Below are 63,111 nucleotides of genomic sequence, written 5' to 3'. Positions count from 1 at the left end.
AATTAGAATTGATTTGGATAATTATATCATGCACCAAAGAGTTATTGAGCCAATTTGAAGGCTTTGCTTTTGTTTTTCCAAGATACGTTTCATTGAGCTCATTTGAAAGTATTTTTTATTTTATTTTAATTTTTTTAATGATTTGTTCCTTAAGATCAGGTACAGACGGTCAACTTTTCAATGTGTGGAGGTTGACGGTGGCATTTGGCCAGACTCTGTTGGGCTCACGGGGTGGAGGCAAAGCCAACGGCAGAACCTCGGGACCTGCTCGCTGACAGCCATGATGGAGAGCCACATTTAGAAAAGATTTGTGTGTATTTCTTGCATGAGAGTGTATGAGAACTCAGAGGAATAATCAGTCATTAGTGCTGTTTTGCGCACTGAGGATGTGACAATGATGAATACATCAACGGCTGCCCTTTGGTCCGACTCAGCGGCCATCAGAAGTACGACAAATGCGAGTGATGAAGTGCCACTGAGTTTGGCAGTCATCTTTTTGAAAGTCAGGATAACACCGTTTTGTTATCATGTCACGACTTCAACAGCTTTTATATTCGAGGGCAACGGGGACCGTTAATTAGTCGCGACAGGTTTCATTTTAAGCTTAACATGCTGTAATGTTTTTAATTTCAATTGATCATTTTAAACAAAAACGTGAATTGAGATTTTGTCAGATTCCCTAAATAATAAGGTTTTACCGATTAGAGATTTTTTTTTTGTAAGTAGTCTGAGCTATTTACATTTACCTTGGCAACCTTAAGCGATGCACTGTGCCTGAGGCTTTCTGGAAATTACCAAGTGATTAACTCTATTCATTTTTCTTAATGGGGATGACATATATAAACATCCCCATTACATACAGCAGTCTTCCTTGGGACTGCACATTTTCTCTGATCTATTAATCATGCTTCTTTTAATGAGGTGCACACTCTGAGCTCTGAAGAAGGAGCCAACAACCACAAAGACAAAGATCAGATCATGGGATGTGATCCTTCCTGTGTAGGACATTGCCAGCATTCATCAAGGACAAGTAAGATAAAAAAAGTGGGACATTTTGTTTTATTCGCTTCACTACCTTATAAACCAGTTGTAGAATGAGACAGTCCGTCCGTTTGTCCATCCATCCATCCATCCATCCATCCATCCATCCATCCATCCATCCATCCATCCATCCATCCATCCATCCATCCATCCATCCATCCATCCATCCATCCATCCATCCATCCATCCATCCATCCATCCATCCATCCATCCATCCATCCACCCACCCACCCATCCACCCATCCATCCATCCATCATCTGAACCGCTTAGCCATTACATAAAAGTGTCTCCTCGATGATTCAATAAGTCTGTAGGCCACAAGCGTTTCACAGCAAAACATTTTCCGTGGCATTGCCTCATTATAACAATTAAGCAAGGACATACAGTTCAGACAAAATATTGATTTTTTTTTACCCAAGATATAATTGGAGCCATTCTGTACTTCTAACCGCCTCTTGGTGATGCCTTAAGAAAATGTACCACGGCTCCTCATGTTATGTGTGCGAACGTATCGATTCCAGATGCACCACTAAGTAATACACACAGCATCATAATCAATCAGGTTGATGGCAGATTATTGATTCCAAACCGACCTTCTCCTTCCTTTACAGTCGCTTCTGACACTGCAGCTTTTTCTTTTTTGTGTTTTTAATATATTGAACTACACTGCTGAACCATTTGGACAATTTTTTTTTCTATTGACCGAAATGAACAATTAAAGTTCAACTAATGCTCATCAAATTGCTCTCAAGCCTAGACAGACTAATTTGCCGGGAAAATAACAAAGCACTTATTCATTCCAAGAAAATCTAGTCCTTCATGTACAAAAATATATTAGCCAGATTTTTTTTAGATATATTTTAGATTTATTTATAAGTCAAAAGTGAATGAAACCATTAAGAGTTAAGTCATAAGATGCTATGTGATCAATATTCAGGTAGTGCACTGAAGGCTGATGTTAGCAAAACTTCAGTTAGCAAAGCAGGAGTTGCTTACTTTGCAATGGCTGCACCAAATCAACTTCACTTGAAACACATAATGGCTACTGCAAACAAGGCACTTTCAGAAAACTTGTGCCTTTTTACACATTTGCTTATTGAGGCCCAGAGCCGCAGGAAATGTAAAATTTGCTCTCTGCTTCCCCCGCACCAACCACGTGAACAGGAGCACTCCAACAAAACTTAGAAGTGCTTAAGGCGTCTCCAGTAAATAACAGAGATGAACACATTTCCCCCATTTTTGCCGTCGCTTCACAAGACTGTGTATCAAACCACTTTTTTCTTTTTCTTGTATAAATCCGATATTTTCTCCCAACAGTGCTGGCTGCTCCTACTTATCTGAGAGCAGCCACCCACCAAGGCTAAATGGTGATAAAAATGAATCCACCTCTGCTCTAAAGATATTAACAGGCCATGTAGGATGCTTCATTTTTCATTTCATAATAAGTTGAATGCCCTCATGAAGCTGCACTTTTTTTTTTTTTTTTAGAACTGCCAGAAAATGTGCATAACAAATCAAGACGCAACAAAGTGCCCTGGTGATATCTTCATTTAAATATCAAACGTTGCTTTTAAATTCACGGATTATACATCCTGTCTCCATATACTGAAGTCTTATTATAACGCTCAAGGACAAATTGGGCCGAGCGTCTCAATGTTCACGCTCTTGGCCAATGGATGAGTGGAGGTCAAGTCTGCAGCTAATGAGCTCAAATGTGAGTAGCGTGACCCGAATGATTTGCTAATGCAGCCTCTGCACTAAGTATTAGATTACTTTGCTCACATCCAGTCCTGGTGTAAAAGATCACATTCAATCCTGCATGCACACAGATCCGATTTTTCATCAACTCAGAATGTACATATAGAAGTGCAAACATATTTTTTCAAATGACTCAACTTGGTATTTATTTATTTATTTATTTATTTATTTATTTATTTATTTATTTATTTATTTATTTATTTATTTAGTGTTTTATAGCATAAAGGGATCTATTGGGGTCACAACTTTTATTTCAAGTTGTTCCACACATTTTGTAATGTTCTTCCAGAAAGAAATTATAATGTTGAACTTTACGTTGAACGTTATGATGCAATACAAGAGCCCAGTGTGTTCCATTAACAGTATGTTTGTTCTCACCACCATTGTGATGGTTGGCATTTTTTTGTGTGTGAACATGACAAATAAAAATGATTCTATTGTATTCCACATCGGAAAAGGGACGGAAATGATAAATGGTAAAGGGACTGCACGTATACATGGCGCTTTATCGACACGCTATGGTGCTCAGAACAAACATGTTGCATTGTTGTGTTGTTTTGATGGAGAGTAGCTGTTGATAATGATGACAGTTGGAGGATGTAATTGAAAAGTGTGCACTGCTGGCTGGATGCTCTCCCTCCTCTCTTCTCTTCTCACTCTCCTCCTCCTTACAAGGCCCGCGGGAGTGGGCAAATGGAAAATATGGAATACAAGTTCCCCGCATCTCTGCGCTTGATAGCGCAACCGGGCTGTCATCATTGTCCATTTGAGCCGGCTCCAATTTTCTTGCTGTACAGTAAGTACAATACAGCAAAACTTGATATTCATCACCATCATCCATGCAGAGTTACAGCAGCATCTACTGGGAGGCAGGTATAATGCAGTAGATGAATGAAATGTATTTCCTTTCACCTTTTTGCTGCATTCCTCTTTTTGACATCCATCACGTTCCTCCCCTTCAAAATAAAAGCCAAATTGTAAAGGAAACAAAATGTGCCACTTTGTCGACATTAAATCCATGGAAATTGTTTGGGAGTTTTAATTTCATATAAATTGTCAAGGTTTTTATTTTTAGATGATTCAATCATAAAACAATATTACACATATTGTAAATTGGGAAATAAATTGTCCTTTATAAGATTCCTAAATATAATACGAGCTTCTATAATAATGGGGATTTTATTGAACACAATAAATAAAATAATAAATAATATAAAATAATATAAACACAATAATAAAAAAGGAAATACACACCAAAAAAATACAATCCTGTATCATGATAGCGCTTCAGCATTTTTTGATCTGGTGCAGCTTGGAAAAAAAAAAAGTTTCTGGACCATTGATTCCATTAATTGGAGATTACGATGGCGTCATACCCCGTGAAGCCGCTAGGGAATCTGGCCCACTTCACTTGCAAACTTTTCTCGTGGTTTCCGAGTGGGCGGTGACCCAACCTCCAAACGTTATTTTTGAGACCCGGGCTTGGTTGGAGGTCACGAGAGCACTTCCTCGGTCAACTGGACGCCAATCAACAGGGAAGGCGAGCATATTGGTGAGCACTTCATCTTCATTTGCGCAAACTTTGACGCATCTTCCATTCCATCATTTTGTGCGCGCCAGTGTGTGCGTAATTTGGTTTGCGCGTCGACGCAAATGGAGTGGCGGCAGCAAAGCACTTCCAGCTGCGCGGATGCCTTCAATGAGGCTCAGCGTTGGATTGAGGTGGGTGACATCTTCATTTCTTTTCTTTGGACAAACCACAAGCTGTCACACAATAAATGTGCTTATATTGACAGGCTCCATTAAACTGAAGAAAGCAGTTGAAGTCATTATTAACGTTCCTTGCTGCCATTTTTTAAATGTTTTTAATTGTTGATAATTGTGTATTGCTCACTGAATTGTTTAAGAAACAGATTTGCTGTACATTTGGTTTCAATGCATTTTGTTTTAGCTGACTGCTATCCAAGCATTGCACATTTTGGCCAAGCTTAAACTATAACCAAATGGGCCAACCATGAATGTTGACTAACTCTAAATAGGCTGTCAGTTGTCCGAGTGGATCATAATGAGAATGTGCACAGCGCCGGTTGGCGGGCAGCCCAACCAATCTTGCATGTAGCAGGCTGGAGGAGGAAACCAGGCCTATTGATTTTTAATTAGTTGGTGAATGTAGTTTGAAACGGGCCCTGTGCCAAACCTCATCAAGAATTTGCTAATGGTGTTTTGTATGTTAAATTGTGGGTGGAGAATGTTTGGACTCAAAATATTTGTGTCTGCCTCCTTTTTTTTGGTGGGCAGCGAAAGATTTATTTATTTATTTATGTATTTATTTATTTATTTATTTATTTATTTATTTATTTATTTATTTAATATCCATCCACATTTTATATATGTATTTATTTATTGTATTTTTTTTCTTTATTTTTCTTTATTTTAATTTAACGATTTTAAGGTATACTATCTGCTAGTGTCAACCAAACTGCCTGCCAATGAGCCAACTTTCTGTTCGGATCATCAAGTTTTCCGTTTGTATTTTAGGAGGTAACCGGCAAACGGTTTGGTTGCAGCGACTTCCGTGCAGCTCTTGAGAATGGAGTCCTGCTTTGCGAGTGAGTCATGTTCTTCCATTGATGCAACTACTATGAGTCCCTATCAACTAAGTAACGGCTATTTTTTTTCCTTCATCGCAGCCTGATCAACCAATTAAAACCTGGAATCATTAAGAAACTGAACCGACAAGCTACTCCCATTGCTGGCTTGGTAAGCGTTAAGTATCATTTATTCAATTCAAATTTTCAATTCAACCTTTTTGCTGCCAGTATTTGACTTGATCATAATTGGATGGCAGCTACTCACCAGGGGAGTTGTGACATTTGTTTTGGTTGCCCATCCAAAAGCCTGAGGAGAAATTGGCTAAATTGTTCTGGTATTGCTTGTCGGGGTGATGACCCACCCTCTGAATCCATTAAGTTGTTTTTAGCATAGCTGGATTTTCGATTCTTATTTAGCTCCAGGCTGTGTGCAAAGCTCAATTCAAATTTGTAGAAATGCCCAAAGCGAGCCGAGAGGACAAAAAAATCAATCGCCGCCCTCCGACTGGGGCTGATAAATAGTCAGGTCCAAAGTCGATGTGGTTGAGATGTTCATGATGATGTGCTGCAGATAATCCAGCCATACATATTAAACATGGTACACGCATAACCAAAGGAAATATGAAATGCGTGTCACGAGCAGCGTTGCACGAGACGTGTAATGTAAGTTACAATGTTTGACTTGTTTTTTTTCTCGGTTTGTGTTTTTGATCCGCAGGATAACGTAAATGTGTTTCTAAAAGCTTGCGGGAAAGTGGGACTGAACGAGTCCCAGCTGTTCCACCCGGGAGACTTGCAGGACTTGTCAAGTCGAGCAATCGTCAGGTGCATTTGTCAGCAGTTTTGTCTCATCTTGTATTTGGAAAATATGCAGGCTGCTGCAATATTTTTTTTTTTGTGCGCCTACTAGCAGAGTTGTTAAATTCTTTTTTTAAATTACTGCTACCAAATCAATAAAAAATACCACAGAACTTGCTTAAACTTGTATTTCGAGAACATTGAAATATGACTTGGGGAACTTTGCTATTAGACTAACACATTGCTCCTAAAGTTATTCAATATGTTCATATTTTGGGAAGATTTATTAAAAAAAAAAAATCTTTTATTTATTGTGACCATGTACAGAGATGCATTAATACTTTTTCTAATAGTTCAGCTGTTAGACTAACACAATGCTCCTAAAGTTATTCAATATGTTCATATTTTGTGAAGATTTATAAAAAAAAATGAAGGACCTACATTTTTTCTTTTATCTATTGTGACCATGTACAGAAATGCTTTAATACTTTTTTCTATTTTTTATTGTGACCATGTATGGATTAATACATTTGTGATTAATCTTTTGTTCATTTTCTTCTTTTTTTGTAGGCGAAACGAAAGCGGTCGAAGACTCAAAAATGTACGTCATATCTTTTATATCGTTTTCTGAATTTAGTGCCAATTTGGAAACTGCAGCATTGGCCATGCCATCTGAGCTTTCCTAATTCCAGCCAGTTTTTTTTTTTTTTTAGAATGGCGACTCGCAGGCGCTGTTTTTATTTGACATGTTTTTCAACTGATGAAACTGCATCGTTGCATCAGAAGCCTCATTTGAATTCACACGCTGCTTGACCACATGCACACATTAATGAGGCTCTTTGTTAGTGCCCAGTCTCTTTGAAAGGCCTTTTTTTTTTTTTTTTTTTTGCTTCTATTAGGCAATTGGGGTCAATTTGTGTCCATTCTCATCCTGTTCTTTCATGCAATTCCAATGCACACACTATGACGTCGTACGTAATTGTAAAGATGTTTTAACCCGTTGCGACTAAATGAGCGATTATTGTAAATGTCTGATTTTAATCATTAATTTTCATTCTAAAATTGAGTGGTGCAGCGCAGCAAAGCGAATTCTCTGAGACAGTGTTTTTTTTTTTTGCTATTGTTGGTCTTGAACATATTCGTCCCCAATTATGACTACTGCGTGAAAGTAATTTTAAACCATTACACTCTTTGTGAGCAGGGACAAAGGCAGAATCTCTCTAATGTTGTTTTTTGAGGAGAAAGTCAAAAAGGAATAACATATGCCAGACAGGAGCAATTACTTCTTGCTGTGTTACCAAGGTGATTTTTTTTTTATTTTTTTTTGATAAAGGTCACACACGTCTTTCATGTAGCAGTAGCAATTATTTTTTTACACTTTTTGACAGTTTGATTCTAAATATTCAAATATACAAACAATACTGTTTGTTCCCGGATAAAATCCTTGCATAATATCAAAATAAAATTGAGAAAGCAAAAATCGAGAAACAAAAGACATTCGGAAAGGAGTGAGAAGAATAACTTTGAATCCTATTGACGAATAAAAATAATAGTGACGCATATCTCCTTCTGACTCTTTCAGGTTCTGATCACAGTCTACTGGTTGGGTCGCAAGGCCTACCTGGATGATTGCTACAATGGTGCCCAGCTCAACTTCAAGGCCTTTGAAGGACTCTTGGGATTGGCTTTGTCCAAGGTCCCATCCACGAATTTTGGTTTCATGTAATTGACCGAAATCTCTAAGGCTGTCTCCTCACCTCAGGCACTCGACGACGGCGGTAATGTGAAAGACCGAGAGTGCGTTCATCCAGGCGGGCCCATCGGCCATACGAGGGAGGCTTCCTTGGACAGCTTGGACTCCACCGACTCTCGAGCTCCACGTACAAACAGTGAAGGTGCTTTTAATTTCTGCGTTTCTACACATTTCCGTCATGGTGGGTTCATAATGTCAGACTTGGAATGTCTTCTTCTGTTGCCAAGGCTGTGGAAGTGATGCAGAAGCTGAGCAAGTATTCAAGATGGAGACCGCTCAGCAGTCAACCAAAGGCGAGATGCCACCTCCAGTCCTGCGGAGGAAGCAAAAAAAGGACAATGGCAAAGTATCGACTTCATTTACCAGGTAGGTACCACGTGACAAAATGGGTCGTCCATTGTCCGCCGAGGGCTTTTCCTTGCCGAGTCAATTTTCTTTATTCATGTAAATTGTCAAAATATGCCAAGTATGGTGTTGTCAATCAATGCATTGATTTCTCTTGCAGTGTTTTGTGCATAAGGAGCAAATCATTGAGTGACATCCCAACGGTGCGAACTTCACGTAAGGTTTCCCAAGAAGATGCTCGCGAGGGCCAGGACACCTCCGCAGGGAAATGGAATCAAGACAAAAAATGGAGGAGCCACAGCGCCACCCGAGACAGTGAAGCTCGCTGGCAAGATGTGAGTCCAATTGTTTCCATGACATGAGAAGAAACGGGAGATCATATCTGCATTGTTTCAGGCCTTGACAAGGTGGAAGAACCATCGCAAGAACGTAAAGTCGAATCTCCGCAGGGAATCTCTTGACAGAGAAGGCGTCATGAACACGATGAACGACGGAGCCGAGAATGACCTTGAAAGCCAGCGCAGCGTGCAGCTGGAAAGGCAAGTTAACTTCCAAAGTGTGGAGCTGGCCGCCATATGTTCTGGAAGCAGTGAAAGGCCGCCGCCCTCACTTGTCTCGCTACACGGCGGCGAACTGGAGTAATGTGACACATCCTCCATCTTTTCATTACTGACTCCTCTTCCATTACATGGCAATTCCACAGAGAGCAGCTGTCAGCGCAAAGGCACTGCCCGGCCTCCGTTTCTCCTCCATCAAACTTCTCAAGCGCTTTTCTCAGGATGCACGGTCGAGCTCCACTGACTCGAAGCTATGCGGCTGAGGTGCCATTTAGCCCCGCCTCTTCTAGCCAGAACTTTCCCCCTGCATATGTACGTTTTGCAAGACTCAATGCTGAGGTTTTTAAAATTGTCACGACACTCGGAATCGCCATTTGTTTTCTGCTTGTTGCCAGGCAAACTCGGGCGGACCCACGCCTGGCTCTGATGAGAACGTCACGGGAGAGGAGACCCGGTTTGCATCTTTGGCATTAAATGGAGCAGCGGTAACGGCACCAACACGGGATAACGCTTTGAGCTCCCAAAGCCGGTTCAACCTTTCCGCTCCCGTTGACCCCCGAAGTGATGCGAGTCAACCCGAGAAGGTTCACACGAGTCGATTGAGTTTTCTCGGCGCAGCAGGTTTTCCAAATGACGGCGAATCGGGAAGCTCTGTCGCTTTCCGAGACCTTTCTGACCCGAAAACCTTGTCTGGAACGGAGAGACATGAAAACGCTTCTGAAATGTCAGGAGACAAAAGTAGATGTGAGTCGGCTGAAGGCAGCAGAAACTATTTGAGCAGAGCCGCTTCTTGGTCGTGTTCAGCCAGCCTTCCTCGCGCCTTCAAACGGGCCGAGGGATCCTGTCGTCTCTCGTCAGTCATCACACCTCGGCCCTTCGGGACAAAGCAGTCCAGGATTCCAAAACTCTCTCATGTGAGTGTCGTCGCTGTAGCGCCATTTTGTTATTGTTTGCATTTTTTTCAGTTAAAGTTTATACATATATTTTAAAAACGTTCATACATTATTTGCAAGCGACGTTTCAGGTATTGTTTTAACATTAGTCCTTGCAAAATAAAAAAATAAGATGAAAACAATTTTTATCATTATGACATTTTACTGTAATAAAATAAAATAAAACAAAATAAAATTCAATTAAATAAATAAATAAATAAATAAATAAATAAATAAATAAATAAAATAAAATTCAATAAAATAAAATTCCATTCAATTTAATAGTTACTTTTATGTACCTACCAGGGTCCGCTCGTGGCAATTAACATAATGCGAGCGTGGACAACCTGCTTGGTCTGCTACCTACCTCCCCACCTCATTAAAAATATATGCCGCTGTGTGGGTTGATGCAACGCCTTTGATATGCTGTTTACGAGTTCCGATATACAATTTGTGCCGTTGATTTAATGAGTCATGTCCGCAGAGCCTAACGGGAGTAGGAGAAGGCGCTCCTTCCTCACCTGCTGGCGCCACGCTCAAAAGACAAACCGCCTCGTCTTACCTAAGAGGTCCGCATCCCAACCATGTGGTGGAGACGATTTTAGCAAAAGCAGAGCGGACCAGTCTTTCCAGGCAAAGCTTTCGCTCTCAGCAATATTCAAAGACGCAGGCCCAACTCGGCAAAGCCGCAACTCTGCCGCGTAGCGCCAGCGTCGACACCCCCAAGGTATGTGGGATTGTTCCTGCAGCATCATCATATTGCATCAAACAGCATTGTCAACATCAGGACGGATCAACACTGACAGCACCCATTTATCAAATTAAATGAGCCAGATGAGGAAAAAAAAGGAAGCAGCAGAGCGCATTTTAATATTTTCCGTCCAGCCTCGCCTTGCCTTGGAATAAGACTTTAATTTATACGGTGACGCAACTCATGGTCCATTCACTCCTACAGTTGCGTTTTCAAATCCAAACAAAAACTTCCTCTTTAATATGAATGAAGCCCCACGGTGGATTTGTCCAAAGGGGGGAAAGGTCCACCAACGGAGTCCGTGATAGCCGCTACGATAATTCGTGCAACAAGCCCCTTGGAGTATCTCATTTCAATGTGGAAGCACATGAAACTGGATCTGTGGGTGTCAACTTGAAGTCGGTGTGTGTGCTGTGTGCTTTTCAGGTCGACCACAGAGACCTGAGTCTTGTTCCCATATCAAACAGTGGACCGGACTTTGTTTTCCAACCACTTTGGGAAACTACTGAGGCAAGAAGAAAATGTTGTCATGCAGGTAAAATGTTCATGAACATTGTCACTTTGATTTTTCTCAAAATGTTCTTTGGAGGCAACCGTTTCTATTTCTCTTATTTTCTTGCATGCTTTTTATTTTTGGCAAGACGATAAATCGTGATTTCATGTTCAAAATTTTATTCCGGCTCAACGCCGCTTTTGGAGAGTATTTAGAAGCCAAATATAAATATTTCAACAGTTTGGAGATTGTTTGTTTTACGGAAGCTGCCGACTGTTTTGCAAGAATGTGGTGACTACCTGGGAAAAAAACAGACAAACAATCAGCAGAGAAAAAAAAACAATGCAGTCAGAAACCCTTTTATTGAAAAGTTTCTGCATGACACACTTTGAGGAGAACTTCTTGGAATTGGGGCCATTCACATTTGGAGCATTGTGACTTATTTTTCCATTTGCTTTGAGCAAATCACGCTAAAGCAAGGTAGCTTGTTTGTGTTGCGCTGTCTGCGCCCTCATCCGTCTTCATTTTCTTGACGGCAAGCGTCCTTCTCGCGGCAGGCGGCCCGGCGGACTTCTGCCAGCTGTGTGCAGATGACGCCATCCCGACTGTCCGCGGCGATCTGGCGGCGCGCTTGAGCTCCGGCCCGTGGGGGGACAAAATGGCATCTGCCCTGCAAATTGGCAGCCTTACCACCGACAGTCGACGTTATGAAAAAAAGGGTGAGCTCGATAATGACGGCCGTCTTGTGTCCTTCCACCAATTTGATGATCGGGTTGAGAATGCCAACAGGAAACAAAAATCTATTTGCTCCGAAGGTTTAAGGTCTCAGCAAAGGGATTAATATACAGAGGGGGAAAAAAAAAGTTGCCCCTGCTTTCCTGAAACCTTGAATGGCATTGCCGTAAATCAACCGCCAAAGAAATGTCTGCAAGTTGGTCGAGGTGAACTGTCTGTATGAAACAAGTCAAAATATAGTCATTGCCCACAAAATGGACCAACGAGACACACTTTTGCACTTGTTTCGAATTGGGTGTCTGAGTATGTGCGTTGCTTAGTAACTATGAACCGTAGCGGTCCCTTCTGTGTAAATGATTGGGTGGGGGGATAAAAGCACTAAAGTGTAATTGGACATTTAGATCTACCGTGTAAATGCAGGATAATGAGCAAATAGAATAGACTAGCTTACAAGAGAAAATGTCCAGTGAGCAGCATGTGAAGTGGAAGAATTGATGCTTTTCTCTACTTTACAACATTAATTGCATATGGTTGTCTTGTTTGTCTCCTGCTACTGTGGACTGGAGGCTCTGCAGGCTTCAGCTCGTGGGTTTACCTATGTGGTAATGTGCTGTGTGCATTGTGTGAAAAGATTCTTGGCAACAGAGCAAACCCAATTTCAATTCATTGACATTAAAATTCATTTGAAATTTCCTTGATGTAATATTGAATCGGGGCTATATTGGTACAGATCCTGACGTGATCCCAGATTAGGACTTTCTGCCGCCTTGTTTTTATTGTTTTTAATTAGTTTTATATTATGTATGTATTTATTTTTATTTTATATTTCTAGTTTTATTTTTATTTATTTTATTTTTAGTTTTACTTTTATTATATTTTTTTTAATTTTATTTTAATTTTTTTATTGATACGCACAACTATTCAACTCATTCGGTTTCTCTAAACTTTTTAAAAACCTGAAGGATGCCGAATACTTTGCTGATACTCTCAGTGACTTACTTCATTCTGAAGATCTGAAGTTAAGATGGGACACATTCCGCATGAAGCTCCAAATTCAGCTGCCAAATGTCATATCCACCGAAGCGGCAAGGCCTAAGCAGTCTGGGCGGCAGCATCCTGTTAAGATCTCTTGCTTGGCTGAGCTTGGATGACTTTGGCCTGGCTTGTCCAAGCAAGCTGGATGTCATATTTTTGCAGACCAACTTGTCAATGAAAGTGGAAATTGCAGCTCAATGTTAATTTGGAAGCTGAATTGCGTTTCATTAATGATCTGTTCGGCAGCAGAGATGAAGTCTTTTGTTTTTTTTGTCACGCAGGAGGTTCCGAATCTGCAATCTCCGATGTAAGTTTCCACCATTTAACAAAATGTGTGTTTGCACGGGTGATCATGTCCAGCCTGTTTGTGCAGCTCCAGGTGCCGTCCCTCACCCGCTCCTCATCCAGCTGGTCATGGGACCACGAGGGCGACCACAGGCGGCAGCAGAAGTGGCAGGAAGAACAAGAGCGCCTTCTTCAGGTGAAAACTGATAACAGCAGCCTGGAGAATCAGATGGAATGGTGGTGGGTGAGATGTTCCGTGTCTTGGTCAGGCGCAGTATGAGCGAGATCGGCGGAGGCTGCAGGCGGAGTGGCAGAAGGCGGAAGAGGATGCACGTAAGGAGGTGTGTAGGAGGCCGGCTGTGAAAACTCGGTTTCCTCTCCTTTTCTTCAGTTAATTAGAACATCACCCTTTGAGGTGTTTGTTCCTTCGCTTCACGCAGGCATACAAACATTTGACATCCTGTGTGACTGCCTTTTAATTTTCATCAATGGGCTCCAGTGATCCATGCGAAAATGGATTCATGGACCGTTGTTTGATTAAATTGAGGCGCTCACATTATTTATTTTTTTCCTTTGTCTGTTAAGGATCCGGTGGCAATGTTCTTCAGCAGGCCACTTAACACCAGAAATGCAATTTGTGGTTTCAGAATAACTTTGGAGTGCGAGATGATGTTGAGACCCCTCCGGGAGTGACTCATCTACATGGTTTGACAAAAATAAATGAGCGGAGCCCTGAAGAACTCGGCTTTAAACATCAGAATGGCACACGCAAGGATCTGAAGAACAAAGACTGGTAAGGCCTCGTTTTTGTGTCACGTGACCGGTCTGATGACTCGGATTGTGCTTTTGCATTTTGTATTTATTTTATTTATTTTATTTTATAATTCATATTATTTCTATTTTTTTCTTTATTCATTTATTTTATCTTATTCATTGTGACACCTCAGGGCTGAAGGCACCTCTGGCTTTGCTGGGCTTTCTCCCGCACACAGGTCAGAACAATCAAACTTTCTCTCCGTGGCTGCCTTCTTAGCTGACGTATTTACTTTTCCACTGGAAACTTCCATCCAAAATATTTAAATATTAGATATGTGTTCATCCCTTAGGGCAAAGTCGTTGTCTACTCCAGCATTAGCCGAGTCATACAAACAACCAAAAGGTTAGCCGAGCGTCTCCTCGTAAACTTTCTGTAGTTTTAATCTTGTACGCTCACAAATGTCGGTCATCATTCAGGTGATCAGAAGAAAAGGAAAGAAGAGTTTTCTTCCAAGGCCGAGCAAGAGCGCCAGCAAATCTTGGAGGAGATGAAAAAGCGAACTCAGCTCCTGACTGACAACAGCTGGATACGACAACGCAGCAGCGCTTTTTACAAGGAGCCCATCTACATCGGGTTGCCCCTGAAGAGGTTCGAAGTTTTTCACATGCTTATTTTTATTTATTTTTTTATTCTCAGCTTTGTGCTCGGATGCTCGCAGGTACGAGTCGCTCGACACTCTCGGAAGCGCCCGGTCAACCCTCACGGCGGCTGACCCCCGACCACATTCGGCCACCGCGGGTTTTTTTGGTGCCGGTAGAACCTCCTCGGCCCGTTACAGTAACGGATCGAGATCATCTCTGAGAAATCCCCCCACGGACCCTCATCCCAGCAGGTAAGGAGTCATTTTCCCTCGATCATCTCAAAACGTCGCTTCATGGTGTGCTGCTGCCTCAGGATGCTCAGTGGGAGGAGAACTTGCTGTGTGTGTGAAGGCCATCTGAGTAGTGGGGCAGCCATGGTTATTGAAGAACTTAATCTCAGCTTCCATTTTGCCTGTTTTCAGGTGAGAGTTTAACAAAGCAGGCTTCTGGTGGTGGGGTGCTCACATGGGTCTTGGTGCGCTTGGATTTGAACGGCACTCTTTTCACGCCTCTTGGTTCAGTTTTGGCCGAGTTAATCTCCTCACTGGGTTGGAGAGCGGCTGTCTCGCTTCATGTGGTCAGCTTAGTCACTATTTACAATGTCATTATTTGCAGTATGAATACCACTATAAGGTACGATGATAAATGTTTTATTTTTGTTATTTTATATATTTAAATTATTTTTTGTTATTAGTCCCTTTTTTAATTATTATTATTCCCAGTCGTGGAGGTTGGAGAGTTAGCAAGACCTTTCCTGCTAGCCTAAACAGTCAGCAGCACTGACCTACATTTCCGACCTCAATTCAAATATTTGTTCCGTGAAATGTTTCCTGCACAGTCTGCTCTCTTCATTGGGAGGAATTTTTCTTGGTTGCACTCCTTCCAGTCGCTCCTTTATTTACTGGAACTCTTATTCTCTAATCAGATTTCTCCTTGTGTGCTACCAATCCAACTAATCTGTTCAGGGACTTCCGAATTAATGTTTCTTGATGACGTCAGCATTTTTCCGTCCTCAAATTGGTTACAAAACTTTTTACAGCTGAATTTGACCAGCGATTGTGAAATGAATATACTGCAAGTTAAAAGTTGGCCTTTTCTGAGGTTATTGTCTCATTAGATAATAATTCTCAAGTCCTCCAGATGGCGTACTCGTGTTTTTGTGTACTGCTGATGGTTCCTATAATTCCGACGTGGTCGTGTTACATCACAGAGACTTTAAAAAGAAGTAAATATCAGCCTTATAAGAAGAGTCCACATTTTTGCAGCCTTGAGGTTTTCTGACTGACTGAACAAAATCAAATGCTGGTAGCACACTTTCCATTGACTCATTTTTGTGGTAAGCAGATGGCCTCTGTTTGTCTTTTCCTTCGTGAGGAGCACGAAACCTGAGCACTGTCCACTTTCTCTCATTAGATACCAGATATCACAAGGCCCTGGCCAGAGTTAATTAGAACGAAGATGGAAACTCGTGACTCATTTTTGCAACCTTCAGCTTTATGACCTTTAATTTGATGATGATGATGATGTCGCTCTTAGCAACCAAATGGGGTTGAAGTGCTGTTCCATGCTAACAAATCCCTGTAATGTCATTCATTAAAAAGTATATTAAAAGAGAGGCCCCTATTTTTGGAATGCCGGACTGCATTTTTCTCACTTCTCCCTCCTCCTCAGTGTGTGGGCTGCCAGCAATATCTTGGAAAAACCGACATTGGAGTACAGGTTCGGGTCCGAAACAAGAAGCCGTACTGTGAGCCCTGTTATTTCCAACTTAAGTGTGAGTATGACGCAAAGAGACATCACACATTTTCCAAAATTAATTTCCAAGCAGTCACATTCCATAGAGGTTATGAACCGGTTTTTGTTTCACATAAGCGTAACTTCTCTCTTTAAAATGATCTGGTTAACGATTAACAAACATTTGGCACGGTTGTCTTATCAAATTTTGTCTGCTTGACATTTCAGCAACCACTTCAGCATTTGTCTGACCAGAACAAAGAACTCATGCTTGCAGAGTAAGCCACAGAGTGGGAATTTTTTGTTTTTTTGGAGGGGGTTAACGTGACTAGTAGAATCTTTTATCAGTTTGAATATATTATCTAATAAAGAATTGTTTTGTTTATTTTCATATGATTGTAAGTGTTAATTGTTGTGGGACCTATAATCGTAGCCGCCCCGTATTGTGTCCTACTCCTGTTAGGAATCATGTTTAAACTTTTTCAAGAGCACTTTTTTTTTTTTTTCGCCATATGCACTCTGGTATTGAGCAGTGTAACGTTTTGTACCGTATTGTATATTTTTGAGGTTTTATTCATGTTTACCACCAGGGGGCGCATCTGCTAATCGACGCAATTACTCGAGCCACGCTTCCTCATGTTACACTGAAATCTTACAAGGTATTTGGTGTGCAATGAACACAATTGTGTTCCTTGAGGATTCGTGTAGTCACATTGCAGTGTCATTTCAAAAATTCAAGTACTGTCATTTTCATGTGTTATGTGTATGTTTGGATTAAACTTGGATAGCAAAGCATCTTCACTGAAATACGTCATTATTTTATTTGTCTGGCTTTTCAATGATTTTCCAAGATTTAGGTGTTAAAATTCTTGTTGTGTAAAGGTTGAAGTAAATTTTGCAACTTTTTGGTTTTGCTTTGAATGAAAAGTAAAAATCCCATTAACCACAAGAGCAAACTGTGAAAGCAACTCTGTTCTATTCTTGGAGCAAGTCAGACGTTTTAACAGTCTGCAACTGTCATTACGGGAAATGAAGCAAGATGGTAGACGGAAGAGTTTTACGTCTGTGGTGCGTAAATAGGGAAGTGTGCTGCTCGGTGGCGGTTTCAGTTTCTTCAAAAATCTATCCATTCTGTGACATGGCAATAATTATCAGTCGTGCCCAGGCGGGAACTCAAAATGCCCACCACACATACAAGTGGCACATATTTCGTAAGATGTGCTAAATAAACATGGCTGTTGAATGTGGGCCAAGAATGATAGATGATCGTTTGCAGAATGTTCGGGGTGGGCGAAAGCTTTTTATTCGATGGACTCCTACGTTCAATCCACTCGGTGGCAACAATACTATCAGGCGTTCCCAATATTTTGGTTAATGAATGTACTTGAGGTACAAGAATGTATTGATTTCATACACAAATGCAAACAGCAAAGATTGTGACCTCATACTTTGACAAAGTATTTGTGTGGGAATACGATCAAAAAGCGGATGGACACATTTTATTGGGTACAAAACAAGTCGAGACAAATTACGGAGGGAGATCTGCCAGCGACCCGTTCCCATCCTCAACATTATGAGAATAGTTTCCACGACTGTGATTGATTTTTGACCTCATGGCAGACTTACAGCCTTTGTTTTTTTTATTTTTTATTATTCCTGAGCGATCCCACGGCTTGATACTTTTGATCTCATTTTCATGGGAGAGTCTCTAAAGTTGTTTTATAGCGTACTTTGAAGTTTCCAAAAATGTTTTTCCTCCCTAGAAGACCATTAGCCTACTCTGGATGTTCCTTAAAAGGTTTATCATCTGTGCGCTGACTCCTTCCTGCTCCAGCCTCCCTTTTTTTCTTAACTCTTATCTTTGCAAATATTTGAATTTTCTTGACTTTTTATCTCGTGCTACTGGACTATCTCTGCAGCCCATGTACACAAAGACTTTCAAAGAAAGCCTTCTCTGTTTTCAACTTGGGCCCCTGCAGAACGTCAGACATTTGTGGATTTGTGAAATGCTGACAAAGTTACACATTAAAGTGTGAAGAATGGGAAATAGATTCAAACGAGAATGTCGTTTTGGGGGTAAATTGAATTCAAACGTCTGCTATGGTTTGGTGTCAGTCTTGTATGACCAAACTTCATATCCAAAGTGGGAAAGAGACAGGAAGCGGTGTGGAGTCAGGACATATCTGGAAAGTGTCCTTGCAGTGGAACATCTCTGCTCAACATTTCCCAGAAAGCGTTTGTCATGCGTCACATTTAGATGGGAAGGCACATTTTTCATTTGGGTTCTATAGTGAGTGCTGAAATGATAATCGTGTGGAGGATGTTATCATTTTTCAATCATTTTGAAAAACCCACTCAATTTCAATAATGTGCATAAGTGCAAAATAGTTTTCCTCTACATTGGAAGCTCCACTCTTCCGTTGTCCTGCATATCGTTCCAAATCTGCAAAAACAAAATGGCTACTTCTCATGTTGCAGCATATATATTGATTTTATTATCTGAATTATTTGAATTTGTAAAAAAAAAAAGTTGGTGTTCCCGGTTTGGATCATATGATTGTCATCAGAGAACATGTCAACCAAATTTGGCAGTTTTTGTTTCAATTAAAATATTCCTGCAGCTTTGAGAAACACACACACAGGATGTTGAGATCTCTGACAGACTTCTAATCAGCTTCCTTCATGTCTTGCCCTTTTAGAAAGCTCTGACACTATTCGGTAGCTTGATGAGAGAGAGAGGGGGGTGGCACTTGGTGTGAAGAGGAAGCCTAAGCAGCCACAGCGGGGGTGGAGGATGTTCCCTCTCGTCCTCTCTGTTGCCTGCTGCTGACAAATTCCGGCAGCCTTTTGCCAGTACAGTGGCAGGCTGAGCTTTGGCACTCGCCAATCTCCGGTTTGCCGCTGTGTGCCCAGAGCAGCTCAGCGGAGTTCTGGTGGTGGCAACCGTTTGCCCTTCTCAAGATAAACAGCACACAAAGGAGCAGCTGGCCGACAGTATTTTCTTGACAAACTCAAATTTACGATGGCTGCTTTATGATAAGAGGCCCGATTGCGACACTCCTCCGTTCAGCATTGTTTGAAAACTGCACTTCAATCAAACTCAATAAAAAGTTTTTCCCAGAAGGACAGAAAGTCTTTTGGAGCAAGACACGACGAACCGTAAATTATGCTACCAAACAGTTTTAATTTTTTATTTATTTTATTTATCCGTTTTATTTTTTTATTTGAAACAGAAATAAATTTAACACTTTTAATGCAATTCCATTGATGACAGCAAATAGAGCAAAGAATGAACTCATTGAGATTACTGGCTGTCTGGACAAAAGAGACAGTTGGCTGATTTTGAAGATGCCCCGACATTTTTCTAACCTTGTGACACTCACGGATTATCCAGGCAGTCTCACAAATCTCGTTTAATGCTTCAAGAAGATGCGGTTGTGTCTGATACAAAAAGCCATTGACTGGAAAGCAAAAAAAAAAAAGTCAGTGCAATCTTTTGGTGGAAAGAATGTTTTCACTCTTCACAGACTCCAGCACGACACACTGGCTGCTACTTTCCTCCTTCCATTGAATTGGATTATCCATGGGAACAGTCATCAAGTCTTGCCCAGAGGGACTCGTGAAGCAAACTCTCGCTGAACAAACCATCCAGTGTATACATATGTAACATTTTGTACCATATGTGTGAAAACAAAAACATGAATCAAGATGGTTGTGTACTTTTGGTGAACGATTCGTTCAAATCATGATTTAAACATTCCCGCACCATTCACAGCTTTTCATTTCCAAGATGGTTGACTCGTTCTTGATGTTCTCAACTACTTTTAATGAACAAAAGAGTTGAAAGAAGTGCTTTGCGGTGTAGCCAAAGGCTTTTGTGTTTCATTTTCTGATTAAAACAAAGAAGAAATGGAAAACAAAGCGATGTGTTATCTTCACAGAGGCGATGCGGAAGGTGTGAAAATTCCACTAAATTAGAGACACGCAGGTCACAGTTAGTTGGCGGCAGAGGCTGTGAGAGAAGAAGTGTGAAACATTTTGTTGATTTGAAGACTGCCAGCAAATCTGCTGCCTCGTCGTCCTCCTCCGTTTTTTTCTGGTGGACACGTCCAACAATGCTTCGACTTAAAGATCTTGTTTGCATTTTTGACTTTGTACCGTTTCAGAAAACGTTCTGGAAGCACTGTGTGGTTTTTGTGTAAAGACTTTTCCAAAGGCCATCCATCCATCCTTCCTATTTCCGGCCCAGATGGTTGGGTCACATGACAGCAGATCGGAGCTGGCTCTCGTGTCCATGCTGCTTTTGCGTAGGAGGCCTGTTGAACGAGTGAACGGACAGTATGGATTTGGTGACTGCTGTTTACTGGACATTTGGGATTCTGTCCGAATGTTTACTTGGCTGTCATTTTGCTTGATGTTGACTGTAAAGATACCAACAAAAAGAACTTAAATGGAAATCCCCGTTCTCTTCCTCCAGCTTGCTTTTCTGCCCAGAGGGAAATAACCGAGCCCTTTGTGCCGGGAAGGAGTTGATTGGACCAAAAATAGGAGGAACAATCTTAAATGTGGTTGTCAAAGCTGCTGTGGAAATGTGGCTTTTTTTTTTTTTTTTTTTTGAGTAAGATAAACCACAAAAGAAACAATGATACTTTGGGTTTTGTTCAAATGTACGGACACAAGTGCTGACGGTGAAATTAACTTGGGCACATCTGATGGCGAAAGGTTCAGTTCCATTTTGTGGCTGAGATTGCAAAATGGTGCAATAAATTGTCACACACGTGGATTTCATTAAGAGCACAGAGAACAACTTGTTTTCACGACCAATTGAATCGAGGTCAGTTATGTTAATTGATGGTGGTGTCAACTACCGGACATGGACTTGGATGCCATTTTTCCAAATCGTAACAGTGAATCAAGAGTCGTTCAGCCATGTCACATTTTTATTTAAAATTGTTACATATGTACAGATTAAAGATATCACCGCCTATTTGGGCTTTTTATTGTAAAATCACAATCAGACAATTCAACTGGCAGTCTTGAGTTTGATGATTAAGTTTTTTTTAATGTTTCAGCTACACAAAAGATTGAAAATTATTTACAAAACCATTTTATATAATAATATGTGTTAAATGGAAACCCCAAACATCACATTTACATCTCATGATTCACATCCTGTACTTGCTCTGTAGTGGGGGTCACCAACATGGTGCCAGTGGGATGGCCCCCAAGGACCACACATGTGGGCCTCTTCTAAAAATAACTACCAGCGATGGGAAGAATTAATCAACAATTGAGTTATGTATGTATATTAAGTGTTGCATGTGGATAAATATCTCAATATCATACCATAGCTAAATGTATATAAGAGCAAATATTTCAAACTTGGAGCCCTTTGCATTTTTCACTACCCAAGAAGTAGCAGGAAAAAAGTTTTCAAATGCTTGGTGACCCCTCTTTTGAACCTCATCGGCAGAACACAATAAATCCAAACGTGGCGGACAAAGTGTACACCACAAAAAAACATCAACGAGAAGAAAAGCTGCAGGAAAAAAAAAAGTCACAGCCATCAAAGTTCACCGACTGAAAACGTACTCAGTGTAGCTCGTCCACAGTTTGTCCTCCCCCGGGTCGCTGCTGCCGTACGAGCAGGTCCCCGTGGAGTTGCAAGCCACCATGTGGAAGCCGGCCTCGGCCAGCCGATCGAACGCTTGCTCCAAGAAGTTGTACTTGAGGTAGTACCTGGACGTGTACTTGTCCGGGGTTCGGTCCGGGTCGCGGCTCTCGTTCAGCGTGTCCCCGAACACTTCTTTGGCGAGGCAGATCTTGCTGCAAACGGTGATGCGGGCCACTCTGCGGAATTTGGCGTCCGCCTGGATGTCTCTGCCGATGGTGTAGCTGCCCCGGTAGCCCACCGTGATGTAGCCCGAGCTGCAGCTGGAGATGGAGCTGGAGCCCGGCGAGCGCAGGGTTCTGTCCGACGACGAGGAGCCGGTGACCGGGCTGGGGAGCTCAGCCTCCTCCGGCTCCCCGCCGCCGCCGTCCTCCGTGGGGGAGCTGGGGGCCGCCAGGCGCCTTGACAGCTCCGGGAGCTGGAAGTAGTCTGCCTCCTTCTGCAGGCGCCTCTTCTCCTTGAAGAACTCGGGCAGGAAGAGCTCCGAGTCCCGCAAGTAGTCCAGAATGTAGCGGAATAAAAAACCATCTCGGTCAAAAAAGAAGCGCCCTTTGCCGTCTTTGGGAAGATCATTCGGGGAACTTTGGCTGAACTTGGCCCAAAGCAGGGAGTCGGGCACCGCTGTGAGCGTGTCCAGCCTGGTCACGTAGACCTGACCGCCCACGTTGAGCTCCACGATGTCGGGGAAAGTTGAGCTGGGGCTCCCTGCATCTGCCATCGTGAAGGAGGGGAAGATAGTTGGGTCGTGTTCCTAATTTTGTGTTTTATATGCCTTTGGCTGTGTGGGAGGAGAAGCGAGCGCAACATTGCTTTTAACTCTTCCGTGGGAGTTTGCGCAGCGTTTAATGACGCTCTTAAACCTTCCCAACAGAACACAATGTCATCTAATAAAAATAGTGTACTTTCTGGAGGGGGGAAAATGTAGGCTTTAAAACTATGTGGATAAATAATACACATAGTCAACGGCGCATTTTAATCAGATTGCTTTATGTGTACATGTATTTTTGACGCTGATTCAAAACATGTACTTAACTATTTCGTCGCAAATCTGGTTTTCAGATATTTTCATCAAGTTAATAATAATAATAATAATAATAATTAATAATAATGATGATGATGATGAAATTATAAACAATCCCAAATCTAAGCCCTTTTGGAACATCTTACAGCAAGTATTGTTAAGTCAAGGCAATAATGCAACTCGTTTAAAAAGAGAAAACATTGTGTGACTTTTAATTATGGTTTCTTTACACGTTCTTGGAAATAAAAGCAATACTGTCATCATCATTGTATTGTACTGCTATCTAGTGGAATTTTTGTGAAGGTGCATCATAGGTACAGAGTACAGTATTGTAAAATAATATTTAATAATCACTGTTTATAATTAACTACAGACAAATCGTACGAGAAAAATCAAGCCAAACTAAAAGTCGATATTAACAATTTGCTTGAGCGTGAATGAATGATAAATGGATCCATTGGCCAACACCCGTGCGCGCAGAGACGCGCGCACGCATGTGGCCATTGTGTGCGTTTCAATTCCGTTAAAGGTCAAGTTTTTACTTCTTGCAGTCTGTCAGAGAATAATTGGATGAAGGCGGTAGGGAGCCAATTACATTATTAAGGTTAGAAAAACTAGAATGGCAGAAATAGAGATATGTGCGAGATTTCCAACAAACGCCCTGCTCATCATCGGTGTTGCTTCTTTTCTCAGCTGGCACGTCTTAATATGTGACTATATAAAACTAGATAAAAAATCAGAAAGTCATTGCAAAGTTTATTTGAGAATTTTAGCGAAAGTTATTACTTTTCAGACAATCTACACAAATTTGCTAAAAAAATTAATTGTGTTGTTTCCTATCATGTCTTGAGATAATCTTTAAATTAGTAATATGATAAAATCATCAAATTAGCTTAATATATAAAATCATGAATGTGGATCTCAATTTCATTTATTATGTCAAAAGACTCAAATCATCTTTGGAATGATTTTTTTTTTTTTTTTTAACTGTTGGCCGTGCCCTCTTGGTCCAGCTGATCAGACCCGATTCACAACATCTGGAGGCCGAGGCGCCACACCTGCTTACTGATCATTGGAGAACCTTTAAAAGAAGCCGGTGCTGCAACCTCAGTTGGTTTGCCAGCACGCTGATCCATCTCATCTCACAACTTGTTGCTTGTGTTTCAATTCTTTTCCTGCTGTGCGTTATTAGTTGTTGTTTTTTGGTCAATTGCATCAAAATTTTCTGCCATTCATGCTCCATATTTTTTGCAGAATTTCACAGAATCCCTCCAAAATGTGTGACCACTGCTTACAAATGATGATAACTGGTCATTGACCAATCCATTTTTAACTGTGCAAGCTCCACCTCAAAATGTGTCATCTCCAAGAACTAAAAGAAATGGTGTGTGTGCGTTGTCATCGTCACCTTCTCTCAGGATAATGTCTGTACCCTTGTGCTCCTCAATCAGCCCTAATGGATCCTCTGGCTCAGATTCAGCTGGGCTGCTGATTATGATACTAAAGACACACAGAACACACACACACACAAAACAGGGTGTGGTTGGTGGCCATCGTGCGTCATGGTGAGCTAAGAGGTGTGATGACCATCACGACATCTTTTCTATTCTTTATTTGCTGCAGGAGTGTCAAATAGAAATTCAAAAACAACTAAATTTGATGTATTTACTCTGATGGTGTGTTCTTTAAAAACACTTTATTGTAAATCTGTGCTATTTTCCTCCCCCACTGCATTGCATGTGCACACAAATGGGAAGGGTTCACATGGGTCCCATCCATCGTGCTCCATTTGAAAGCAAAGCGACCCGGTCCCCGGGGGCTAATATGGGCGGGCCATTGTGCTCTCTGTATTATTCTCCCCGCTGAATTTCTATGGGCAGAGGGAAAAAAAGCAATGTCCATCCTTTCTGCTTCGATAAAAGCAGTGAGGAAGTGAGGAGCACACAAAATGACAGTCTATGCTTTTAGATTGCATGTTGGAAATTTGGGAGAAATATCAGCTGTAAATTCAATGGCAAGAAATGGAAATACGATATTAGTGAGGTAATTTGCGTTCCGCTGATAAATTACCAAAGCACAACTGGGGAGCATTACATCATAGTTAAAACAAATAAATAAATATTGTGGCAAAACATTTAGTAATCTTGTCTGTTGAACTTCCGTGAAGCCGATTCCGACTTTGCCTCATGGGTTGGACAGAAATTCCACCGCCTGCCGAGCTCCAGTCTGTCTACCTGCCAGTCTGAGTGCTTGTGGGTCCGCTCAGCTAATCAAGTTCTCCTGGCTGATTTTATTATGGAGGCCGCTACATTCATTTAGCTGACGATTCTCCTCAGCAGCTTGGAGAGGCTAATGGAGGAGATGGAGAGATAGATGGGAACCAAAAAGACATACCACGATATACTCAACAGTGTCTTTGGAAAAATAAAAATCGTGCCTTATCTTCTGTTTCCAGCACCGGCTTTGCAATTTAATTAGAGACATGAGTTAAAAAAGGACGTAAAGATGGATCAGTCATCTTGATAGCGAAGCAGCAGATGAGATCGAGGATGCTTCGATCCAGCAAGCAATCCATCGTGTTCAAGTGTTCTCTGGAATTCACTGAGATACAAAAGGGATTGGAATTTGAAAATCCAACCTGAAGTCAAAGATCTTAAAAAGGGAAAAGGTCTGATTCTAACTGGCAGGTGTACGTTGCAAACTTCATCGGCAATTGGCTTTGACCAATTTGCACGTTTGATTGCTGAACAGCAGAATTTTAACAGCAAAATCTGCTTCCGTCGCATGACTCCAATAACGAGATCCTCGAGGACGTTCTAAATATATCCAGTGCGCATGAATGAATGACTCTTTTGGTGCAGGTCCAAACGTTCTCTTCGTCAGAATCCTACGTAAAGCACAAAATAAATGGATTGAGTGGGCCAACCGGCGGTTTCCCTTCATAATTGTTAATTATGGAGAGTGCTGGCTGAGGCACCGATGAAGATGGGATGTTCTCCCTCCCCCCCCCGTCCACCATTTTATGGGATTGCTCTTAGTTCTCAAGGACACGAAACAGGACACTTGTGATAAAGGAGGAGGTGCAGGGAATGGGTGGGGCACGCTCGGCATTCTATTGGTGCACAAGATGGCAACAGGCGCCAGGTTCCACCCCCCCGCCCCGTCCCCCTCCAAGTGACCACCAGCAACCCCGCCCAATCCACGTGGCTCCTTGTCCAGTCCAAGACGAGAGCACAGCACTTAAGATAATGTAAATAAGAGGGGAGGGAGAGCTATTTTAAGACTTTTCTATGGCCGTGGATGTCCATCAAAGACGCAAGCCAAGCGATTGTAATTTCACTCACGTTTTCAGACATGCTCTCTGTCTCTCGTCAAAGTGGCCGAAGGGCTCGTCAAAAGAAGGCCGTGATGTAAGATGCTGTAAACAAAGTATGGACTTAACATGTCTCTGAAAAAAATGGTGTGTGGAAATTCTTCAATTTTACTCAGGTGGTTCAGATGATTTTCTTGACCAATTAATAAAATAAAAACAAGTTGACGAGAATGCTCGTCGACGGGAACCTGCGTCATTAATATCATTGACGCAGGTTCCCGTTGCTGGCATACAAAGAGTTCAAATTGAAAAAATTCAACACACCTGATTTTTCAGTGTATAATATCTCCCAAAATATATTTTTTTTCCATAAAATATGTACCTAAAGAAGATGTAAACATTTATATAGGGTTGTTTGATTAGAATATTGAAATTGAGGGTTTGTACTATGGAGTTAAATTTTCTAGAAGTCATACAAAATTTCCAAACATGAAAAATAATGTTCATGACAGGGTACCATCCTTTAAAAAAAAATGAAATTCAATTGAAAAATATTCCTAATAAAAACAATTTAGTATTCCAAAGTAGATTTTATATTTGTTTACATGATAATGTTACATAATTTTTTTATTGATACATCTGCTATGACATCAAAAAATAAATAAACATTTAGATAGCATCCTTCCTTCTTACATGATTAATGCTAAACAGCAATTTGTTATTTCTACACCTTCCCCTCCTCCATATTTATACAAACATAGACGTCACAGAGATCTGTACATGGCCATGAACAACACACACATTACAGATCCAAAATTCATAAGTGACTGCGACAACTCCACTTGCAATAAAATAAATACACAAACGGCAAATTACATTTTTGATACAAGATGATTCGCTTTCACATTCATAATCTCTTTTTTTTTTTTTTCTTCACTGCTGTTTGACCTGTGAGGTCTGTGGAAATGCACACTCATCATTTTCATTAAGGCAGCAGAATAAAAGTCTCCTTGATCTTGATCGGCTTCTGAAAGAAAACCAGCGCAATGCTTGACTATTTCCACTATTGCTTCTCTAAATTCTATTGAGCTGTGCTGATGAGTTGCCTCTTGAGTCATGATCTCATTTGTCTTTTTATATCAGAGGTAACAAAATCAGTTTTGGGTCATGTGATCATTTAGTTCCTGCTCATAAATGTAACTTTAAATGCTTGACTGGGCACTTTGAGTGACTCGCAAATGGTGCCGTCTGCCTTTCGCCTAAAGTCAGATGTAATTGTGAAAGTTAAGATTGAAGGAGTGTTATTAATTTTGTGAGAATATATTGCTGCGGTGTGCCAGCTACGACCGGTCGGTGTTGTACCTCATTGTCCTTGTTTGCGTATTGTCTTCAGTTTGATGGACAGCCGGAGCAGTTTTTTCGCAGTCTTCCAAAACCACACGTCTGGATCTTGTCATTCTTCATCGTGGTGGGAGTAGTCGGGGCTTGACTCCTCCTCTTCCTCCTCCACGGTATCTGTCGGCAGTGTGTCGCGGCGCGTGAAGGCGGCCGCCAAGGTCACGCTCAGCCGCGGTTTGACGGGCGCCATCTCAGACAGCCCGATGTCGTTGCCACGGGTCACCAGCGTGGTTTTATCCATAATCTCGCCGCTGTGCTTGGACACCACGGCGTCGAGAAAGTCGTATTTATGAGACAGCTTGCCGCTTTCAAACAGGTACTTGGCCAGGTAGGAAAAGGCCACGTTACCCAGGAAGGACGCTAGCATAGATGCTGTTTTGAAGGGAAACTTTTGGATGACCACGTCCTCCATTTCTCCGGTGATGTGGTGCTTGCGTTGCTCGATGCTCCATCCGGGGTAATAAATAAAAGGGGGCAGTTGCAGGTAGGGTTCCCCCCCGCCGATACGCAGCACCATGCCAAAGGCGTACGCCGCCACCGAGCCGTACGTGTTGGTGCCTTTCACGAAGAGCACGCTGAGGAGCTGCGGGAAGATGATGACGTAAACCAAGTCGGAGCTGAGGTACCACAGTCCGTAAACCGTCCCCGTGACCAAGGCCATCAGCGTGGCCAGACCGCCGAACACAAAGATGGTGATCCGCATGACCCACACGATCTCTCGATCGGACGCCTGCGGAGATAAAGCCGAGGTTAGGACGGGTTTGAGCGTTAAGGAGAGGCGCACGCTGACCGATTGTCTGAAGGCCAGCTGGTAGATGTTCCTCGCAAACATGGAGCTGGCTGACAGGATGGACGAGTCAGCCGATGACATGACGGCGGCCGACACGGCGCCCAGGCCGAAAAAAGACACAAACGGCGGGCAGAGGTGCTGCAGAACGATGGGGAGGATCATATCGGCTTCTTCTTTCTCTTTGGGAGGAATGCTGCCGTATGTTGTTTGGTTCCAGTCTGAAGACCGTCACAATACACAAATACCATTACAGAATCCCCCGAAAAAATTCTTTCAAAATAAATGTTGACTGTTGATTGGGAACGAAAATAATGTGAAATCTGGAGAGCGATCCACTAATTTGTTCCCTTGATGAGTTAACATTTAAAAATGGATGGCTGCTACATTATGAATGAGTGCAACCAGCTGCTATTTACCCAAGCTCTCTCAGATCTAAAGGCAACACGGGCCCACCCTGAGCGGCCGACACACACCAATCATGAACTCAAGCGCACACACACCTGTGGAGGCCCCGATCGCTCCAATAAGAACGGAGGGAACGGCCATGACCAGGCATCCGAACGCAGCGATGAAGGACAGGACTTGTGCGTAGGTTGCAGAAGAAGCGGAGAGCACTCGTTGGAAATAGACCTGCCAAGGGATTCCTCCAAGCATCTAGGTTGGTCAAATTACGCACATGGAACTTGATTGGAATAACCACAACATCACAGTAGCACCACGAGATGGAAAATCAAGCAAGGGTGACAATACCAGGAGGCAAAAATTGTCGATCCAGACCCAGGTGTCACTCTTGTTGATGCTGCCTCTCCACGGCGACTGGTACACGTGCTCCACTGCGGTCACCGTGATGTCTGACACGGCCGGGTTGGTCAGCGCGAACGGCACGCTGATCCACTTCAGATGTAAAAAAATATAACAGGTTCTGGATTCTCGTGGTTTTCCACATTTCCTGGAAAAGGACCTACCAGGCCGAGAAAGATGCAGAAGAGCTGCACCACGTCAGTGTAGGCCACCGAGTAAAGTCCTCCCACCAACGTGTAAAAGATGGCGATGAGGGCCGAGATAACTACCGACATTTTGATGTTGATGTCCACGATGACGCTGAGCGTGGCGCCTGAGGGCACAAACGTAGATGATGATGTCACGCAGATACCACCGCGGCGTTTATGAGCTGCAAAAGCAATAAACATACCAAGAGCCGACAAGATGGCGGCGGACCAGAAGATCTCCCCCATTAATGCGGGTATGAAGAGAAGGCCGCCCATGCGTTTGCCGTATAGCTGCTGGAACGGGTCCAACATGGTTACGTAACCTCTTGAGCGCATGGGCTTGGCGAAAAAAAGTCCTCCTGGTAGACAAAGAATTCACGTTTGCACGTACGCTTGGACACCATTTACCAAGATTTAGCAGAAAGGAACTCAGTGAAGAAATAAATGGTTAGAAATACGTCATGCTTTGTCAGGTCATGTCTAAAAATGGCTATATTGTGGTGCAACTTGCTCTCGTCGGAAAATTGACTACCGTGTGATGTCATAGATGTGGGAAGAAAAATACATTATAGTCTTTCATTATCATGTAGTATATTTGTCTTTTAAAAATCTAAAAATTCAATCCCAGGTCAAATTATTTATTTATTTATTTATTTATTTATTTATTTATTTATTTATTTAGTAAACAGGGTCTGAAAATGGCTGGTATTTAATGAGTTGGCTAGCTAACAAGCCAGTGATGTCAGTCACTGCATCACTGTATACAAAATATAAACAGATTTAAAGTGATAAGTGTGTGTACAACAGGGGTCACCAAGTCCGAACTAGAGGACACCAGGGGTCACCAAGTCCGGTCCTCAAGTCCGGACTTGGTGACTCCCACTGTAACAAATCAAATACAGAGACAAAATATGTGAGGGCACGATTGCTCACACCACACACATTTAAACAACACCCCAAAGAAACTTGAGTAAATTCACATCATGCATTTTAAAATTAAGTAAGTAATTATCATCTGTGTGGTTGGACACAAAAAGCAAAGCATTTGCTTTGTCTAAATGTTTTTGCATGCAGTGGTCGGTCAGACTCACCTACAACAAGACTGAGGGCATATCCAAAAGGGGCTTGTGCCCAAGCCAAGCCATAATCTGGCAGATAAACGTACTCAGCTGTGCCATTAATGTATCCTCCTCCAACCCACGTTGCTGAAAATACAAAAAGAAACTTGAATCTTCAAAGTTGTTTCATGTCATTTATCATATCAAAAAAATTTATTGTAATTAGAAGCACTGCATTAAACTGGGTCAAACGCTCAGATTGTTTTTCAAATGTACCTTTTAATGTGGATGCAAAAAAAACAAACTTTAAAGATTAATACTTAAATAAAAAAGATTAATATCTTTGTAAAAGATTGTTTATTGTATGAAAACTCATTGGACTTCATGTATGCGAACGAATGAAGTGTCCGTGAAGAGTCAAAGAGAACGTTCCTCAAGAATATACAATCAACTTTTTAGAGTTTGAATTTATATATATTGCAACTTCACTGTTTATTTCCGATTTTCTTACCAAGTATAATCAAGGTGTCTTACCAGTCATAGTAAATCCTCCGACGAATAATCCAATATCTCTTCCTCCTACCATGATGGTTTCGCTGCGGTCGGTCCCTTCGGCCTCCCCGGAGTGTTTGTTCTTCCATGCCGCCCAAATGCCCACAAAGAGGATGAGGAGGTAGAAGAGCGCGATAGCCACAAGCCCCTCGACGTGGATGGTCATGGTGGCGCCGGTCTTGCGCTAAGAACAACGACGCATGGAGACCTGCATGCGGAGCGCACATCGCAAATAAAGTATCCTTAAAAACGTACGTGTTATAACACAGATTTATTTATTTAAAACTTGGGTGCATTATTTTGTAGTTCAAAACAGAAAATAGTTTATAAATCGACTCAAAAATAAGATACGCAGCAAACAATAACAATTACAATTGAGAGTGTCATTTGCGTAATTACGCACGAAAGATGACCGCAAATTTGAAGACACGAAAAGAATCAAATAGCAAACTGTTTGTCTGATAGAACTACGAAAGTATTGGGTCTTTTAAAACGTACCTGAAAAGTTTCTAGAGGCATGCGCTGCTTCTCGGACGGCTTCGCTCCAAAAAGCAAGGAGCGCTCCAATGAGATAATGGCGGAGGTCTCTTGGGTGACTCGGTGGGCTTTTAAGGGGGGGGTAGGTGCCGTCAGAGGACTGGTAAAACACGTCAGAAGAACCCACCGTCTCGGTCCTACCTCGCTCAATGAGCAACTCACTCATTCGGGGGGGGGGGGGGGGGGGGGGGGGGGGGGACGTCATACGTGCTTGGATTCAAGTACAGCTCCAATCTTGAATCTGGGCTGCAGCTTTAAACAAGTCAATTTAATTGCAGAGAGTCCTTGGTGCATTGTTGGAGACAAAAAGACGAAATTCTCCATTGAGGGCATCTCGGCCTATTGGGTCATTTATTTTTTATTTTCGTCATATTCTGCTCATAAGCCCAATTAGCTGACTCACTGCGTTTTTTTTTTTTGTTTTTTTTTTGTGTGTGTGACTGATTGGGGGTAGCTTTGACGCATCAACCGAAGGACACTGCGAAATATAGAGTTCGGTTTCCTTGAAATAATTCTTGAGCTATTTTTTCACTTGGTCTTTTAATTAGGTACACCTGCAATTTAATGTGAGCATACATAAAATGTAACGAAATTTATATGTAAAAAATTATCCACCGTTAATAGTGTTTTATTTGTGGAAGAGAAGAATTTTAAAAACTAATTGCGCCCCGCGCGTAATGTACGATAGCTGACAGGTTCCCAATTAGGAAGACTTCTGGAGAGCAGCAGGCAGAGCTCGAAGGACACATGTGACATTCTTCCTGGTTGCCCGCTAGCCACACGCATACAAACACAAGCCATATTGCTGCTCGGAAGCCTAATTGAAAGACAGATACGACGAGGTAAAAATATTTTGCACGAGCAGCGCCTCCTGCTGGCAAAGCTCTGGAATGTTTTCAGCACCATGGACAGAGAACATTGTTATAATTACAACGCTGAAAGTAGATCATGAAAAACGCTTATCAGTATCATTTAAATATGAAAATATGAGTAATTTTGGAGCTTAAAATAATTGATGGAAGTGTTGAAAGAGTCTTTTTAAGAGTTTGGAATCCACCAGCTGGCCATTTAATGAGCAGCTGTTGCTGGCAGGGCTGTTGGATATGGAAGGGTGAGCAAGAGCCAGAGACAAGACATACGTGGACACATTAACTTCATTAATGAGACATGGGAAGAGACCACCATCTTCCAAAAGGGGGGGAAAAATGCTTTTTATTCTTTAAAAACATTTACAATGAAATAAAACATACGACTTAAAACGATACATATTCAAGAGATGATCTTACGTTGTCCTAACATTGTGCTGAGTGTTATTTCATTTTCATTTATATATAAAAGATATTTTACAAACAATTTGCTGTCTATGAAGCCTCAGACTGTTACAACAACAACCAGAAAAAATACCATTATAAATTTAAAAAGAAGCTGCACATGTATTCGCTGCAATAAATGACGACGCGACGGTTTTGCCACGTGCATCTCTTTGTTCGGCACACGAACTTCGGAGATCTTGTCAAAGTAGAGTTTGCAAAACCATCGTTGTTGTCATTCTCTGCAGCACATTGTCAACTACGTACTGTTTAAAAAGACATTCACAAGTGAAATGGCAACTTGTGTACAATTCAAAAGAAACCAGCAAGTGTATAGAAAAGAGACACACACGTCAAAGACAATTCTTTAGATGGCTCCAGGGACCACCAGGGTTGGTTTTACACAATCCAGAACTAAAAAAAAAAAACATGCATTAGGAGACAAATATCAGATTTCTACATAAAGCACAGATGTCAACAAAATGTTACCTCCTCCTGCAAAAGCTGCTTCACGCCCCTCTCATGTTCTCAGGGATTTGATTTGATCTGTAAACAGCAAATCAGATCAATTCTCCCTTTTTAAATTCAATGTAGTCATTATCAGAAGCGCTTAGATTACCTTGTAACCACTCCACCCCTTCCTGCAAGCCGTCGCCTTTCAGCGCATCGGTGGCGCTGAAATCGATTTTTTTCGACACGTTTACAAACACAAAGGAAGATTTCAAGTGCAAATCTGATCGTACCAGATGTGCCAAGGTTTGTCCTTGATATTGTCCAAGCACAGCAGCTGGGAGACTTTGACTGAAGACAGAGCGTCTCGGACATCCATCTTGTTCGCCAAGAACAGGATGGGAATTCGCTTGTGTTTAATGTCTACGAGGAGACGGACAGGGAAATATCATCTGTAACCAGGAAGTTACTAAAAGAATTCCACAACGAACTTACCGGGATGATTTAATAAAGTGTCCAATTCTTCTTTGGCCACAACCATCCTTAGCTTATCCGCACTGTCGATGACAAAAATGACAGCCTGCCCCTCCCTGGCCGACACATTATATTATTATTATCAGTAAGCCAACGACCAAAAATTTGCAGTTTGTGTGAGCAACTGACTTGTAGTAGTGCTCCCACAAATTTCTGTATCTGCCTTGGCCCGACATGTCAAACACTGTGAAGGAAAGGCTACCCAAAGACAAGTCAGAAGAAATACTCAACAAGTCACATTGCAAAGTTAGCACGATGAAAACTTACCTGGACGTCTTGAACTTCTCGATGCTGAAACCGATGGTTGGGACGATGTCTTGTGCCTGCGCCTGCCAGTTAAATATGGCAAATGTTACACATTAAAACCTGAATGTTGAGGGGATCGTCGACAAGTTTGGATGTATTTGCAGCCTTACATTGGACGGTTTGAGTTTGTTGATGATGGTGGTTTTGCCGCTGTTGTCCAGGCCGAGGCAGAGCACGTTGACTTCTTTCTTGAAGCCCAGCCATCCTGCCAACTTGTCAAACAGCCCCATTGGCAGCAACTATCCACTCTTGCCCCCTTCGATTAAAAAAAGAGATCATTGCAGAGAATTGAACTCCGTTTGATATACTGAACTATTTCTACTATGACGTCTCAACAATGATCCAAGAAAAATCACAGCACTTTTGAATCCATTTAATCCGATTGCTTGGAGGTCTTAAAACACCCACACAGTCATGATGTTTGCATCTGTCTTGACGTAAGCTGACTTTGACAATTATCTGACTCGTTGTGTAAATACTAAAATGACACCTCGCAACTCAAGTTGTATGCTGTTTGTCATTTTAAAATTGCATTGTGCAACTGTCCATCATTATCCCTACTTTAACACTAAACAAGCAAGCAATCGTGCCATTCCAAAATGATCACGTGTTATGTAAAGCGCACCAACACCGCGATCATCAATAAGATGTGATGTTTTATCAGCTCGTTAGCCGATAACACCGACTAAAGAGATTGTAGCGTAATTCACAGTCACGGTCCTATTTAGTTAATCTTCTCTGCTCTGTCACCATACATGTTAGCCCGAGCTAACCCCTTGATAGTAACGCATAATCTTACACTTCAGGTCAGATTATATATTTTAGCAAAAGATCTTTACAAAATAGTGTCAAATGTGGAGCTAATGATTACCAAATCCGACTGGAAACGTAAATCTGAAGCCACGTAAACAGCTCACGTCAGAGCTAGCTGCGCTAACGTTAGTTAGCATGTATTACCATGTAACTTGCAACTAAAACACAGACGCCTTTGTTTCTGAGTGCTGAACTTTACCTTTGATTAAACTGTGTTCTTGTCGTGCACAGAACTGCAGTTTGGGTGAGTTTATTCCATCACCGGTGAGTCCTGTCCATTGTTTTCATTCATTTCTCGAGCGCATTTCCATGGTGCCCAGGATACGCTCCTAACTAATGCTGCATTCAGGGGAGACGGGATTTTACACACCCAAGTCATTACACAGCAAACCTTGATCTCGGGAAGTGTATGCGTGACGTAATTGTTTTGTGCTTTGACTTCGTAAATACATGTCAACAACTCTTTCATGATTTTGGATAAACGTGTGTGTGTTTTTTTGTAGTTCCTAGTCAATACGGAGCTCGACCCAAACGTACGCAAAGCGCATGCCAAAGTAACTAAAATCCCTTAAACGTTGCTTTCACTAAACCCTCAATGACATGACATCATAATCAATAAAATTGATACCATTACGTCACAAAAAGTTCAGGATTTTAGGCTTTTACTTTTAAACAATCCTTGTCATAGTTTTGACATTTTTGCCACGTTCTCACTGATCTTAGAGTGTCACGATTTCTTCAGCAGGTCACTGGAGGTCTCACAGAAAGGAATAAAAAGTGGTGAAAAAAAGTTGCTTTTGTAAATATTGCCAGTCAGCTCCTCAGAGAAGAGCAAGCTGTGTAGTAAGAATTTAAATGCATTTGGACAGGTGCAATCAAATTTAAATGTTATAGTGCATTTTAGGTGGATCCTGAAATTTTCCCCAAAAGTGAGACACCAAAAGTGTCCAACATATCTATATCTTCATGGCCTTCATCGATGCCCCACATAAGCGCATAATTGACAAACTCACCTGACAATTCTTCATGTCCAGAAAACGTGTCAGTTAAGAGGAACAATGGTTGTGTGTTTGTGCTTGTGGGCGCATCCATGGATACCTTTGTCGCTGACACAATGCGTGAAATGTCCCTTCTAGTGTTTGAGGTGAACAAGATCAAAACAATGCATTAAAATAGAATTGTTTATTAAGGAAGAAACATACAGCTGTCACGTGACTTTCAGTACAAGACACACTTTGCAATACCAAGAGGATAGAACACATTTCTATAAAATCTTTTGACATTCACTTGTCTTCAGTTCAAAAAGAGGATTGTGATTGTGACCATTTTGACACTTTGTATTCCCGGTGAAATATTTAAACCGGCAATAGAATTTCATTTTAAAATGACCTAGTGAGGCATACATGACTTCTCTTCACATTATCTCTGGTCTTGAGGTATCCAATTTGAGACCATTAATGAAAATCAACCATTGGATTGTCACGTGGAAAGAGTGGAGGCATCGACTGGCACTTGAATCAACACTGGAGGGAAATATCGCGAGTCTTAAAATTCAAATGAATTTGAATATTTGCTGAGTTATCGAGATTGCAAGTGAGGTTCGTCGTGGTGGAGCGGCCGCGTCGACATCGGTGTTGGCGTGACGTGTTCACCTGGCTCCACGTTGTCAAGCTCCCGATTGCTCTCGTCGGCAGTGTGTGACACTTCCTCGATCTGGTGTGCAATCAATCCATCAAATGTCTGCACACAGTCTGGCTTTTGTGTGAAGACCTCACACTTGAAAGCCGCTACGTTGGATATGATGAAACTGCAGGCGCAAAGATTGTATGCTGCTTATGATCCGCCTCTGGTGCCCGATCAAGCAGATCCCGATTCGCCTGATGTCACTAAGGGGGAAAAAAATAAATCACTTTTAAAAGAGCCTGTCAAAGACTTAAGTCTTATATTGCGTGAATTGTAATAATAAAAAAAATAAAATAATAATAATGATAATAATAATAATGAGGAAGGTCAAAGAGTTAAGAATAATTGGTATAAGCAAAAAAAAAAAATCCTTAAATTACGTTCAGGCTCACTCACTCGATGCTCATTGTGGAAATGGAATCCAGCGTTGTATATCCAGCTGCAATGAAGTTGTTCTTGTACTGGCTCATTTTGATGGAATCAAGCCAGTCTCCGATGGAGATGAAGAGAGGGTAGTCGGGCAAGTCGTCGGGAGAATCGGGGAAACTGAGGCAAGTTTAAAAAAAACAATCAGCAGAAAAAAACATAGAAATGTTGCCCTTATAATACTCACTCTGATAATAACGCTTTTCTCTTTTCGCCATTACACTCTATTTGCATCGGGGCAATGTGGTGCAGTGACCACGCAGATCCAGCAGATGGTGCTGCACCTACAGGGCTGGAATAGATGATCTTTTCAGATGGACACGTCTCGTATTTGATCTCATTAGAAATTCCGTAGGGCTAATTTGTTCCTTTCGTCCATTATGTGTGTGAGTTGAAACGAACCTGTGTGACTCGTTCACCAGAGTGAGGAGCCCGCTGGGGTTAATGATGAGTTTGTCCAGGAAACAAAGCACATTGTTGAATCGTGGCCTCTGAGCGGGCTCCTTCTGCCAGCAGTGCAACATCAGCTGGTGCAGCGTGACGGGACAGCCCATCGGAGCAGGTAATCGATAGCCCTCCTCCATTGATAAAATGACCTGAGAACATTGGAAAGACAACGATTGTCCGAGGTGCGCGGACCGTGCCGTCAATCCAAGATCGATCTGTATCTTACATCTTGATTGGACATCTCCCAGTAAGGCCTCTCGCCGTACGACATCACCTCCCACATGACGATACCAAAACTCCAAACATCGCTGACCGAGGAGAACTTTCCATAAGCGATGGCCTCTGGTGCCGTCCAGCGTATGGGTATCTTTCCTCCCTGATGATAAAAGTACGACTGAATAATCATTTGAGGATGCGGACCTTGAGGGGGGAGTTAGATAAGCCGCGGGAAACCTTAACCGCACACTCACGTTCACCGAGGCGGTGTAGGTGGCCTCCGTGTCGTCCTCCATGACTCTGGACATCCCAAAGTCGGACACTTTACACACCAAGTTGGCATCTACCAAAATGTTGCGAGCGGCGAGGTCTCTGTGAACGTAACCCATGTCTGAGAGGTAGGCCATGCCCACGGCCACGCCGCGCATCATCCCCACCAGCTGGAGCACCGTGAATTGACCTTCACGCGCCTGGCGGAGAGCAAATAGGAGAACGTTGCTTGCGGCTTCAAATGAGTAGATAGGAAGAATGTGCAAAATATACATTCTGTGACAATATGTTCAAACCCGTAGGAAAGAGTCAAGCGCTCCGTTTGCCATGTACTCCACCACGATCATCACCGGCCTGCCTGAGGGAAAGACAAGATGGGACTCCGTTTTGAAAATATCCATCAGCTTCGAAATGCTCCCAGGGAAGCAAGCGAGGAGCTTACTTTTGGTGACCACGCCCTCGAGTCTGATGATGTTGGGGCTGTCAAACTGTCCCATGATTGACGCTTCGCGTAAAAAGTCTCGCCGCTGATGCTCCATGTAGCCGCCTTTCAGGGTTTTGATGGCCACGGCGATGTCCAGCCTTCCAGGTATGCGCAGACGACCACTGCAGACCTCTCCAAATTCCCCTGAGGAAGCAGTCGTGGTCTACATTTTTACTTTATTCATCCAAAGTTGCTCCGAAAAACTGTGCTTGGCAAAATATCCCCAGCAGATGGCGCTGTGTTGCCAGAAAAACAAATTTATGTAAACGCTTTGCTCTTTTGAAAAAATCTTACAATTTCGGTGTTAAAATGTCATCAATTGCGAAATAAATATCAATTTCCATTCGTTACCATGTGTACATCTTTTCTTCTTTTGTGGCCAGGCAAGGGTCATTTTATATGCAGTACTTTTCCGGTATGCAGACCTTGCTCAATTATTCAAGTGGTCTCTCTGTCTGTCCACAAAATTGATATTCACCTGTGCCAATCACCCGATCGATGCATATAGATGAGGGGTCTATCTCTTTTGCAAATTCCTCCACAGCCTGAGTGGGGTCCTCATACGTGTCTGGATCCACATAAGTCTTTATTCCGGAGAATGGAACTGGGAGGAAGATCACACATCAGACTTGACACAAAATTTAACTCATTCAGTGCCATTGACGGTTATAGATGTCAAAGATATGAACTGGGATGGCAAGGAATGAGTTAATGTGGATTAAAAGAAAGTGTTGTTGGTGATTTATTTTCTTGGTGATGATGTGAAGTGTTTTTTTTACCGTGGCCACTGCGGAATCGTGTCCTGCGGGTTTCCTGTGACTTCATCCTGGCTTTGATATAGCCTTGACACCTGAATGCATTCACGACAGAATTTATAATAAAGGCAGAGTGACTCAGTGCAGCTCACTACAACAACGTTGGACAATTAAATCAAGTCGTGTTTGCTCAATATCATATTTTCCCCCTCCTAGATAAGTTCATACATTGTCAACAAATTTTCTTTGTTGTTGTTTTTTGGAACACAAGTGTTGAATTTCGTGTTAGCAAATAATATATCATATAAATAATTATGCCTCAAGAAAAAACAAAATGACAAAAATCAAACTTCTAGCTCTGACATGATCTGAGGGCCACGAATAAGACAGCCATTTTTATTAGCTGAATACTTTCAACTGAATCCGCTGTTATGTTCTGAATTGCTAAATTTGCTGGGACTCACGTTTAAGAAGACCGCCAAGGCGGATTACAGTCCAAAACGGCAGAATTATCGACTGTTTCTTGGTCATTTTTCTTTGTTTACCATGAATGGCTGCTAATGACAAAACTCTGCGAAGCACAGGCCCTCTAATAACTAAAATGTGAGCTAACCAGAGGGAGCTAATGGAATGGATCAAATGGCTGCTTGCTGCATTACATGCTGAGTAATTAAGCAGAAAATTTGTTCAGTCATTTGGAAAATAATAGCGCCCGCTTGCTGCTAAAAGAGAGTCCATTAGGAGACTTTGGCCTGGAGCGCCACAGTGCATGTGTGTGTGTGTATGTGGGTAGCGTGTGTGTGCAGGCGAGATGCACCAAGCGCCTCACCGTCCAGTTATGAGAAGAAACAGGGTGAGGATGACCAAAAGTGAGAAGCCGCCAACCGATGCGGTGACAACGACCAACACTTGGCCCTGATCGGCCACATCGGGATCTGAATAAGAAGAAGGAAAAAAAAGAGATGATTCAATGTGTTGTTTTGGAATTTGTGATAACACCAATGGCTGATTGTGTCCATTAAAACTCTCTGTGGTATTTTCAAACATCGGAGTTCACGTTGCGGCTTGACCTTATGTTGCGGCCAACGTGGGAGTGCTTATGGAAATGTTCCGGGAATAATCGAAAGAAAGTTTTGCATCATTGGATCGTTCCGCTTTGGAATCAGCAGGGCAATATATAGACATGAAAACTATTTAACGTGGAGCTGCCCAGCTCGGAGTTGAGAAATGGATCATGCTTGAAGAAGCCCTGATGACAAAATTGTCCAATGCCAATCGCTCGCACCTTCGGCTGCGGTGGAGAACTCAAAGTTGGAGCTGTACGCCGTGTAGCCGGCGGTTGTTCGAGCCCGAACATGGAATACGTAGACGGTCGAGGGTCGGAGCCCCGTCACCACCACGCTGGGATGCTTCGTCCGCGTAGACGAGTAGCTCAGCTGCTCTTGTTCCTTTAAAAAAAGAGCAAACACAAAATGGAAATTGAAAATAATTTTAATGTCCAGCATTAAACATGATCAGTAATCACCTTCTCATAGTATTTGACTTCATAGTCAATAATGTCCAATGGTGGATGCTCCTCTTCTGTCCACGAGAGGGCGATGCTGTTATCAGAGGACCAGTCCTTTTTGATGACACCCACCAGAGCCGGACCTGAGGACACAAGGGAACCGCAGAGATGACGTAACAAGTGATTGAAAAATGATTCTGTCTGTCTCATATTTTGGTTACGATGGGTTCCCATTTCCCAACATTCAAACATATTTTTAAATTCGATATCTTATACCAGTTTGATGTATAGCATAAGTAAAAAGTATAAAGAGCACATCTGAAGCAAGAACTTCGACTGTAGTCTGCAAAGGCCGCATCGGATATTATTTGTTGATTGAAGTGGACACCAAAGTGCTTCAGAGAGGTGCTTTCAAAACATCATTTCTAAAGCGGCTTAGCAAGAGAAGTTTTCATAAATCGAAAACACACCCACACACACACCTTGAAAATAATGCTTCTGGCACATACATAATACAGAGCCTCAGTTGCTAGCCGAAGAAAACAAATAGCGGATTCACACGACATTAAACCACACACCTCATGGGAGTGTTGATATAAAAAAAAAAATTGGGAGACTAAGATGCCAGAAAAAAATCTCAGGGTGAATCAAATGTTTACTATCAATTATTCATCAAACCCTCACTAAATATAAGCAAGCAAAATGATTGCTGAGGATTTTATTACTCAAATGCAAATTCTATAAACAGCCATCATCATCTGAAGATGACCCGCTAAAGGTCAAAAGGCAGAAATCAACACTTGGGAGAGGTGATGCAATCACCACAAGTCACAGGCAGACGCGACTTGGCATCTTGTCATGAAACCGAGATTTTCCAGCAGCAACTCAAGCCGACGTGATGCGTCACACTTGAGCAGCTCCGCCACTGCAGCTATTTTTAAGCAAAATCGAGCAGGGGTGGGCGGCCGGGCGGGGAATGGAGAAGTCGGATGCTGACTGCTGGAAAACTCATGCCCGAGGTGGAACAATATGTTTGTGTGAAGTTTGTTCAACATTGACTTTAAAGAGCACAAATTAGGATTATTCAAAAAAAATCTTTCATCAACAACAATCATCTTGGAAGATGGGTAAGAAATCAAAATAGCACCATTAAGCATTGCAGAGTCTGATAACACGTGTATTTGCTGATGTCTGGAATTCTTTGTAACACACGCACGCACACACACACACCCCTCCTGCTGTCAACGAAGGTGGCAACGGAGATGTACGATATTGCAACTCTTGTTAATTAACGGCTCACGTCATCCCAAATAAGTCACGCTATAAACTAGGGAGATCATGAGTCCAATTTGATTTCTTTTCATTTTTAAGCAGATAAAATAATTTTCGATTCATCGTTACCGTCTTAGTATAAAAACAAAAAATGCTAAAAAAGTATTTGGTTACGTTGCCATGTGTGAAATGGAATGACAACTTATTTTTTGCTTTCACGGCAAACCAACATTTAGCTGAATGCAGCAGAAATAAGTTGAAATAAAATATACTGTATCATATCACATCCCAAATTGTGCATTTGGTGCATTTGCAGATGAAAATAAATGCATGCTGTGTTGTCTATAATCAGACAGTATCATTTATTTACATTTAACTCATATTTTGACCAGGAAAAGACATTTAACTTGACTGAGTCGAATTTTCCACCAATTTTTTCAAATCAACATCCAATCCTGAGGGAATTGGCGCTACAAGACTAAATGATCCTTTATTTCAATCACTTGCTAATTAGAACAAATTTGACTTTGCTGTTCGGCAAAGGTGATCATGTCTTCTTTGAAAACTGCAGGCTGCTGTCGGCAAATTAAATAATGGCGGGAAATGTTTTCACGCGGATGGTCATCCGTGTGCTAAGCTACGTAGCCTCGGCAAGGTCGCGAGGGGTGAGAGGGGTCAAGTAAAACATTAACACGGGAATATTAATACCAAATATGCACACAAATGCTTATTTGAATAAATTAGCCTGTCACCACGACCACATTTTTTTTTCGTAGCAAACAAAGTAGATGCAACCAAAGATTTAAGATTGAAAATGCTCTCAGCAGGCGCATCAGCCATCTTGCTTAGCGATGCTAAAATAAGCCACTGAGATGATTTTCAGTGTGTCTGCTGCGTGAATAAAAATGCATAGCTTACACTTGGTGGAGGAGGATCTGCATTTTTCTAGAGGCGATCGCAAGGTGATTTATGCATACATATCACCACCCTTTAAACTTTTTTTTTTTTTTGCTCCTAGGAGGTTAGTTGCAAAACAAGTTCCATTCAACTTTATAGGGAAGTGAGTTATGGGCCAGGATAAGACATGATAGTATGGGCTCGTGAAATTTCTCATCAGGATGACGTCAAAATTTACAGTTTGACTTTATTAATAAGCACACATTTGCCATCATTTGAAGAACGCCGAATAAAACAGAGCAGGAAGATGTCAAAGGATTTGCAGGCCAATCGAAACGGTAAACCGCTACACATGGACTGAAATAACAGCTGGAGTAGATGGAAAGGACAGGAGGTGGAAAGTGAAGAGGAAGCGAAGGAGGGAGCCGGGCGAGCTGTGAAAATGTCCCATGGGTTTGGATCTCTCCAGCATCTGAGCGTATAAATAGATGTCGGCTTTATTCCCAAAGGAAAGTCCATGAAAACAGAAGCGAGCCCACCGGAGAAAAGCAAGAAAGCCATGAGAGAATCCCTCAAATCAGGGCAACGCATTACGCCGGGAAGGAAAAAAATGCACACGCGTGACCTCGTTAGCTGAAACTTTGGCCACATTTAACACGACATTACATTGCGTATGTATGGCCCGGTTCCTTCCTGAGCTCAGCGTGCATCTCGAGAACTCCGAACACAATTGGACAGCCGCAGCGTATCGAAAACGGAAATATTTCCATCGCTCACGTTTTATATTCTATTCTTTTGTAATTCTATTTATTTCTCAAAAGATTTGATGGGGTGTCATTTTCAACCCAAGTACTGCTTCAATTGCTATTTTTTAATGGACATAAATACATACATGAAGTAGTTTCAGTTTGAGGGTTGAATATAGCTTGACGAACGCTTTGCTGAGCAATAATGGAAGTCTATTTAGAGCAGCGTGCAGTTCACTGTTGAATGCCTTCAAGCCATTGTCCTGCACGCTCTCCATGCCCTCATGCATTTGGAAGTGGTATCACCTCAACCCATCAGGCTAAAAAAAAAAAAAAGTCCAGTTGGTGTGCCTGCTTGCAGAAAGAAACTACAGACTATATTTTGTATGCTGACCATGTCGAAAAAGTCAGATCAGACACATCACCTCTCCGGAATCCAAAAACACTTGTCAAACTGTCACTGCTGTTGTGTTGCTGTTTTTTTCTGATTCGGAAATTCTTTCCAGTTTCACTTAACTCGTCTGCAAAGTAACTGACTCCTTTCAGTGTTGCGCCGGTCACACTGAGACTTGACATACAGACCATTATTGGGACAAAGAATTGAAAAAAATTTCCGTCTATGACTATAAGACGTGTCAAACTCAAGGCCCGGGGGCCAGATGTGGCCCGCGTCACCATTTTATGTGGCCCGCAAAGACAAAATGTCTTCATCTTTTTAAAATGTTTGAACAGTTTATTAGTCTGATTTGAAAATGAGTTATTTGTCCGTTTGTTTTGTAGCTTACACTATTATATCATATGGGGAGTTCATAAATGTATTTAGGTTGACAGTCATAAATGGGCCTCCGAAAGAAACTACGAATGCGGCAAAAATGATTTTGACACCCCTGCTATAAGAACTCACAAGGTGTGTCAGAAAAGATCCAGGACTGGTGTCACAAAATCCAAACAACAAACTACCCGGAGAAACGAACGAACCATTAGGTGGTACACAGTTGGATTGAAAACTTTACTAAAAGCGCAAAACACCCTGAAAATCTCAATAATGGAAACAATTTACGTCCGATTTTGATTTTCATAATGGCACGAGGTGAATAATAGGGTACTTCTCCATATTAAGTCAAGTAGTACAGCTAGCCTACATCCGCTATGCTAATGAAGAAAAGCAGGTGGGCTGCTGTCTTACTCCACATGCAAGATTGTCGGTGGCGAGCGCAAAAAGGTGTCGACGCCTGAGCGCGTGCGTGTACAGTAGATGTCAATTGAGCAGAGGCAGTTTGACAAGTTAATCCTTCCTCGGCACCCTAATGGGAACATCCCCCCGGGCCCCGTCTCCTCTCCTGAGATTATTTTGCATCCCAAACTTCCTCCTGTCAGTCTGATGGCCCGGGGATGCTTTGTGACACACATACCTGACATTCCACCTGACGACGAGCCGAAAGCAGAACATTTGGGGAAAAGCTCATAAAGCTTCATCTTAAAAGGGCAAATTCAGGACAATTAGAATCTAGGTATTTTTTTTCCCCCCTTGAAATAATTGGATCATCAGTAAGGCTGATTTTCTCCCAGCTCGGATTTTCCGTACATACAACGAAAGGGAAAATAGGAGCACATGTAGTGTATATGCAACCTTTATAATTTATTCATCAACTCTCCATCTTTTCCGCAGTTTATGCTGATCTAGGTATCAATTATTCAATCTATATTTGTCTCCGCAGAATAGAGTTCAAATTTCCAGTGAACTTTGGGTCCCTCACTCGAGGCATCAGTGACGATTGCGGAGTGCATATGACCTCGCCTCAGCAGGGTTCCGCAAATGAAGACAAAGTTCAACGCCGCGCCGGGCGAACCGAGCGCCGAAATGGGCTTCACCTTTTGACATTATCAGCACAAAACGGAAACTTTGCTAACTAAAACCCGAAGCTCGGGAGAGCAAATATGGCTGCCAGCGCTAATGGCATACATATGTCACACCAAAGATGTGAACATAAATATTCCTAATTGTGATTTCTCTGCTTCCTAAAACGATGACCCAATTTTGCCGGCGCCTTTCTATTGGACCCAATTTTGAATATTTATGAAGTACGGGAAGGATATTTGCAAAAGAGATCATCATGCCAGAATGATCATTTTCAAAATATATTTTTTGCCAAATTCACATTATTTTGCCCCCTGCTAAACTGAAAAAAATATATATTACACAATTGAACTCAAGACACTCACCAGCTTGGTGGGTGTTGACCGTAACGTTAATCAGCGCACGTGCAGCCACGCCCAGCCCAGACACGCCGTTCACAGCCTCCACCAGAAAAGTGTAGTTCGCCGGCGTGGCAAAATCCAAAATGGCCACCGAGATCCCGCTCAAACCCAGCGGCCGTGGGATGAATCTCAGATCCGGCTCGCAAGGGCCGCATTGCATCCTGCCGCCGCCGTCGCAACGCTGGCACAGGACATTGTAGGTGATGTCGCTGCGGCCGCCCGTGTCGCTCGGAGGCATCCACTGCAGGAACAGGGCCGTGTCGTTGATTAAAGACACCAAGTTCCTGGGTGCCGATGGAGGCCCTGCCAGAAAAAAAAAAATCCACCGTTATAACGACATGGACGATGATGCTGTCCCCAGAATAATATTAAAATTCCAAACTGGAGTGACAGGTGCCAAGAATGATGAAATGAGCTGCAATACACACTTTAAGAACTCAAGACTACTTGAAACATTTGTTTTAAGTTGCAAGGTGTTGACAGGAATGGTTACATAATGCTGTGCGGAGGAGGATCTTCAGCTCACACTCACAAAATAAAACAAAGATCTAATTTTAAAGCAAGCAATGCATGTGTGAAGCTTCTTCCCCGCTGATGAAGTATCTCTTTGGCAACGTGAATACAACGGAAACAGCGAGTGTGCGTTTAAGTGCCATGCGTGGGAGGCTTGGTGGGCGCTGGTCAGAAGCTTCACTATTTTATTCCAACACCGCCGATGCCAATTACAAAGCTATTGACAAAAACATGTTAGCTCACACCAAGGCTATGATCAACACGTATGTTTATATTGTCCATAATTGTCGTGGTATAAAACATACGGGAAAGAATTAACATGAAGTAGACGGATGATTGGAATGCAAAAGAGCCGTGATGAAATGATTCTCGGTTTTGCTGCTGCTGCATTTGTGCTTACTTGTGCACGCCATGGTGGAGGGGTCCTTGACAGCCCTGTAGAAGCCTTTTTCGCAGTGACACATGGTGGCGGCCTGGTCGTGGCTGGCGCTGTGTGGAGGGCACTCGGAGCATTTCATGTTGCCCGCATATGGCTTGAAGAAACCGGGCTTACACGCTGGAAAATGGACAAATAGACCGGAAAATCAGTATTAAATGAAAAAAATAATAATAGTAAAAATGAAAACAAAATAGAACAATGTAAAAACATGGACGAGCAGACCGGAAAAGCAGTATTTAAGAGAGAAAAACTTAAACAAAAATGAAAAAAATAAAATGAATATAAAAAATAAAATAAAAACTCACAAACACATTAAAAAACTAAAAACAAAATAAATATAAATAAATGGATGAGCAGATTGGAAAAGCGGTATTAAAGAAAGAAAAACTTAGGTAAAAATGAAAAAAATAAAATGAATATATAAAATAAAATGAAATAAAAACTCGCAAACACATTAAAAAAAAAACATAAAAATAAAATAAATATAAATAAATGGATGAGCAGATTGGAAAAGCGGTATTAAAGAAAGAAAAACTTAGGTAAAAATGAAAAAAATAAAATGAATATAAAAAATAAAATGAAATAAAAACTCACAAACACTTTACAAAAACATAAAAATAAAAAATAAAATAAATATTGAAAAATTAAAACTCACAAACATTTTTTTGATGACAGTACTGCTGAAGCAAGATTCATGACAAAACACATCAACTTGAAAAGCTAATATGCTTCTTTAATTTTGGCAGATTCCCTCGAGAAGCTTTTTTACGGCGGTGAGGAGTAGACTGACAATATTTTCCAGCAGGAAGCCCAAAGTTTTTGTTGACAACTTCTTTTCCCAACGTGTTCTAATGGAGTCTATAAAAGGCCGACGTGCCGCAGTCAGATCGGATGTAAAATTCATAGCGGTCGGTCCATCTGAATATTGCAGAGAGATTTTTACTCTGAACAGCAAATATCCATCTCATGATGTTTTCTACACCTGCATTAGAACAGAACCAGTCAAAAATGCTGGAATGGCTTCTTTCTGAAAAGCATGATTGACAGACAGACAAATGTCTGACTTTATTGCTCCATCAGGTTGTCTGCTATTAAACAAGCAATCATATTATTGCCCTCTATTTCCATCAGGCCATCTTTCACCTTTTGGGATATTTTTCCAGAGTTTTTTATTTCCTCTCCTTTGCCATTTCCGCCAGAAGACAGAAATAAAACATTGATTCCGTTTGCCCTAAGTTATCTTGACAGGCACAATTAATCGAGTCCGAATGCGAGAGTGAAAATGATGCTACATAAATGGAAAGTTATATAACGATGCAGTGGCGGAAAAAAAAAAAAAAGTCGCGCACAGTGGCGACAACGAATTCATGAATAATTATTATTCACCATGATTAATTAATTCAGCATTAGAATATTATTCAACACATGTGGAGTAGACACAATATATGATCATATATATGCACATCATCATTTAATATATATATATATCTTATATTTTTAAATATATGTTTTTATATATGCATTTTTGACAATAATTCATTTTTAACGTGGGGGGGTAGAGCCCATCCTAGCTGACGCTTATAGAATCTAAGCTCCCAAGGACATTATCGATCAAACTTTCTTGACACAAAAGCAAGCAAATGTGTTGCACTCGGAGTAACTTTGCATTTGGGGATTCCGCCATTCTCTGCAAAGTCAATACGAATTCCAAAAGGCACACATGGAAGAGAAGCAATCAAAAGTACAAGGAATAATCCGAGTCAGCAAAAGTAAATCGGCAGACTGCAAATGATTCGAAATATTTCTATCTGTGCCGAGGCAGGTATTCAAAAATCACGCCTGATGAGAAAAGTTATTTTGTAACTTCAGCCACTCACTGACCATTCAAGCATATTGGCTTACATGATACACGGCGGCGCCTACGTTGAGCTTGCGGCAAAGGCAAGAAAGAGATTTATTTGAGTTTGCAGCTGTTTGTTGCACTCTGCTCCAAGCTCCCAAGATCACCTTCAGAAAGCAATTTCAGTCCAATTTGTTCACTATCACTTCGATGGCATTTTATAAGCCAGCCCATTCTTATTCATGAAAGGCACAATTTTCACCAAAATATGTATGCACAATACAAACCAATAGTGGACAAATAAAAAATAAATGCAAATTAGTTTCAGAGGTGGGAAACTCATTGGAGGTGACATCGTAATGGGCCTTCGTGGCCTTTGGTGGAAATGTACTAACGGCAAAATTACTCCAATGCGATTCATTCCTAAGAACACCATCTGGAAAAAAATGATCTACTCAAATAATATTATTGAACTTATGGCACAAAGTGTTTTCCCACTGCAGTTAAAAATGATGATTTGTTCATGTTGATTTCTCATTACAGTTTGTTTTGTCCAGTCCTGCTCATTCGAACTTTTTGTTTCAATTTGGGCCGGCCGACCCGTTCCGTTTGTGTCGTCCAATCATCTCCCGTCTTGTCCAGGTGTTCCCTGCCGTCTCGTCAACTGGCTTGAATTTAGTTTGTTGCTTTCTGTTGTCCTGTAACCATTTCTTGCTCTCACTTGGAGGTATTGTTGTGACTTTATTCACTTTATTTTTTGTTTTTATTCAAATGTTTCCCCAAAAATTGCTCGATTCAGTCAAATTTGGGGCCTTTTATCAAGCATGAAAAATGCTCAGACTATTTTCAAACACAAATTGTCATGTTAGCACAAAAGTAACAAAAGCAGGAAATGTTTGTTTGCAGCTCAAACTTTATCCTGAGCCAAGTCAAATGAACTCAATTTGTAATCATAACAATGTTTGTTGTGATATTGTAATTAAAAACAAAAAGTTATGCATTGAGAAAGCCCGAGACTTTCATGTTCAGTGACAACCTGGACCGATTCAATGAGATCTCCTGCAGGGGCTTATCGTGCACATTTGCATGAATGCAATGACACATTTGATAAGAACTGCCTGGACGTCAGGAGCTGGAAGTTTTCTCTTGGCTTTTGCTTGTCAGAAACAGATGGAGCCAGAAAGTGTGTTTACGCTGGTCTCCCCCGCTTTGATATGCAGATGGAGAGTTCACAGAGAATGAGCGATGCGCCAGTCTGGGCAATCCGGGCCCCGAGTAAACTCGGATCCTTAATGGACAATGACTCGCATACAACTCAAAGAATGTATCGATTTCCTCCTGGCTCATCCGCACCAATCTGTCACCGAGGGTCACACCGAAAGACAAAGAAAGGTAGGACATTGTCTAAGATGGTTTTTGTTTTGCACGCACGACCACCCTGAGCAAAGTGTGTGTATGCTTGTCAACACGGTTTTGCAACAATTTGGAATAGAAACAACTCTATAACAAATGATATTCATATTTCACTATTTCAAGTGCATCCACCACAATCAGAAATTTAGAAATACAATATGCAGTAATTAATCCAGGCAATGAATTAATTCAAGTGCTCTGCCCAGGCAGGAATGCTGATTTCATGCTAATTCTCTTTGCTTCTCTTTTTGTCATTTTTTTTAATATTAATTTCAATGTGCTCTTTTTACCTTTTGACTTTAAATGTTAGCATCAAAAGTAACAATTTGTTGGAATATAATTGCAATCACTTTTGGAGTCTCCTAAAGCAAGGTGTCAAACTCAAGGCTCGGGGGCCAGAGACGGCCCGCCAAGACAAATTTTGCATCGACTTTATGTCATTATTAAACTTTAAAAATAGAGCCATTGCTAGAAATTTTGATTACCATTCATCTTTTTAAACTATTTGAACAGTTTTTACGAGTCTCTGATTTCAAAACTAGTTCTTCATCAGATTGTTGTGTTGGAATATGATTGCAATCACTTTTGGCGTCCCCTAGAGTTTCCACGGCAACCTTGGCATCCACCTAAGGGCCTCGACATGATTATTGCAAATTTTGAGTTGGGTGTGATCCCCCCCCCCCTCACTCTAAAAAATAAAAATGCTGGATTTGTATCGATGATTTAGCAGAATAACACATAGGGCCTCTTTAAAGACAAGAGGTGGAAATGAAATGTGAGCTTTAAGCTGCAAAACATGACATTGAAAAAAACTGGAGCCCGAATATTCGTATGGCTTAGGAAGCTTGTGGATTTTTGCTCTGATTTGCATCTCTATTAGCATTCAAGTCATGTTCCAAAAGACATCTCTATTAGCTCCCCCTGTAGTTCAGGGTCTCCTCTGGAATATGATGAAAGGATATGGAACAAATAGCATTAGCACTATGATGTTTTGCCTTATCTAGGTCATGATATATAACCAGCCTAATCCTCTGGTGGCTGACGCTGAATGAAAGGAATCGAATAATCAGGCACTCGACAGAGATGTCAAAACAGTCTGGCGGCGGGCTCTCGGGTTGGAAAGCGGGCCGATACCTTTGTTTAGGCTGATGGGTGGGGTGGGTTGGAGGGATGGAGAGATGGACATGTTGGAGAGAAGCTGTGCTCATATTTGGGAGCGCTGGGGTTTTCCCTATTCTAGCTGGCTCACTCAGTAGCTGTCTCTCCTTCTCTCCGGCTCTCACTCGTTCCCCATGCTGCCTCTCAGACAGCTTTGATCACAGCTCCCTTTGAAGCAGTGTTCCAAAATGAAAACGAGGAGAAAGCAGAAGTCATCGCAAGTTCACGCCAAAACTTCCTGCAACTACTTGCAAAGTGCACTGCGTTTTGTCGTTTTTTTTTTTTATTTATTACTGCAAAGGTTCACCAAGTCCAATGAGATTATTTTGATATGAATAAGGCAATGCGGTAGGATTACCATTGATCATATTTTCTAATAGAAATTTGACTAATTAGTGATATCAGAGATTGAATTGTAATTGCTGATGCATCATTATCTGCTGTATTTTGTATTCTCTTTGTATCTCACACAAAGTCAGAATTTACATGACTTTCACTTTGATTTTTTTGATTTATTGATGTATCATTTGACACAAAAATTCATTCATTCATAAGCCATTACGTAATAACATAATTTACCACAAGCTCACAATGGGGGAAAAAAATCCTTTGGATTTACTTAATTCAAACAAATCTATATGATTTTTACAATAAATTACCTGGGCGCACACACACTATATGCTAGCAGTCGACAAGCAGAAATTTAGCATGTATAATTAATAAATGTTCTTAAAAAATATACGCATTAGCCCTAATACTCCCTGAGAGCACCACTGCCATCTACTGGAGTGGATGTGTAAATAAACTGTATTCTAGTACAGCCCCAATATAAAGTACATCAATAAATTTCTTTCCCGGGAACAATTTAAAAAAAGACCTCGCCATTTATGTAATATATGTACAGCAACTTTTATTTGTCGCTACTCGAATCACCGTCTTGAAGCGGCTGTCGAGATCCACTCGACACGGCCGCATCTCCAGTACAGAAGGGAATGTCGAACTCGTGTCGGCGGGGGGTCCGCAAAAGGGAGGGTAAATGTAGGGCACCATCTCTCGTCTCATCTCTAATCACTTGTGACGGGCCTCCGTGGCGTTCAACCACACTTTAAAGTCCCGCAAACGGATCGAGAAGAAATGGGAAAAGCTACCAACGAACAAACACAGCAGCTAATCAAGGCCGTATTAGCGCTCGTCCTGCATACAGCCTACGCTAATGACCGCCGGGTCTTTGTAATAACACCGCATATTTGCATCCGAGTTTCAACCGGGGTCTGCCGAGACTCTTCTTTCAGTCTGTAAAATAAATGACGGTGCGTGCGCTTCAAGTGTAACCGCGCCGGGCATCTTAATTTACCGCAAGCCTTCATTACCACACTATGTATGAGCCTTATAAATGAAAAAGAGGGTTGGGGGACTTGTGGAAAAGGACAAGACGCAAGCTAAATTAGCAGTGGAACTAACAAATGAAGGCAATTAGCCAGCTAGTCTCTCACTCTGTCTGCACTAATTGAGAAACCAGGCCAGCAAGTATCCAGAGCAAGCCAACAGCTGTGGTAAACTTTTCGTCGGACTCTCGGGGCACATTAAGTAATGCTGATACAACTAATTAGAGTTCCGTATCCCAAAAAGCCTTTTACGGAAACCTTGCGGTATTTATCAGCGTCCTCCGGTCTCATAATAATAGTTCACCGATGCGGCTTCTCCGACGGCTTGGCATTTATTGCTGTAAAAATGGACAAATAAACGCCTTGATGCGACAACGATCACTAAGCCGTTGGAATAAGTCGATTGTGATTTAAAAATACCGCCTCATTTCTGTTTGGAAAGACAAAATCATGGTCATGAGCAACAATGCAAATGATGAAAATGGGGCAATGAACGGAGAATCCAAATAAAAGGACAAGGGAGGGAGATAAGTCAATCAAGAGAAGTAAAAAGATTATAATGGGAGTTGAATTGGAGAGCTTGAGGAGATCCTTTGGGACAGGCGCTTTATTTAAGTCGATCTCGGGCAGGAACCAGAAGACCGGTGAGGTCTATTATTGTGATGGAAGCTTATTGCGCTTATTTTTCTTTGAGCGAATTATTCGTTCCACCACCCAAAGTGGGAAATACATTTGACAGCACCAACATTACTCAATAACTTGTCAACTGGTTTAGATGAAATGTCTGTAATTCATGACTCATTAACTTTTGATCACAAAAACAAATTTAATTTTGCCAGGCGCATGAATTTTGGATGATTGCTTTGTTCATGCTTGAGGCATATTTCCATTGGGCCTAATTTGTTTAGAAGAAAGAAAGAGCATCTAAGATGGTCTTTTTAAATTGGGTATATGCATATCGACAATTTTATTTTTAAATATTATTATTATTATTACTGTTATTATTATCATCATTATTATTATCATTATATTTATATATTATATTTATATATTATTTGCTATCCCCATGTGTTTACTAAACATCATATTTGTCTGAAGCAAGTGACTCGTCGTGCTAGGCATTTGTAAAACTTTCTCACTTCCGCTAACAGCTTAGCTTCTTCCATTCCACCATTTTTTATTCTTCTCTGTATTTTTAGCAAAGAGCAGAACTACAGCTAAGCAAAAGAATTCTTACTCTGGCAGTAGCCGTCCATTTCCTCGTGTCCGATGCTGCACACGCAGTGACCCAGCGGCACCAACCAGTCTCCATCGGCACCGCAGTACAATTTCGGCGGGTTTTTCTCTTCGGCGTTTTCCACACAGGCTCCCTTCACCTCCACCAGAGAGGAAGAGTCCTTATGTGGAACTGTGTCAGGAAACACCGCCAGGTTCCGCAAAGTGGACGGGCAGCGTTTGTAGAACACCTAAGCAGTTTTAAAAAGTAGGTCAAGGCATATAGAAAGGAAAAATACACGGCAGGACATTTGGGACCGACCTTGACAGAGACGAGAGCGATACAAGCTCCGACGTCCTGGAAGGCCAAGTAGAAACCCCTCAGTGTCAACGGCCCCACCTCCCGGATTTCAGTGTTGAGACGGAGAACACGGTCGCCGAGATCCGTCTGAGTAAAACTCTCATCTGCCGCGATGGTATCGACCTTCAAGTGATCATCAATACTTGATTAGAACTTTTTGTCTTTTGCCCATCTTGGGGGATAGCAACCTTGGCATAATCGGTGGGCCGAAATCGTGTCCCGGAAGTCAACGGTTCGTTGGTCTGCAGGTAGAACAGGTTGAAGGTTTCCTTACAAGTTCCCGACACCCAAGGAATGGAGTTGCAGTCCCTCAGAGTAAAACGAAGCTCCACGTATACCTACGAGGAGGTGGAAATACATTCAAGGCCATGAGATTAATTCTGAAGGCTAAAAAAAATATTGGAGGTCACGACATATATCTTTAAAAAGCTACGCTTTGTAAAAGTGTGTTATGCAGTCAAGCTGGGCCATTAGGGAAGACTTCCTGCTCCATGAATGATTTAAAATGATGTTTATCGATGAACGTCGGCATCATCTTTTTTCTGATGCATTACTCGCACGGCGGCCTACTCGAAGTTTCGATTTTTAACGTCTTACTACTGCATTTATGAATTTCTAAGCGACACAATTACAGTATGAATGTATGCATGAGTGTACCATATGCTAATGTGACACGCGGCGGCCGAGGTTGCTTCTCTGATTATTTCCGCGGACCACCAATCGGAAGCATACGTTACGGACCCTCTGCGCGGCTTGCCGTTGGATCCATCCGGATCGAAGCCAGTTGTTTTGGTTAAGCTCCATGACATGGCAAACTTGGAAGGTGTGAATTGGTCGGTTCTGTTCATCCATCTCAGTGATTGCGTCCCACTGGGAAAAGAAAAAAAAAAAACGGGAACAGGGTGACTATGCAGAGAGCAAAAACACACAAAAGTTTTGCAGGCGTCCCAATACATTTGTCCAAATGTTACATAAATAGAAAATACATGCACTTGTTTTCTTTAAAACATATCTGGGTCAAATTTGATTTGGGAGCTGCCTCTGAAGATGCAGTCGGTCGGGACTTGAAGTGTTCCAGCCGTGTACCTCCCTCATCGAAATGTTTTCCAGATGTTACATCAGCCAGATCGTATTTGTCTGCTCTGCTTCAATAGTGACTATTCATAAAAAAAGCAAATATTCACTGACAGAATGTCCCTCCACCCATCTTTGCAACTTTAGTTCTTCCAAGGTTTTCTTTTCATGATATTCTATTACATTATTATTGAAGTTTGCATTTAAAAAATGGCATCTTGGAAAAATAAATGAGCAAGTTTATTGAGGTCAAAGCTCAAAAGAGCCAATTTTGCAAATTTGACAATTCGTAGATAAAATTTGCTATGTTTGTGTAAACACCACATTGGTGCCCTACTTATTGATTTTGTACAAACTAGGATGGGATTTCATACTGTGCGTAAGATCAGGATGAAGTCATAGGGGTTCCATTATGAGCACAAACTGAAAAGGACTATCATTTGTTATTCTACGTTGTAAAATGTACCCTTGGGATGTGGCATAGTTCAAAAAGGAAGAAAAAAAAAAACAATTGCGGCACCTCGCCTGAAAGATGGGCTGCATCAGATATGCACCGACTAATCACGGAGCCTATTAACTCTTACACACACGCACAAAGGTGCGCACACACACATCCAAAGCTACAACTAACAACTTTTTTATGGCTAAGATAATTGTTTTATTTCAGCTCATTTTTAATTTTACATTATCATTTGATCCGTGGAGTACAACTGCACTTTATCCTAATGTGTTTTTACACATTTTTAAAAATTGTCTCCATCAGGTTGAACAATTTCTTTTGTCTTTGTGTAGCTTTTATTCACCCACTTGCCATATGATCTCATTTTTAATTGCGAGCAGTCAGAAGACCTTGAATGTGTGTTAGCATGCTGTTGCTACTATTTTAGAATTGGAAAATGGCCAGCTAGTAAAAGACCCCACATTGTTTTCTGACACGTTTGTGTTCCCTGCCTTAAATGTGATTTTGAATTCTTCTGTGGCTTTGAGAATATTGAAAAACTTTTTACCAACTGTAGCAACTTTCTTCTTGTTGCACTTTTTTTTTTTTTTTCCTCCCAACGGGCCTTGTGAAAGAAATCTTTGACAAGCGAGCTCAAACAACAGAGACTTTCTGGCTGGCTTAAAACTGGAGCTTTGAAGCCACTCGCGAGACTCGACTTTTTTGGATGATGTCTCAAAACCTGCTTTGACCAACACGAGGCTCTTTTATAAACGAGACTTCCCGCAATCGTGTCATCGGAGATGCCACGCTATCGTGCTTAAAATGTGAACTTTGACAGATTATGAATCAGAAAGCTAATGATGCACAAACTTGATTAAAATGAGGTTATGTATGCATATTGGCTTCTATCAATAACAAAAAAGTCAAGCTGGCAAAATAGCAGCCAGATTTAAATGACAACAGCCCAATTTGTCATCGTCGCCCAAACAGGCGAGAAGGAGTCAAGCATTATGAGAAATGCGTTACATCTCCGCAGCTGTGATGAATTATTGATTCGATGTGAATCTGCGTGCTGACGTTTTGTGTTGTTGTTCGACCAATTACAGCCAAAGTTAGCCGGAAAAAAAACACCCAAGTTGCTTTTTCGGATTTTTTCCAAGGTGGCGACAGCAGTTGGCCGCAAATGTTTTCTTTATGTTGTGACTTCATATTGGCTTTGCTGCAAAGGATTTTTTTTTTTTTAATAAAAGCCAAGAGCAAAAAATCTTCAGCTATCATTTCATGACCTAAATTAGACTTGACATTTTCCAAAAAATTACTGCTGCTCCCCGCCGATGGTTGCGGTTTGATCTCATACGTTGATGAGAATGAAATCAACTGATTTCTCATTAAGCAAGCCTGCTGAATAAAGAGGCAAGGTGCTTTTAGTCTCTCTTTATGTTATTTATATGAAGTTTGCGGTAGTTTATGTAAACGTGCATCAGTCATCAGCTCTGCGATATCTGCTGAATCAGCAGAATCTAAGCTGCCTAATGGATTTGGCGTTATAGGATATGCTGATTTTCGAGATGGATGATATGATACGTGATATTCTGCAAATATTTCATCTAAATTATCAATCAGAAGGGGAGGGCAAGGGGGGGTCACCTTGATATCTGGATATTTTGTCCTCACTTGAGCTACACAACAAGACCAGCTCAGTTTTCATTTGGCTAATATGACTCACCCCATTGATGGGATAGGTTTTCCAGTCCAGTTCCCCCAGCACTGCCGTGGTGTCCAAAAGAATCACTGCAAAGAGCAGAGCAAAAGTTAGAGAATGTAAAATGGAGAAGAAGAAGAGCCGGCCAAGAGGGGTGGAAAGGGCAAAACGGAAGGAGAGCAGACAATATGTATCAAGCTGTCAATGAGCGGCAGAAGCGGTCGGAACGGATTCAACCGAGGGTGAAATAACAGCTCTTTTCAAGCTCTCCCATTGACACCAAAGTCCATCAGGGAGAGAAGAACCGTCCTGTGTGGAGGTCAAGGAGGTTGTCCCCAATCAGATGAAAGGATAAAAGAATAAATAAATAAAAGTAATAAATAAATACATTTAAAAAATGAGAAAAAAAACAAATAAAATAAATAAATATATAAATAAATATATAAATAAAACAGAAAGGGGATTGTAGTATAAATATGGGATGGTTTTGGTTGTTAGTATTGATTTGTAATTCTCTCTCTAACCACAAATTTTTCAATGAGTTGGTCTCGACTAATAAAAATATGACCCTTGCAGCCAAAAAGTCATCTTACAGCCATCTTTGATCGAATTCTGAGACTCCTTTCCGTTCAAAATAAATCTCTTTACGTGGGTATGAAACATGCAGAGGCAATTTACTGACAGTTGGACAAAAGGCTTGGAAAATCACAAACTGCGACAAGCTATGAGATTGTAGCACTTGGAAGCATTTATGCTGACAATTACTGCAAATTACAAGCTCTCAGGTCATTGCTGCAAATAGCACTTGCAAATGAAGCTCTTGCAATTTTATGGAAGTCCACTTTGTGAAAACCTTTTCTTATTTATATATGATTATTGCGGAATAACCTCTAACTTCCATGCTGTGTATAGAACTTGCAGTCAGGTAATTTTTTTCCTCAAATGTCATTTTATTGACAGTTTTTGCATTTGGAAGCACATGTGCATATTAAGTCTTGCTAATAATTAAAGGAAGCGAGCACACGGCGTCTTTTCTCGTTGTAAAATCCGATTGATCGTCTTTTTTCACTGGTAGGTAATTTTTGTAGCCGCATGAATTTTCAGCCACAGCATTTTCCCTCGTGAGTTACATTCCAGTTGTAAATGCAAACGGAGAAGAAGATGATTTCTTTGCTGAGCAAATGTTCTGCTGATGTTGGGAAATTCAAACAGCTCGTGGCTTGTTGAGAATGTTCTGAACTTCCAAGTTGTTTTTTTCATATTTGAGGAGCATTGTTGTTGTTCTGCCACTGGGAAGAATGCGAAACATTGGACCCAACCCAAATGCAATCAGCTGTCCAATCAGAAAATGCAAGTACAAATAGAGATTGTAATTACCTTGTGATTTGGCCTCAATCGTACCGTTTGTTCAATGAAACACAACACACATTTTTGGAACACGAGAGAGATTCTCGTTTGAACCTTTATCCCAATCGCGCTTCCAAATTGTGTTCAACTGATCTTCTGTGTTAGCAGCCGGAGTTCTGTGTTTTTTTTTAATGTATGACTACAAACAGGACTAATCTCCAGCTCTGCTCTCCGCTCACGACTGGCGTCATTATCTGTCTGAACCCTGCGAGCCAATTTGATATGATGAATGTGCAATTTCCTTTGTCTCCACGCAGACAGTTAATTTCAATCTCTAGCAATAAAGCAAGTCCCACTCCAGCAGTTGACATCACATCTTCAGATGACCTGACGCGCCCGCATTTTATAGATGCGGATCAACACGGCCGATAACCTTTAGTTAGCCTAAATCGAGCGATTTGTCGCGTTTCAGGAACTGCCCCTTTGTCCGTAAATTACAGCTGACTGTGCCACTGTGTCAAAATACCGTCACATTATTGATTTTATTTATTTAATTTATTTTATTTATTTTATTTAATTGATTTATTTATTTTATTTATTTTATTTATTTTATTTATTTTATTTATTCTATTTCTTTTATTTATTTTATTTATATTTTATTATATTTATTTAAAATTATTATTACTTCCCATTGTTTTTACTGCCATCAAAACAAGTGGATACCTTTGACTTGAAATGAGTATTCTGGCAGACAATCATAATCTTTTGGTAAGCGAATCAAACATTATGAAAGAGACAAATATTCGAAACATCGATAGTAAACTATTGGAAGGCCTCAACAACGAAAAAAGTTTCCTGGCCAGCTTTCATTCACGGATGCTATTCAGGAAAAAAAGAAAAATTGGAGAGGTCATGAATGTTTGTTCTCACAGTGAAGCAAACTTCTCATCACCCATGTTCAAGACGGGGATGAAAAAAAAAAAATCAATGCAATTAAGATGGGAAAGCTCAGCCAATTTATATACCTCTTGCAATCAATGACATCCTTTCGACTACAATGACCCCGTTGGTTCTTTAAGAGCGATCAGTCAATTCAAATAACGTCTGGATGATCCAACCTCCCTAAGTAGCAAGATAATGCGGGCCACTCGCCTTCCATCACAAACTGTGAGAAACTCTAGCTGCCATCGATCTGCTCCGAATGGGCCTTCAACTGCTCAAAAACAATTGACACTTTTTCTACCAGGAGGAGAAAAAACTTATTATTACTCGTTAGCTGGCTGCTACGTGTTCATCTGAATTGAATCAAAAATTTTGCAGCTAAAAAAAAAAATCTTCACAAATGTCGCCTGGAAACAACTGGCAGATGTTTGCCGATGTCGGCCAAGTTCTGATTGCACTCATTCAAGAACTGCAGCTGCAACTTGCAAATATTGATGCCAAACTAAATGCCTTTATTTTGAAAGAGCTTTTTTTTTTGTCCAGTTTAAACATTAAGTGCAAAATGTTGGTATATCTTCCAGAATTCTTTACCTGCTTTGCCCAAAAACATCCCAAGCTACTTGACATTCCAGACTCATTGCACCTCGGCAGTCTCGGTGAGTACATTTTAAACTCCTCACGTTGTAGTTTTGTCAAGTTTCTCCCTCTTGCCTTGGCTCCCCCTTCAAGCCTGTCGCTAGCACAGGCAGCCAGCGAGCAGACGCGCATCCTGTGGGGAAAACTCGCCGCACTTACGTAAAGTGATGTGCACACTAAGATGAAGTGAAGGAGACTCTGACATTTGTCTAGTCGAAGGAGCTGTCGGTCCTCTGAAAATGACTTACATCCTAAACGTTGAGGAAAATTAAACTGACCTCAATGTGTGAAGATTTCCAAAACGGTTGTGTTTCAAGAAGTCTGCAATTATCCCGTTGCATTCATGATTTCAAATCCGTACATTTTAGCATGCAGTGAGAGTTTGCCAGGAATTCGTCTGGGACTGCACAAGCCAACGTGTCTGATAGCAACAAAATTGGCACAGAGGTGGGAAAAGGCGAGTCCAAAGCTGACAAGTTGCCAGAGGCTTTCGCTTACGCTTACACTTGCCGTCACAGGAATGACGTCTCTCTCTCTGCCCTGCAAGACTTTGAAGGTGGAGAACCATGTCATGGCATTACCCGCAGGCAGCATCCTTGTGAAAACAAACACTTTATCCACCTAGCGCAAGCTTACAAATATTTAACAGAGACAAGGACATTTGCCCATCCATCCATCTTCTCCACCGCTTATGCTCATTAAGGTCATGAGTGAGCTGCAAACTATCCTGGGTGACTTTGAGGGGACACTCGCCACTTGATGGTCAGTCACACACCTTACTGACAAATACATTTTTAATTCAAATAATAAACGATAAATTAACTGGCGCAAGAGGAAAACATATCCCTATTTATTTATTTATTTATTTATTTATTTATTTATTTATTTATTTATTTATTTATTTATTTATTTATTACAGCAGCAAAAGAAAATGGCTTATTCACCATTTAAAGGAATTTACAATATCACATAAAATACGTATATTTAATGTATTAGTTAGGAATTGGCCATATATTTTTCAATTTGTTTAATGAACCTACTGAAGTAAAGGAAATACCTACTGAAATAAATGAACTTTTCAGCAATGTTCTAATTTATGAAGATGCATCTTTTAGATAAATAAATAAATAAATAAATAAATAAATAAATAAATAAATAAATAAATAAATAAATAAATAAATAAAAGATATTTATAGTTATATATGCATATATTATGCACCACTGGTGGTGTGGTGGAAAAAGAAACATAGATCATTGTTAAATGTAATCACGAGCTCCAGTGGGATTATATAACATACAGCATTATTTATGAACTACAGTATGGAAGAGCCTCTGAAATGGAAACTAGATTTTCGATCAGTTGACGCCTGCTCCAGTAAATTAGGATCGGTGCGTTTTTTTATTCTAATTTAAAGTTAATTAAAGCTTTAAAGCCTTCGTTATCACTAAGGTGTAGCCAGGTCACGTGTTCTCACCTTGATTTGAGACTCCTTGGTCGGCCAGGTTACTTTTGGTGAGCAGGACCAGAAGCAGGCAGTATTTCCCACAGGACAACATGGTTGAGTCAGACAGGTGCGCACTGGAGCCGCTAAAACCACAGGTCGGAGCCCTCGGTAGACTCCTCCAAAATAAAAGCGATGAGCTTTTACATGAAAACGAGACGTTGTATCCACACGCGCAAGGTTGTCCGCTCCACGCGTGTTCTTCTTATCGCTCTCCGCCCATCTGGAGCTCCGCGTGGAGATGCGCAAAGAGGCGAAGGACGCGCGGTGCCATTGTGCGCGCAAAAGAAAAACCCAACAACACTTCGGTGGCGCAACTTCCAAAATAAAAGAGCTTGTTCAATGGCGAACTTTTTGAGGCAAAGTTTATCCCCAAAGCACAAACGAGCAAGGAGAAGGTAGAAGATCCCGATTTGCCGCTTGGCTCTCCCGCTGTCTGTCCGTTTGTCGCGCTCTTCGTGTCTGTCACTCGCGATCGCGCGCTCTCTCTCCCTCCTTCTCCTCTCCTTCCCTTCAACACAAAAAAGGAGTGAACAAATGTGATGTTAGTTTCCATATCTTATTTCTATCTCGTGTTTTCTGCTTTTTGGCATATAAAAAAATGAGGTCATTCCATTTCGTCCTTTTTTTTTTTGCTAATCTTTAACAACGTAAATGAATTCACCATTTTATTTGTTTGTGTCTAACAGCGTCATTGTTTATCAGTAACTCATCCATTTTGTTCACCACTTATCCGAATTATTTTTATATTACATTTCTTCCAAGCTTATGGCAACGGTTGGCCTTTCAGCACCAGGGACAGCGACACACGCAGCGTTTGGACCACCCTGAAGTTAACAGTCTTGAATTTACGTTTCAAATTAGACAGTGATTTTTAATTGATGTTGTAAATCGGGGATGTCCCGTGTTGTTTTTAAAGAACTCCCTAAATAAAGGCGAGCTGAGATGTTTTGCCGGAAACTCGTGCTCAATCCTCTTTGTGGAGAACCTGCTGGTTCACATACTATTAGCATGTGGTTTACTAATGTAATGGTCAATTCCGGGCCATTTAAATCCTGCTGTGTAGCATAACTTCATGCCGTAGTCATTCAATTCTATTTTTGCTCCTAAAGTGGCTGAGCAGATGGACGATTGGATCGCCGTGTTTGGTCGCAGCACGACTCCTTAACTGACTTATGAGGTGCGGAAAGTCGTGATCGGTGAAGGCATATTTCCGTCTTGTCTGTCGTTG

General features: G+C 41.4%; 5 protein-coding genes and 1 long non-coding RNA gene across 8 annotated transcripts; 2 read left to right on the top strand and 4 right to left on the bottom strand.

Moving 5' to 3' along the window:
- The first annotated feature begins 4,237 nt into the window (after positions 1–4,237).
- LOC148401039 (uncharacterized) lies at positions 4,238–17,014 on the top strand. Its single transcript, XM_088371905.1, has 26 exons — positions 4,238–4,522; positions 5,339–5,409; positions 5,491–5,560; positions 6,110–6,216; positions 6,760–6,790; positions 7,772–7,885; positions 7,952–8,084; positions 8,170–8,308; positions 8,448–8,622; positions 8,684–8,830; positions 8,995–9,156; positions 9,240–9,758; positions 10,261–10,503; positions 10,954–11,062; positions 11,578–11,739; positions 13,072–13,097; positions 13,164–13,271; positions 13,345–13,416; positions 13,723–13,868; positions 14,023–14,067; positions 14,182–14,234; positions 14,309–14,480; positions 14,551–14,724; positions 14,787–14,895; positions 16,145–16,247; positions 16,436–17,014. Exons 1-26 carry the CDS (start codon positions 4,454–4,456, stop codon positions 16,456–16,458), a joined length of 3,282 nt encoding a protein of 1,093 aa, XP_088228031.1. The 5' UTR covers positions 4,238–4,453; the 3' UTR covers positions 16,459–17,014.
- A 4,119-nt stretch (positions 17,015–21,133) lies between these two features.
- On the bottom strand, positions 21,134–22,644 carry LOC148401038 (BTB/POZ domain-containing protein KCTD12-like). Its single transcript, XM_088371996.1, has one exon. The coding sequence runs from the start codon at positions 22,594–22,596 to the stop codon at positions 21,781–21,783; it is 816 nt and encodes a 271-aa protein (XP_088228122.1). The 5' UTR covers positions 22,597–22,644; the 3' UTR covers positions 21,134–21,780.
- A 4,173-nt stretch (positions 22,645–26,817) lies between these two features.
- On the bottom strand, positions 26,818–31,626 carry LOC148401037 (high-affinity choline transporter 1-like). The gene is made up of 9 exons (XM_088370843.1): positions 31,498–31,626; positions 30,982–31,207; positions 30,481–30,594; positions 29,593–29,748; positions 29,366–29,514; positions 29,151–29,294; positions 28,901–29,054; positions 28,401–28,618; positions 26,818–28,340 (listed from the first exon to the last, which is right to left on the bottom strand). The coding sequence occupies exons 2-9, from the start codon at positions 31,163–31,165 to the stop codon at positions 27,666–27,668; spliced, it is 1,794 nt and encodes a 597-aa protein (XP_088226969.1). The 5' UTR covers positions 31,166–31,207; positions 31,498–31,626; the 3' UTR covers positions 26,818–27,665.
- A 1,096-nt stretch (positions 31,627–32,722) lies between these two features.
- arl6 (ARF like GTPase 6) lies at positions 32,723–36,099 on the bottom strand. Its single transcript, XM_088370844.1, has 10 exons — positions 35,963–36,099; positions 35,149–35,288; positions 34,247–34,392; positions 34,098–34,159; positions 33,960–34,028; positions 33,792–33,886; positions 33,590–33,719; positions 33,466–33,521; positions 33,341–33,392; positions 32,723–33,262 (listed from the first exon to the last, which is right to left on the bottom strand). The coding sequence occupies exons 3-9, from the start codon at positions 34,364–34,366 to the stop codon at positions 33,367–33,369; spliced, it is 558 nt and encodes a 185-aa protein (XP_088226970.1). The 5' UTR covers positions 34,367–34,392; positions 35,149–35,288; positions 35,963–36,099; the 3' UTR covers positions 32,723–33,262; positions 33,341–33,366.
- Positions 36,100–36,116: 17 nt separating this feature from the next.
- On the bottom strand, positions 36,117–62,406 carry LOC148401034 (ephrin type-A receptor 6-like). Of its 3 annotated transcripts, none has more exons than XM_088370841.1 (21): positions 61,854–62,405; positions 57,478–57,542; positions 54,977–55,105; positions 54,424–54,573; positions 54,197–54,358; positions 53,897–54,125; positions 46,825–46,980; positions 45,876–46,214; positions 40,756–40,880; positions 40,516–40,678; positions 40,060–40,165; positions 39,255–39,325; positions 38,954–39,079; positions 38,434–38,619; positions 38,288–38,349; positions 37,976–38,191; positions 37,732–37,899; positions 37,461–37,654; positions 37,246–37,350; positions 37,029–37,178; positions 36,117–36,835 (listed from the first exon to the last, which is right to left on the bottom strand). In XM_088370841.1, the coding sequence occupies exons 1-21, from the start codon at positions 61,933–61,935 to the stop codon at positions 36,721–36,723; spliced, it is 3,099 nt and encodes a 1,032-aa protein (XP_088226967.1). In that variant the 5' UTR covers positions 61,936–62,405; the 3' UTR covers positions 36,117–36,720. The 3 variants fall into 3 exon arrangements, with proteins under 3 accessions (XP_088226967.1, XP_088226968.1, XP_088226966.1); XM_088370842.1 differs by having other exon boundaries at positions 37,732–37,881; positions 61,854–62,404; XM_088370840.1 differs by having other exon boundaries at positions 38,288–38,619; positions 61,854–62,406.
- Positions 49,329–61,498, top strand: LOC148401035 (uncharacterized). Its single transcript, XR_015857461.1, has 5 exons — positions 49,329–49,430; positions 49,924–50,095; positions 60,324–60,398; positions 60,747–60,825; positions 60,897–61,498. It is a non-coding gene; the product is annotated as an uncharacterized LOC148401035 (long non-coding RNA).
- Positions 62,407–63,111: the final 705 nt, after the last annotated feature.

The sequence above is a fragment of the Syngnathus floridae genome, chromosome 3 (assembly GCF_059516105.1).
Source record: "Syngnathus floridae isolate MCC-2025c chromosome 3, RoL_Sflo_1.0, whole genome shotgun sequence".
Taxonomy (NCBI): domain Eukaryota; kingdom Metazoa; phylum Chordata; class Actinopteri; order Syngnathiformes; family Syngnathidae; genus Syngnathus; species Syngnathus floridae.
The sequence above is the reverse complement of the archived record's forward strand: the minus strand, read 5'-3'. Positions and strand labels throughout refer to the sequence as shown.

Bases quoted from the DNA above. Each gene is read 5' to 3' on its own strand.
- LOC148401039 (XM_088371905.1), top strand. From the start codon at position 4,454: ATGGAGTGGCGGCAGCAAAGCACTTCCAGCTGCGCGGATGCCTTCAAT. The intron at 5,410-5,490 runs GTGAGTCATGTT...CCTTCATCGCAG, and splicing joins AATGGAGTCCTGCTTTGCGA to CCTGATCAACCAATTAAAAC. The intron at 8,085-8,169 runs GTGCTTTTAATT...TCTGTTGCCAAG, and splicing joins TCCACGTACAAACAGTGAAG to GCTGTGGAAGTGATGCAGAA.
- LOC148401038 (XM_088371996.1), bottom strand. From the start codon at position 22,596: ATGGCAGATGCAGGGAGCCCCAGCTCAACTTTCCCCGACATCGTGGAG.
- LOC148401037 (XM_088370843.1), bottom strand. From the start codon at position 31,165: ATGACCATCCACGTCGAGGGGCTTGTGGCTATCGCGCTCTTCTACCTC. The intron at 29,055-29,150 runs GTATTGTCACCC...TGACCAACCTAG, and splicing joins TCGACAATTTTTGCCTCCTG to ATGCTTGGAGGAATCCCTTG. The intron at 28,341-28,400 runs GTCAGCGTGCGC...TTATCTCCGCAG, and splicing joins AGCTGGCCTTCAGACAATCG to GCGTCCGATCGAGAGATCGT.
- arl6 (XM_088370844.1), bottom strand. From the start codon at position 34,366: ATGGGGCTGTTTGACAAGTTGGCAGGATGGCTGGGCTTCAAGAAAGAA. The intron at 34,160-34,246 runs GTAAGGCTGCAA...TTTAACTGGCAG, and splicing joins ACAAACTCAAACCGTCCAAT to GCGCAGGCACAAGACATCGT. The intron at 33,393-33,465 runs GTAATCTAAGCG...TGCTGTTTACAG, and splicing joins AGGGGTGGAGTGGTTACAAG to ATCAAATCAAATCCCTGAGA.
- LOC148401034 (XM_088370840.1), bottom strand. From the start codon at position 61,935: ATGTTGTCCTGTGGGAAATACTGCCTGCTTCTGGTCCTGCTCACCAAA. The intron at 40,881-45,875 runs GTGAGTGTCTTG...TTGTGTCCTCAG, and splicing joins GGTCAACACCCACCAAGCTG to GTCCGGCTCTGGTGGGTGTC. The intron at 40,679-40,755 runs GTGATTACTGAT...CTTTTTTTAAAG, and splicing joins AAGTCAAATACTATGAGAAG to GAACAAGAGCAGCTGAGCTA.